The sequence below is a fragment of the Rhododendron vialii genome, chromosome 4a (assembly GCF_030253575.1).
Source record: "Rhododendron vialii isolate Sample 1 chromosome 4a, ASM3025357v1".
In the NCBI taxonomy this organism is placed as follows: Eukaryota; Viridiplantae; Streptophyta; class Magnoliopsida; order Ericales; family Ericaceae; genus Rhododendron; species Rhododendron vialii.
The window spans coordinates 2,652,084-2,710,917 of NC_080560.1; the positions used below are offsets into that span (position 1 = coordinate 2,652,084).

Sequence of the window (58,834 nt, forward strand, 5' to 3'; positions counted from 1 at the left end):
AAAAATTGTGTATTTTCTATGAAAACTGTCTATGAGAACTATGTATTTTCTATGAGAACTGTGTATTTTTCTATAAGAACTGTGTATTAGCCAATTTTCATAGATAGTTCTCATAGTAGTTCTCATAGACAGTTCTCATATAGATAGTTTTCATAGACAAGACAATTCTCATAGCCAATTCTCATAGTCAATTTTCTATGAGAACTGTCTATGAGAACTGATTATTTTCTATGCGAGTTGTGTATTTTCTATAAAAATTGTGTATTTTTCTATGAAAACTGTGTATTATCTATGAAAACTGCTTATGAGAACTGTGTATTTTCTATGGAAATTGTGTATTAGCCAGTTCTCATAGATAAGACAATTCTCATAGATACAGTTCTCATGATAAACAGTTCTCATAGACACTTCTCATAGAGACAGTTCTCATAATTAAATGATATTATCTACTTCAAATAACTTTTTTTTATCTTTACATAATTTCATATTCAATATGGATCTTGTTAGATAGATCTCGCTGAGTAGATTCTAAAAATGTAGTTTTTAAAAAAAATTAAATATCTACAATAAAAGATATTATAATTTGAAATTTGAAGAATGTATTACTTACATAGATAGATATGTATACACGTGTCTCTTTATTTGTAAGACGTAAAAGTCAGGAGGGAAAAAAAGAAGTAATCCTAAATGAATACAAGAAATTATTTAATGGTCTTGAGATATCTTGAAGTATTGTTCCAACCATTCGTCACATGCCACATATTAACTTGTTGCTCAAATAATAAAAAAGAAGTAAAAGTTTCTAACATCAACCAATCCTACATTAATGGTGCACCATATGACAATGCTCTATGAGCATTGGATAACTTTCTAATATTTAGATGCGCCGTGCGCATGCGCGTGAGGAAGTTTATTGGGGCATATTTGGAATAATGATCATTTCAGGACTATTTCGAGGACGCAAATAATTGTGCGGGGTTGATTTCAGTCCGAGCCCAATTTTTTGGGCCGGCCTCTAAATCCCCCAAGAAACTAAACAAGGAAACATTCTTTAGGATAAGCCCATACCTATCGGGCCAAGCCTAGAACACCCGTTGGCCTAAACCCAAAACCTAAAAGAAAACCCTCATCTACCGACAGCTCCCAAAACCCCAGCCCCTCCCAGACCGGCAGCCACACCATAGCCCCACCCCATTTAAGAAGAGTAGAAAATAGGGAGGACGGTGGAATAGAGATGCCCACACCACAACTCTATTCTACTGTTTCTCTCTTGACTTGACTTGGCTCCGAGTAGTTATTCAATACTTCCGGAGTATATGAATAGTATACTTCCTCTTCTAACATAACATGTGGATCCTACATGTATTCTATGTGTGGGCCCCACATATTATGCAAGAGGAGGGAGTATACTATTCATATACTCCGGGATTATTGAATAATTTTCGTTTCTGCAGTCCACTTACCATTTAAGGAGACAGCCCCATGCCATTTAAGAAGACAATGTCTTTTTTTAAAGGTAAATATAGGTGTGTTTTTTCAGGGAAATGTTTAAAAAAAAAAAAAAAAACCAATCCACAAAATAGCCTTTCCAAAGGAACCTAACTCGCGCAAAAAATTGCGTTTGGGGAAAAAAACAAAAGCCAATCCACAATTTATAGCAGTTTAGATTTATAAAAGAAGCATCTATAAGAGACAATTAATCCTCTCGAAAAAAAAAAACAAAAAAGAATAGCCAATCCACAATTTATAGCAGTTTAGATTATAAAAAAAAGAAGCATCTATAAGAGACAAAACAATTCATAAGAAGTAGGAAAAGAAAGTGACAGGTGTGCCATTGATGAAAGCAACGAAAAGTAGAAAATGAAAAGTCATTAATTGTTGGAGTACCTGAGAGTTAAAGAAGAATTCTGAGAAGTTGCAGGTAAGGAAGGATATGAGGTTAAAAGGAAAACTTGGGTAGCAATTGGGGATGCTGGGCAAGTGCTGCACAGCTACGTGCTGTGTAGCGTGCTGCGCAGCTGCTGGTGCCGTCTTGCCGGCATCGACCCAATGATCGGAGACGTCCACTGCGTAGAGCTCGTCGAGTACTACAAGTGTACCAAAAATCAACCCGATCAAATATCGTTAAGTGCCTTATCGGAACACATATAATTCGAAAAGAATGGATTCAGTGGTTTTGATCCAGTGTTTCGTATCCATTAGGATTCATTTTTTTTCAAGTTATATGTGTTCCGATGAGGCACTTAACGATAATTAATCGGGTTGATTTTTAGTACACTTGTAGTACTCGACGAGCTCTACGCAGTGGACGTCTTCGATCATCGGGCCGATGCCGGCAAGGCGGCACAGACGGCCGCGGAGCACGCTGCACAGCACGTAGCTGTGCAGCACGCTCCCAGCATCCAGCAATTGGGGAGAAGAAGGGAGAAAGTTGTGCACGTAGTGGGGTATAACTGTTTGTAGGTGGTTTTTTTTTGCTTAAATGTCTAATATATTCTCACAATTAACGGTTTTATTTTGTGTGTTTTTTCTCTTAAGAGGGTATTTATAGAAAAGAAAAATACATAACAGGAAAGACACTAAAGTAATGCTCCCCCTTTATATATTAGAATAGATATTAGAATAGAAGTTAACCACCAAGTGTACGCCCCACGGCTTCTGATCAGCTCTTGGGACCATCCATTTGTCAAGAGGTCACTTTCATCGTCCTCTCCATACAATTTGGGCCGTCGGATTGGTTTAATAACTGCCGTCAGCTTTGAATAGTTGAAGATACAAGGAGGTAATGAATCCTTAAACTATTCAAAGGCCATTAGTTTCTGTGTCCCGCACATTTGTTCTCACTATGTTTGGTTGCCTGACGTGCCTTTTATGGATAAAACAGGTTGATTTAAAAGTTTAGAGACAATACAAACATTTTTGGAATACTTTAGGGATAAAAGTGAAACTAATCCTGAAAAAGTCAGTAATCAACAGTTGGACAACTTGGACTTGGGTCATCGCTGTAGAAAAGTCTAATCTTCAAACAGTTGGACAATTGGGGGCTCCTTTCGATCCATTAGTCTCTATGTATGATGAAATAGAGACATGAGCAGAAGCATTTTCAAAGACAAATGGAAGGATTTGTTATACTACCACTTTGCATATTGTCTCTTTTATTTTCCATCTTGATTACCTCCAATGGTGTAGATACCATAACTACAACAAAATCACTTACAGATGGTGAGACCATAGTTTCATCGGGTGGAATCTTCGAACTGGGTTTTTTCAGCCCAGGAAATTCCACGAATCGGTACGTGGGAATATGGTACAGGGAATTATATTACAAGGAAATACCAAGAACGGCAGTGGTATGGGTTGCCAACAGAGAAACACCGCTCTTTGACACATCAGGTCTGCTAAAACTCACAAGCCGGGGAATTCTACTCCTTGTAAATGGAACTAATGACACCATATGGTCTACTAACACTTCGAGATCAGCACAGGATCCGGTTGCACAACTTTTTGATTTGGGTAATATGGTTGTGAGAAACGCAGATGATGAAGTAAGAGCAGTGAATTTGTTATGGCAGAGTTTTGATTATCCGGGGAACACACTTTTACAGGGAATGAAGCTTGGGAAGAACTTCTTAACTGGTCAAGAATGGTACATCTCTTCGTGGAAGAGCAATGATGATCCAGGTGAAGGTGCATTTACATTCGTGCTTGATACGCATGGATACCCACAAATGTTTCTGAGGAAGGGTACTGCTGACTACTTGTATGGGTCTGGACCATGGAATTGTCTCCGCTTTAGCGGGATTTCAGACTCAAACCTGATTTTCAGATTCAACTATGATTTAAGACTCAATTATGATCTCAATACGGAGGAGGTTTACTACACTTTCAATATCCCCAACGTCTCGGTTGCTACGAGGACCCTGTTGAGTAGTGAAGGATATGTGGGGCAATGGACATGGGTTGATCAAACCCGCGGTTGGATTGGATCACTATGGCGAGAGCTCCAGAGGCTAGCTGTGACATGTACGCGTCCTGTGGCTCATATGGTATCTGCAACATTGGTAACACCCAAATGTGTGGGTGTTTGGATAAGTTTGTGCCGGTGAACCCAAGAGAGTGGGAACTTGGTGATTGGTCAAATGGGTGTGTTCGGAGGACGCCTTTGGGTTGCCACGAGGGTGGAGAAGATGGGTTTGTCAAGTATTCAAGGGTCAAATTGCCCGACACACAGAACTCATCATTCGACATAAGGATGAGCCTCGAAGAATGTTGGAGAACATGCTTGGGAAACTGCTCTTGTACCGCTTATGCAAATCTGGACATACGCGAGGCAGGAAGTGGTTGCTTGCTATGGTTTGGTGACCTGATTGATATTAAAGAATTCATCGAAGGAGACGGGCAAGACATCTATGTGAGGATGGCATCCTCTGAGTCAGGTATGACTGGTTGATCACATTCAACTTATAGACAATTTAAGTAGCTCTAATTGCACACGTAGCAGAAGAGAATTTTTCTGCCAACTCTTACTTATTGAATGCTTGGTTACTCTTAACTTATATTACATCGGACGTCCATCACACAGGTTAATCTATTACACAGGTTAATGTATTAAGTTCACAAGCAATACTCAAATATTGAAATGCAGGATATGTGAATACCACACCTAGAGATAGAAGCGTGAGGTGGAAATGGATCATCATAGCACTTGCAGTTTCCACGACCCTGCTGACTACAGCCTTCTTTTACAGTATTTGGAGGAGAAAGTTAAAAAAGAAAGGTATGGATACCGAATTCCAGTGTTGCAGTCTAAATCTAAAGCAATTCGACAAAATACATTTTACATGAAAATAGCTGGTGTTTACCATGGTGCAAGTTTACCTGCTTGTTGTAGGATTCAGAGTTTTGGCTTGTATAACATGTATGTTGATTGAGTCAGCTGGACAAGTTTACTTTGGCAAATATAAATCATAGCATTTGTTATTCTACATGTGTTTGTTATGCATCAATGATCCAAATCCGTATACACTTAATGTTGCAGGGAAGGACTTGTTGTCATTTGATCTTGGCAAAAGCATTGGAGCTGGAAACAACACACTAGCTGAAGCCAGTAAGAGTCAAAATAGTAGAAAGAAGGAAGTTGATTTACCATGGTTCAGTTTCTCTAGTGTATCTGCTGCTACTGATTGTTGGAATACTAGTATACTCATATACTAGTATATTGTGTTTAGTCCCACATTGCTTATTTACATTATGTAATGAACTATCTCCTTATATAAATAAATGATTATGTGTGAAGGCAAAAGTAACCTTACACACTTTTTCCTCTCCAAACAACATGGTATCAGAGCGGGTTCTCAATCCCAATCTTAAACCACCTTTGAAACCCTAAACCTACTATAGCAGCCACCATCGGCCGACTACGATAGCCACCCACTACCCACCAGCCACCATCAGCCCTCCGCTATCATCTTGACCCCAAAAAAAAAAAAAAAAAAACCCTAACACGACACTGTTCATCGCAGCACTGTTCACGCGACACTGTTCATCGGGTACTGTTCATTGCGGCATCTGTTAACGTCGATCTTGCCATTTTCGATCAGAACACCCTATACACTTTTTCTCATCCCGATAGCCACCGTTGGCCCTCTCCCCAGCCCCCGTCGGCCCCTGCCCGTCCCTCGGCAACCTCTCTTTCGTCATCACCGACCTCCGGCGCCTCTTCTAATTGCTGATCTCTGTCTCTTTATGCTTTTGTTGCTTGCTTCTGACACTTTGGTATGAGTTTGCCGTTGGTATTTTGTTCTGTTCTTATTTGTGGGCTTATTTGGCTGCCCTACTTTATGTCTGGCTATTTTGGACTTCCCGTTTCTTCTTGGTCTTGTTATTTTACTGCTCTTGTTTGCTGGTGATCGCGGTTTGTTGATGATTGTGGCTGCCTCTGTGTTATTGGCATAGTTTCTGGTTGGTATATTTGCAATGAGCTCTGGCTGCCTCTGCCTCTTCTAATTGCTGATCTCTAGTGTATCTGCTGCTACTGATAACTTCTCTGATGCAAATAAGGTTGGAGAGGGTGGTTTTGGACCTGTTTACAAGGTAAGATGTATCATCAGGTGATGGACACAAATGATCATTTCTTTAACTTAGCTTGTTACTTCGCAATAGTATCCTGCAGTTAATTTGCAAAGATCATAAAGAAACATAGCCCATTGATATATCAGGGAAAGTTACAAAGAGGACATTCAGTGGCTGTGAAAAGGCTTTCCACAAGATCTGGACAAGGATTGGAGGAATTTCAAAATGAGGCAATGCTCATAGCAAAACTTCAACACAAGAATCTTGTGAGACTACTGGGCTGCTGTATTGACAGAGATGAAAAAATTTTGATCTATGAGTACATGCCCAACAAAAGCTTGGATTTCTTCCTTTTCGGTGTGTACTACCAACATATCCCAAGATATTGAATTAGACATGATTGTGCTTGTTCTATGCTTACGAATTGTTCCATTTGTATTTTTCTGCATTTATGGAGATAGATCCGATCAAGCACGGGATACTACATTGGGGGTTGCGACTTAAAATTATCGTAGGAATTGCTCAAGGGCTTCTCTATCTTCATGAGTATTCAAGGTTACGAATTATCCATAGAGATTTGAAAGCTAGCAACATTCTCTTGGATAAAGACATGAACCCAAAAATATCCAATTTTGGGATGGCAAGAATTTTCGGAGGCAATGGATCACAAGCAACGAATCGAATTGTTGGCATTTAGTAAGTCAAACATAATCCACAACATCAAACACCTCCCTGCCTTTGCACCCAATCAGCTTATTTTTGCATAAATTTACCTGAGATGATTGGTTTCAAACTTAAATCCAGCGGCTACATGTCCCCGGAATACGCCTCAAGAGGTCTCTTCTCAGTCAAATCTGACGTTTTCAGCTTTGGAGTACTGTTGTTAGAGATTCTGAGTGGCAATAGGAACACAAGCTTCTATGACAGTCACTCTCTTAATCTTCTAGGATATGTGAGTTAATACAATCCCATTCCAATTCTCAAGTCCTTTTCCCTTTTGTACTTCTGTTGTATACTTTCTTATATGGAGATGTACTAATGATTAAAAATTGCATGTACAGGCGTGGGACTTGTGGAAGAGTGGCAGGGGACAGGATGTTGTAGATCCACTATTAGAAGATATATCTTCCACAAATACACTGCTGAGATACATAAATATAGGGCTGCTTTGCGTACAAGAAAGTGCAGCCGATAGGCCAACCATGTCTGATGTTGTATCAATGCTCAATAATGAAGCTTCCCTTCTCCCGTCTCCAAAGCAACCTGCATTTTCATTTAGTATGAGTGTCCTAGATAAATCTCCAGACAAACGCCCTGAAATTGGTTCAGAGAATGATGTGACAATGTCAATTTTCGAAGCGCGATAACGGGTCATAACTACAGCGAGGATTCATCATATTGTCAATGTTAGTTCTTAAGAGGAAGGTCGTAATACTGTTCTTATGCCCATGTCTACTTTCTTAACACATCTATATTGTCATATGTTCCACATGTCGACTCAATTAGCTTTTAATACAATCTTCTTGTCTTGGAAATCCACTGGAGATTCTGGTTTTCACGTAAAACTTCCCCTCCTAGGAACTAGTTTGTGCCATGTGGTAATTATTGTGGTGGTGTTTCTCATGTATAGTTGTTGTTCTTGGGGTTATGCTTGCCATTGTGGTTGAGGAACTGTCCCAGTGGTTGATGTTGTTGTGCGTCCAATGCCTCTTGACGGAAGAAGAAAAGAAAGGAACTCGAAATTTCATCTGCATTGAAGCATGAGCCGTATTACCACTATGAATATTGTCCCCATCATAGCATATAGAGTTGAGTTCAAGTCTGAAAGTCCCTGTACACAATGGCAGTACCCCCAGTCATGTTAATTCTTGGCTATGCCAGTGCCTGTAGACATCTTCATTCAAGATATTCGATGCACTCAAAAGAAATGAGACTCACCAAAGGCTTTAAGGAAACCAATCACGCACTAGACTATGCCGATCATACATACGCTGCGTTCAAAAGTCATTTAGTTGCCGCTTTCCTTAGCGATAAGCATCTCAACCACAACTGAACAGTTGATTTTGCCAGACAGTCTATTTTTGAGAGAAAACCTCTAGTGGACTTGACTGCAACATTATCAATAGTTTAGGGATAAAACAGGTTGATTTAAAAGTTTAGAGACAATATAAACATTTTTGGAATACTTTAGGGATAAAAGTGAAAATAACCCTCGGAAAGTCAGTAATCAACAAAGCACTTTTTGGGTCATCGCTGTAGAAAAGTATAGTCAACAAACCAATTGTCAACGCTGAATCTAATCTTCAAACAGTTGGACAACTTGGACTTGGGGGCATTTGTCTATGTATGGAATAGAGACATGAGCAGAAGCATTTTCAAAGACATAAATGGAAAGATTTGTTATACTGCTGCCTCGGTCCATCCCTAAAAAAGTACCACTGACCAGTGCTTTCACGGCCTTGAAAGCTGCTAAATTTTCCCTGATATATGCAACACAAATCTAATAGTCACCAAAGGATTAGTCATAGCGTAAGTGATGCAACTCTCATTTGGGTTAGAAACATAGATGACATTCTACATACTATAGCGTGCAGCCATTTCAGGAATCAGAGCAAAAATTTGTGGGAGCAAGGATTGATTGCAGGACGTAGATCCAGAATTGAGAGCGGGAGTGGAGGGTCCTACTGGAGGATTATGTGACCTAGATTATAAGCATCTCAACCACAACTGAACGGCTGATCTTGCCGGACAGTCTATTTTTTGCGAGAAAACGTCTAGTGGACTTGATTGCAACATTCTCAATAGTTTATGGATAAAACAGGTTGATTTAAAAGTTTAGAGACAATACAAACATTTTTGGAATACTTTAGGGATAAAAGTGAAACTAATCCTCAAAAAGTCAGTAATCAACAGTTGGACAACTTGGACTTGGGTCATCGCTGTAGAAAAGTCTAATCTTCAAACAGTTGGACAACTTGGACTTGGGGGCTCCTTTCGATCCATTAGTCTCTATGTATGATGAAATAGAGACATGAGCAGAAGCATTTTCAAAGACAAATGGAAGGATTTGTTATACTACCACTTTGCATATTGTCTCTTTTATTTTCCATCTTGATTACCTCCAATGGTGTAGACACCATAACTACAACAAAATCACTTACAGATGGTGAGACCATAGTTTCATCGGGTGGAATCTTCGAACTGGGTTTTTTCAGCCCAGGAAATTCCACGAATCGGTACGTGGGAATATGGTACAGGGCATTATATTACAAGGAAATACCAAGAACGGCAGTGGTATGGGTTGCCAACAGAGAAACACCACTCTTCGACACATCAGGTGTGCTAAAGCTCACGAGTCGAGGAATCCTAGTCCTTGTGAACGGCACTAATGGCACCATATGGTCTACAAATGCTTCGAGATCAGCACAGGATCCAGTTGCGCAGCTTTTCGATAGCGGTAACATGGTTGTGAGAAACAAAGATGATGAACTAAGAACATGGAATACGTTATGGCAGAGTTTTGATTATCCGGGGAACACGCTTTTACAGGGAATGAAGCTTGGGAAGAACTTCTTAACTGGTCAAGAATGGTACATCTCTTCGTGGAAGAGCGATGATGATCCAGGTGAAGGTGCATTTACATTCGTGCTTGATACGCATGGATACCCACAAATGTTTCTGAGGAAGGGTACTGCTGACTACTTGTATGGGTCTGGACCATGGAATGGTCTCCGCTTTAGCGGGATTTCAGACTCAAACATGATTTTCAGATTCAACTATGATTTAAGACTCAATTATGATCTCAATACGGAGGAGGTTTACTACACTTTCAATATCCCCAACATCTCGGTTGCTACGAGGACCCTGTTGAGTAGTGAAGGATATGTGGGGCAATGGACATGGGTTGATCAAACCCGCGGTTGGATCACTATGGCGAGAGCTCCAGAGGCTAGCTGTGACATGTACGCGTCCTGTGGCTCATATGGTATCTGCAACATTGGTAACACCCAAATGTGTAGGTGTTTGGATAAGTTTGTGCCAGTGAACCCAAGAGAGTGGGAACTTGGTGATTGGTCAAATGGGTGTTTTCGGAGGACACCTTTGGGTTGCCACGAGGGTGGAGAAGATGGGTTTGTCAAGTATTCAAGGGTCAAATTGCCCGACACACGGAACTCATCATTCGACATAAGGATGAGCCTTGAAGAATGTCAGAAAATGTGCTTGGGAAACTGCTCTTGTATGGCTTACGCAAATCTGGACATACGCGAGGCAGGAAGTGGTTGCTTGCTATGGTTTGGTGAACTGATTGATATTAAAGAATTCATCGAAGGAGGCGGGCAAGACATCTATGTGAGGATGGCATCCTCTGAGTCAGGTACGACTGGTCATATCCAATTCAACTTATAGACAATTTAAGTAGCTCTAATTGCACACATAGCGGAAGAGAATTTTTCTGCCAACTCTTACTTATTGAATGCTTGGTTACTCTAACTTATATTACATCGGACATCCATCACACTGGTTAATCAATTAAGTTCACAAGCAGTACTCAAATATTGAAATGCAGGATATGTGAATACCACACCTAGAGATAGAAGCGTGAGGTGGAAATGGATCATCACAGCACTTGCAGTTTCCATGACCCTGCTGACTACAGCCTTCTTTTACTGTATTTGGAGGAGAAAGTTAAAAAAGAAAGGTATGGATACTGAATTCCAGTCTTGCAATCTAAATCTAAAGCAATTCGACAAAATACATTTTACATGAAAATAGCTGGTGTTTACCATGGTGCAAGTTTACCTGTTTGTTGTAGGATTCAGAGTTTTGGCTTGTAAAACATGTATGTTGATTGAGCCTGCTAGACAAGTTTACTTTGGCAAATATAAATCATTGCATTTGTTATTCTACATGTGTTTGTTATGCATCAATGATCCAAATCCGTATACACTTAATGTTGCAGGGAAGGACTTGTTGTCGTTTGATCTTGGCACAAGCATTGGAGCTGGAAACAACACACTAAATGAAGCCAGTCAGAGTCAAAAGAATAGAAAGAAGGAAGTTGATTTACCATGGTTCAGTTTCACTAGTGTATCTGCTGCTACTGATAACTTCTCTGATGCTAATAAGATCGGAGAGGGTGGTTTTGGACCTGTTTACAAGGTAAGATTTATCAGCAGGAGTTGAACCCCGATGATCATTTCTTTAACTTAGCTTGTTACTTCACAATAGTATATGCAGTTAGTTTTGCATACATCACAAAATAGGCCTTTGATATAACAGGGAAAGTTACAAAGAGGACATAAGGTAGCTGTGAAAAGGCTTTCTTGGAAATCTGGACAAGGATTGGAGGAATTTCAAAATGAGGCAATGCTCATAGCAAAACTTCAACACAAGAATCTTGTGAGACTACTGGGCTGCTGTATTGACAGAGCGGAAAAAATTTTGATCTATGAGTACATGCCCAACAAAAGCTTGGATTTCTTCCTTTTCGGTCTGTACGTCCCATATATCCCAAGAGATTGACTTATACATGATTGTGCTAGTTGTATGCTTATGAATAGTTCAAAACTTGATCTGGGTAGATGGTTCCATTAATAAATTTCTGCGTAAACTGAGACAGATCCAATCAAGCACGGGATACTAAATTGGGAGTTCCGCCTTAAAATTATCGATGGAATTGCTCAAGGGCTTCTCTATCTTCATGATTATTCAAGGTTACGAATTATCCACCGGGATTTAAAAGCTAGCAACATTCTCTTGGATAAGGACATGAACCCAAAAATATCCGATTTTGGGATGGCGAGAATATTCGGTGGCAACGGATCACAAGCAACAAAGAGAATCGTTGGCACTTAGTAAGTCAGACATAATCCATAACATCAAACACTTCCATTCCCTTGCCCCCAAACAGCTTATTTCTGCATAAATTTACCTTCAATGATTTGTTTTGTCCTTAAATTCAGCGGCTACATGTCACCAGAATATGCCTTCAAAGGTCTATTCTCAGTCAAATCTGATGTCTTCAGTTTTGGAGTATTATTGTTAGAGATTCTACGCGGCAAAAGGAACACAGCCTTCCATGACAGTGACTCCCTTAACCTTCTAGGATATGTAAGCTAACACAATCCCAGTCCAATTCTTAAAGTTCTTTTCCATTTTTACCGCTTTGTTTACTTTCTTTGTTATTGAGATGTGCTAATGAATTAAATTACTTAAACAGGCATGGGACTTGTGGAAGAACGGCAGGGGACTGGATTTAAAAGATCCAATGTTAGAAGATATATCTTCCACTAATATGCTGCTGAGATACATAAACATAGGGTTGCTTTGCGTTCAAGAAAGTGCAGCAGATAGACCTACCATGTCTATTGTTGTATCAATGCTCAGCAATGAACTTTTCCTTCTACCCTCTCCAAAACAACCAGCATTTTCAATCAATAGGAGTGTCCTAGATTCGACTTCACACAAACGCTCCGAAATTTGTTCAGAGAATGATGCGACAATGTCAATTTTGGCAGCACGATAACAGCTCATAAATACAGCGAGGATTCTTCGTATTGTCAATGTTAGTTCTTAAGAGGAAGGTCCTACATTTTCAATCAGTAGGAGTGTCCTAGATCAAACTTCACACAAACACCCGGAAATTTGTTCTGCGACAATCTGAATTTTGGAAGCACGATATAGTTCATACTTCTGTAAGGATTCATTGTACTGTCAATGTTAGTTCTTAATAGAAAGGTCGTAATACTGTTCTTAAGCTCGCGGTTCTTTCTTTTCCACATCTATATTTGTATTTGATTACATGTTTTCGATTCATTGAGCTTTTAAAATAGTCTTCTTGTCCTTGGAAATCAACTAGAGATTCTGGTTTTCACGAAAAGTTTCCCCCAAAGTAACTATTTTTTGTCATGTGGTAAATTATGGTGGTATTTCTGTGATATGGTTGTGGTTCTTGGGGTAAGTGCTTGCCATTGTGGTTGAGGAACTGTTTTGGCGGTTGGTGTGGTTGTGAGTGGGAGTGCAGTGCTTCAGAGCAGAAAAATAAAAGAAAGCAAACGGAAAATTCATATCCGTTGAAGCATGAGCTATCTTAGTATTATGAATATTGACCTCATTATCGGATATAGACTTTTGTTCAAATCTGCAAGGCCCTATACACAGCAGCAGAGCCAGTTAAGGCTCAGTGGCGGGTGCCCCCACAAGGTAAATTTCTGGCTATGCCACTCCCTATATATATCTTCATTCAAGTGACTCGATGACAGTCAAAAGAAATGATACTCAGTACAAAAGGCTTTTAGGACACCAATCACTCACACTAGACTGCTGATCAAACATACCCTGCATTCAAGCTTATTTATTTCTGCTTTCCTTAGTTTTTGATCCCCTTTCCCATACACACCAAAACTAATCTATTTCCGTGCACAATACTCTTAGGACACAACTCCCAACATACCCTTCTCAGAATGCGGATCCAACACAGATGTTAGGGACACAACTCTAGACAAGCGGCACACGCCCCTCTCTCAGGGGGTGAGATGCTACTATACACAAAAGTTCAGCTTTGTTCTCTTCAAAACATGAAAAAAGACATTAACTAGACATGATCCACGACAAATCCCAGCCATGCACTGAATTATAACCTTATTGGGAGCTAGATAGACGATCATCCAATTCCCGCTTACCTGGTAATCAATGGAGAATTACCAGCTTCCAACGCCGCGTACCAGGAAGTTCCATAGAAGGCTCCTCTGATGTTGGCATCTTGTAAGCCTGTTGATTGTTGAGATCCTGTGAACACCAAATGCAAGAGTTAATTTGCACTGCACAATGCCAAGTTAGTGATGTTCCTATGGGGCTCCCTACTCTTCATCAGCAAATGGCTTTTTGATCATGTATGCTTGGATGTTGAGTCCAACAATTCCCACGTTTCAATTTCCCCTATAAACATTAAATTCGGATCCCATTACTATACAGTACCTGGATTACTAGAAGATCCATTTTTTTAAAAACTACAAGACTTCCCAATTAACCATTATCTCTAGGAAACGATTTCTGAGTGGTGGAGTAAGTTATTATGGACTTGCCTAGCAATATATTAGCAATAACCAGTGGCGCTGACGTGTCCGAGCTTCCTAAAAAATCGTTCCGACAAGAATGCTGCTTGGACATTCTAAGACATGAAACCATCTCGCTCTTGTGAACACTGATCATAAGTGGCAAAAACCGCCAGCATGCTACGGAAACTCTGGTGGGTAATTGGGAAAAATGTATCTGAATTAGTGAACAGTAGTTGGTAGAATATAGGGAATATATCCAATAATTGTGAGATTGACAATGGTAAAAAGATATGCCATTGCAAATACTCAAGATACTAGTAGTATTTTGTACAAGGGCCTATAATCTTCACCAAATTGAATTTTCCTTTTTTTCTGTATGAGACGGTCAAGGGTGTTTGGGCTTGGGCATACAATCCAGGCCGGGACTAGAGAATTCACAAGAAATTACTTTCTCGAAGCCTGACCCCAAGAATCGAACTTGGTAAATGTTGTGGGCAGCACCAACCAACCGGACTAACGCCTAGGGCTATTTGAATTTTCACTTTGATGTCTATGTATGCTTTGAACATTTTGAACACGACAGCAAGGCAAAAATATCTGTATTTGTAAAAAAAAATGGCAAATTCCATTACAAGAAACCTAAAACAAAGAAGAAAAGGAAACCAATTCAAAACCAACTGGATTCTTTCAATTATTGGTGAAGTGCTTCCTCTAACAAAAACTGAGACTGCTCCATCAACTCAGGGCTCAACCTGAACATGAGCACACAAAACTCCATCTGATTGAGGGCCCCGTTGCCGTCGAAATCGCCTTCTCTCAACATACTTCTCAAATCGCCGTCCGTCAATTCCTGCAACCCCAAAATGGCCGCGTTTTTCTTGAGACTGTCGAAAGTGATGACCCCTTTATCACCGTCCATCAGTAACCGAAACCCATTACAGAGCTCTCCGATCAACGCGTCCCCACCCAATTTGTGGGCCATTATTGGCAAGAAATCTTCGAAAGAGGATTGGGTGTTTGATGCCATTGGAGGAGATGGGGAGATTTGTAGAGAGAGAGAGAGAGAGAGAGGTGTGGGTGGATATAGAGATGGATATGGGGAGATATATAGAGATGGAAATTGGAAAGGTGGGTCTGGGGAGTTCGGAGAAGGAGGCCATGGGAATACAACTCAGGAACAGCTAAGGCTAAGGTCGGTTAAAGTCGGTTGATCTTGATCTTGATCCAGTCATCCAGGTCTAGCAACTGCCTCCCTCTTTCGGAGAAAGCCCCCCTCTCTCTCTCTCTCTCTCTCTCTCTCTCAGATAAAAAAAAGTAATAATCCTAACACCACACTCATTTAGAGCCTCTTCAATCTTGACCCATTTTAAGACTCAAATTTAAAAATAGAACAAAAATCTCTCTCCAATCTTTGACCCAAATCCTTCCCCATTTTGGGTTTTACCCATTTTTTTGCCCAAATCTGAAATAACTTTTGTCTTGACCTATTTCTCCAACGGCTAGTTAGAGAGGAAGAGAAAGAGAAAGATGTATAAATTTGAGTTTGATGATTGAAAATGTACCTATCCAAAATATATTTTCATCCAAAATTTAACTCAAATTTAAAAAAAAATATAAATGAAGACCGGAGATCGCTCTTAAACACCTATTCGCACCCACCGCACCCATTTACACCCAGAAAAAGAGCCCCTCTTCTCGCACCCCTGACACCCCCGGCCCCACCACCTTTCCCCCCTTCCCCTCCTGCCCCTCCTTTCTCGGTTTTTCTTTTTCTTTTTACTTTGACTATTTTTTTGTTTGTTTTACTTTTAAAAGTAAATAATTACTGTTTTATTTTTTATTTTTACTTTTACTAGTTTTTTATATACTTTTAAAAGAGTTTACAAAACCGGAGTGGAAAATGAGGGAGGAGCCGTGACAGAGGAAGGGAGAGAGAGATATATGATGGAAAGATAGTTATGTTGGAGGGATAAGCAGGGAGATGGAAATGATGGGAAGAAGATGGTGATTTTGGAAGAATAATACTGAATATATAAGGATAAGGGGTGATGGATGAATGATTATAATTAAAGATAAGAAGATAACAAAAAAATCAGAATGTGTGGTTGTAATTGAAAATAAAAAGAAAATCTAAATGAGTGGTTATAATTGAAGATAAAAGGAAATTTGAATAAGTGGTTAGAAATAAAATAGATAAAAGATATAAATAAATACAAAATTAATAAATTCAATAACATAAAAGAATTATAAAATTTAAAAATAAAAAGAAATTTACTCACGTATATAATATTAAATAATTTAAAAATACATATAAAGAGTTAAAAAAATAAGTGTTCCAATTTTTAATTCGTTTGAACCGGTGCGATCTTATTTTTCTTATCATTTCATCTTAAATGGTCGTAATGAACTTTTGACTCTAAGGCTTTTCATTGAGCACCCTAAGAGAGACCTGAAATTAAATAAGGAACCTTAGGGTGCATGTTGAAAGGCTTTCGAGTCAAAAATTCACTATGAATATTGAAGATAAAATGATAAAAAAAAAAACAAGATCTTTGCACCGATTCAACAGGATTGAAAATCGGAACACTTAAATAATATTAAATAAATAAAAGTGAAAAAAGATAAAAGTTATTAAGTAAATAAATGAGAAATAAAAGAAAATGGGTTGAATTATTTTGCGAGGGTATTTTTGTCATAGGGGGTGGGGTCGGGGGCGTGTGTCGGGGGCGCGCAAAGAGAAATGAGGAGAAAAGTAGAGGCCATGGGAATACAACTCGAGGAATGCTAGGTACCCCGAAAGAATACCCAAAAATTATCCCGAATTTGAAAATCGATGGTTCAGATTGACTTTAAGTGAATCTGCACCATCGATTTTCAAATTCAAGATAATTTATGGGTACTCTTTCGGGGTACATAGCATTTTCCATACAACTCAGGAACAGCTAAGGCTAAGGTCGGTTAAAGTCGGTTGATCTTGATCCAGGTCTAGCAACTGCCTCCCTCTTTTGGAGAAAGCCCTCTCTCTCTCTCTCTCTCTCTCTCTCTCTCTCTCTCTCTCTCTCTCTCTCTCTCTCGCTCTCGGATAAAAAAATCCCCTGCAGGCTACACAACCCACACCATTCATCAAACTTACATAGAGAGATGTGCGCGGATCGGTTCCGACGGGTTACGGAATAAATTCTCAAACGAAGCCCGTTCCAGTTTCTTTAAAAATGAACTTTTAAAAAAAGAAGGTCAAAATTTTAAGCTCAAAAATTATGTATTTATGCAAATAATTTTTCTACCAATATGGATCTTGTTTGATAAATCTCATTGAGATCTTTTAAACGGTGCAAAAAAAATTAAAAAATTATTTTTTATTTTCATTATATTTGAACTTAAAATAACCTCTCTCTTTTTTAAAAGAAAGCGGAACATAGCTCTAATCCTCTCCCCTTCTAAACGAAGAGACAGTCGAAATCTGATGTCATATTCTATAGGATTCTTGAGTAGCTATAATTTGAGGTTAAGTTTTTAAGTCACATGACTAGCCTTTAGGTTAAGCAAATCAGATGATTGGGTTGTTACATCTTAACTGTCCACTGCAATGAATGGTGGAATCTGTTCAGAAACGCTTTTCTGAAAGAACTATAAATCTTTTGCACAAAGAATTTTTGAGCAGATCCGAACTATTGATTTTCCAATGTATGAATTACATTTGGATTGTTTCCTTCGTCCGAAACTTGACTGCAAAAGATCCGATCCCAATTCTCAATGATATTTGTCACCCTGTCTCGGAAAAATACTTGGATTATTAAAATAGCCATCGTATTACCTAGGGGTGAGTATGATCTAGATTGATTCGATTTTATAATAAACCAAGAATCAAACCAACCCATAAAAGGCATAGAACCAAACCAATTCAAACCATTAAAGTACGGTTTGGTTTGGGTTTTAAACCACAGTTTGTTTTGAATTAAGCTATCATTTTCAAAAACTAAAAAATAAAGTACTTAAAGTAATAAAAAATAAAGTACTTAAAGTTACGAAGATAAATTAAGGGAAATGATATTAGCACTCTAAAAATTGATGGAGACACTCCAAAAAACAAAGGAAAGTTACTTTGGAGTTATACTGATTTTGGAGTGTCTGCATCAATTTTTAGAGTACCAATATCACTTCCCTAAATAAAAAGAAAACTTATATTAAAATCAATTTCATTCAAATTATTAAAACACACTAACATCAATCAACTATAATTAAGAGTGGAATACCACAATCGCCTCAAGTATTGGTGGTGAATGAAGTATAGAAAACGGAGTAGAATTTAGAGAAATTTAGAAATTGGGCAATTTAAGTTGACTGATCTGGTGATCCCATGTGCTTTTTATATGATCTATATAATAAGATAGGACTGGGTTTGAATGCAAAAGACAACCAACGCTCAGATTTGTTCCCTCTATAAATCTAGACTGTTGGTTGTTCAAGGGTTATCATCATTGCATTTTGGTAATCGGCTAATAAAAAAAAAAAAAGAATCCCAGAGATTGATTCCCTGTGATTCAGGGTTTTAATTTTTTACCACATTTACCAAATATTGACATTTAAACTTCTATTGATTATCACATAAATTGAGAAATATATAGCAAGTATGTTTGGAAAGAATGAACCCCCAATCACGTAATGAATTGCAAGGAGGAAAAAATCATGGTTGTTAAGCGGCAATCACAATCACAATTACGGCTGCCAGTTACTAAAATTTTTTAATCCCCCCCCCCCCCCGCAAAGACACAGAGATGTCTACATCATTTCCACCGCTGTTAAGCAGTAAGCAAAAAAAGTTTCCGTAAAGGTAAAGGAAAGACGATATAATGTGTTCTTTTTTAATTGGCATGATACAATGTGTTAATATTAGTTTTCAATTCCAACTTCTAATTTAATGATGATTTTTTATTCCAACTTTTGATGCTGAACCATAAGGACCATTGCAGACATCATCGAGACACCGATAGTGAGGTAATCTTTTGTTCTTCTGCTTCAATAGTTTTTCCAGTTCTAATGCACGGAGCTAAATCCCCTTCTCTACAGTTTAAAAAAACAAAGACGTTACGAGAACGGAATTATAACCCTTCGCTATTCTATGAAGATTAAGGCTCCGTATGTGAACGGAATACCATTCTTGATGTTTTGATGCCATGTATGCCTGAGTTTGATGATTATTATAGATTTTCATGTTTAATCAAATTTTTAACAATACGTTTGCTAACTATACAGATTTTTTTTATGTTCATAGATATAGATCAATACAGATTTTTTTTTGTTCATAGATATAAAACGACTTAAGAATATTGGTAGACTGTGCTTCTCATTTTGCTAACACCACAGTGTTTTTTAATGTTTATGAACATAGATGCAAAAATAAATATTTAACCTATCCATTCCTTATTTTCAGAATCCTAAATTCCTAAGATTTGTATTACTGTGCAAGAGAACAAGATCGGCCATATTTACGCCCTAAATTAAGGAGATAAGACTAGTTTTGAAGCCGGCTCTGAATGTCTAGAAAGTTTAAAATCAAAATTACAGAGAAGAGAACGATAAGAGACATGTTTACAAAAAATTGTAAGCAATTGGGGTGTTTACTTGAGGCTATGGGCATTTTTTTTAATGTCTTTTAATATCTACCGACATAGAAAAAGAAAGAGTTCAAAACTAATTAACGTCCTTTTTTTTTTTTTTTGAACGGCAAACTCTATTCTTTTTTTTCTTGATAGTTGTCAAAACAATATTTTTTTGCAAGATTAACACATGGAGTAATTGTAAACCTTTTTTCTCATTTTTTTAAACTTCGTTTCATTAGAACATGTATTGTTATTGACACTATTTTAAACGTTACCATATATGCAGCGATGAAAATATTATGATATTAACCAAACACATCGCAAACTGGAGTTTTGTGTTCCTTGTTTTTTTTGTTTTTTGTCACTCATTTAATATTATGAGAGTCTATATATATCTTTAAAATGTTTTCTGTTGCTATTCCCATAATAACTTTTGACTATTACTCTCTTTCAAATTTCAAATAACTTCTTGGGACTTTAACTAATCATGGACAATCTAAGCATCTATGGCCATATGAGTTAAACCGTTTCATTTTATACCTTGGTCGTAATAATCAAATTAATTATTTTCTATGCATTCGGTGAATTCTTCATTTTCTTATGCAGCTCGACGGTAACTTGCAGAAAATGTAAGAACTATTTACTCAATTGCATTACCTAATCTGACTTTATATATTTGATTCATATTTGCTTTGTTTTATATTTTCAGTACAAAAGTTACGTGTCTTCGAGAAAAAAATGTAATTGTGGTGATTCATGATGAGCAAGAAGCTAGTTAATCGTATTTTTATGCATGGGGTATGCCTATCAATGCCATTATTACTTTACTCCATCTGTACTGTAAGGGATCAACGAATTGATAAAAGGAATGTGGTACCATACAATACATACCTTTCGAGAAAATGTAATTCTCATATCAATGTGAAAATTTGTCCTGGAATAAAATCTATTTAGTTTATCCACAAGTACATCTACAAATGTCATGATCGTACCATGATAGTGTTGAGAGACGAATAAACAAGATCTAGAATTAAGGTAACTATTATTAGTCATCATTTTACTTTTACAAGAAGGGATTCTTGCTCATTAATTATTTTTTTAAGCTGTTATTCATGTTCCTAATTGTGCTTTTTGGATGAAGTAGATATGCGTTGATACAAAAACTCTTGAAAGGCAGATGGAAAGACAAATTTCAAGACAATAAAACCTCTGTTGAACACATTTGTAACATCCTTTTATCTTTAAGGTGCTTAAATGCTAAATTTAATAACTTAAGGGTTGGAGTGCAATTTTTTTTAAATTGTGCATGTGTGCCGTGTGTGTGTGCTGATGTGTTGGGTGTGTGTGGGTGGGTGTGTGTGGGTTTCTTCAAAACAAAGAAAAGAAAAATAAAACAAAAACAAGAAAACCCATCAAGAGGTTTTACGTGAGAGAGAGAGAGAGAGAGAGAGAGAGAGTGAGTGAGTGAGAGAGCAGCGTGGAGAAGAGGAAGAAGAAGGAGAAAAGAAGAAGAAAATTAGAGTTAGGTTGATTGAAGCTTAATTAGGTGATTTCCATCTCCTTCAAGGCTGAATTTCATGTTTTTCATGTTAGGTTTCATGTTTTACATCTAGTATGTACTTGATTGAAGTAATTAGAGATGGATTGAATCCATAGCAGAAGGTTTTTGAGCTTGGAGTTGAGTTTATTCCTGAAAATTCGTGTATAACATATGAATATGCATAACTGTGTTTTGAGCAGAGTTGAGCCTGTCCTGTTTTTGACGAATTTTTACCATTGACATACCGATCATGTTATTTTCTGGTATTTTTACTGTAGATGCGTCTTTGTGTGTAGTTTATGCTGTAAAAATTTCAGAATTTTCTGAGAAACCTGGAAAAAGATAAAAATCTTGAACCGGACTGCAGTCAGATTCGCGTCTGTGCTGACAGCCCAGACACATGTTGGAAAAACGGGCATAACTTCTTGCTCGGGTATCGGTTTTACGCACCGTTTCTTGATTCCGAAACTAGACTTGTATATCTTTCTGAATCTGTAAAGATTGTGCCTTAGTTTGGTCTGAGAAAAAGCAGTTTTGGTTCTGAAGTTAATAGTTTGGTGATTCTGAAATTCTGGGCAGGTTTTGTAGCTATGTTCTTCATCAATTTTGTCATAGTTGAATATGCTTACTGACTATGGATGCTACTGAGTCTTAAACATTGATCAATTGGTGAAGTTTTGGTGTTGGAATTATTGGAAAAGATTGAGTATGTGATTTTTAATGAGCATTCGATCGCAGACTGTTCTGCCGGGTCTGTAGTTTCTGTTTTAGATGTGTAATTTCAATTGAGCATATCTTAGTCATTCGGAGTCCAATTTGGGCAAATTTTATATCTAGATTGATGTACTAGAAGTCTTCTTGCCAGTGGTGGTGGTCTTGTAGTATTCTTTGAAACCTATAGAATGCTATAGTCAGAATTCGATCAATGGTTCTGCTAGAAAGTGTGTGTTTGTGAGATTTTTGGCTTTGAGGTACAAATTGATGAATTTACTTCTTTGCTTTTGGAATTAAACTTTGAGCTCATATGTGCGGAATATTTGTTAGGTTCGGAGACGACAACGAGTACCGCAGCTCCACGTAGGGAGTGACTGCGTTGGTTTTCTTTTTGTTGGAGACCGAGGTGAGTGTTCGATTCATAGATGTTCTTCAATTGGATTGAATTTGTGATATTGCACTGTGACTTCGTGTCGGTGGGCAACAACGGCCAACGGCCGGACTTTGTGTCATGCCTTTGACTTTGTGTCGATTCAATGGCTTTATGCCAAAATTATGACTTTGTGTCGAGCTAGTGACTTTGTGTCGGATTAAAGACTTTGTGTCGATTATTTGCTTAATGCTTAATTAATGATGAACTTCGATTTATTGTCTATATTGAACAACATCCATGTCTCATATACACTTCTGGAACTCGTTTGGGGTTCCAGTTTTGCAGGTATAGGTCGGTGTCCACTACAGGTCGCGTTTTGCATTTTGTGACTCGCTCAAGAGGTGCGTAGTTGAGGCCTGTGGGAGTCTTTGTCTCCTGGCCCGTAGATGATTTTTGCTTAGTTTAGTTTTGGATATTAGTTGGTTATGTTTATTTCTTGACAGACTTCCGCTGTAGTTTGTAAATGACAATCATTTTTGAGATGTAAATAAAATGTGGCTGTTGAACTGTAGTTGTTCTTTATTCTTGGATTTGCTAGTAGCTGGTTGTCACGTATCGTATCGGGATAGGCCGATGAGGTGCTATTCCGGAACGGGGCGTGACAACATTTTTTTTCCCCCTACGTAGTGTATCAAATTTGACTCTATATAGATTTTTGGATTTTTTATGCATGTTAAAATTGGATTCTATGAATGCAACATGGCATTGGTTTTGAGTTTTGTGGTTTGGATTAATATAGTTCAGTGTGTATCCTATCAATGCAATTAACTCGGTATGTGTGATTGGGATTATCATTGGTAATGATGTACACACGGGTAGGGGCTTAACAAATAAATTTTTTTGTTGCGGAGTGCTACAGGCATAAGTAATTAGCATATCAAAGTTTTGCAACAACAAAAATATACCATATTTTACTTTGTTCCAACTCATTTTTTTCGACATGCTCCCTTTGCTCATTGCTCGACCCGTAGCTTTAGTTGTTTTCAAAATGTGTTGCATCGTGCCTTCAGGCACAGGTATTCGCTAGTAAATTAATAATCCTAGGAAATTAGGAATGGTTTGTGATATATAGAAGTTTAATCTAAATTATCTTAGCAGAGAAGAAAAACTAAATATCGCGGTGAATTTAATAGGATCAATGAATTGGAAAAGTAGTTGACTAAAGTTCTCATATTTATTTGGCAAATCATACTTAAATTAAATTATATATACATATATGTATGTATATATTATACGGTTTGGATCGGTTTGAAACCATAACCATGAACGTGAATTCACAAACCAAACCATATAACGCGGTTTCTAATTTTTTTAAACCATGACTAAACCATACTACTAAAAACCCGAACCAAACCTTTCGGTTTGGACTGGATTCGCAGTTTGACGAATTTTTTCTCACCCCTAATCTTACCTAGCATTACATAGAAAGAAACATTACAGAAAATAGTACCTGCCTTCTTTCATTGGCAACATGCTGTACCCGATGAACAACCGGTTTTAATTTTCAGGATATAAGAGCAGATATTACACGTGAAAACATTCTCAACAATACATTTGGACTCCTCTACTTTCGATATGGTTTTCTCAACACCGTTAAAATCTAGTTCAACTAGTTTTCCAGCTTCCATTCTACTTAAGAATAGAAACATGAATATCTCCTTGGAACAAACCATGAAGATATCATGAATGTCAGATGGAAGTGCGACGTGCTATCGACCTTCCAAAATTGAGACTGTTTCATCGGTTATTGAACAAATTTTTAATTGTTTGGCTGAATTTTGATCTGGCACACTTCTACCATTTGAAAAGGCAGGTTGCTTGGGAGAGGCCGGAAGCACAAGTTCATTGCTAAGCATTGATACAACATTCGACATGGTAGGCCTATCAGCAGCACTTTCTTGGACGCAAAGCAGCGCTATATTTACATATCTCAGCAGCGTATTTGTAGAAGGTATATCTTGTAATATTGGATCCTTTATGCCCTCTCCCCTACCGCTCTTCCACAAGTCCCATGCCTGGATTAAAAATAACAATTGTCATTCGGGGACATCCGAAAAAATTGAAATGATACAATACTAAGGAAAAAAAAAAATGGAAAACAAAAGGTAAGAAATGTAATTGGAATTATGGTACTAACATATCCAAGAAGATTAACGGAGTTACTACTATAAAATCTTGTACTTCTTTTGCCACTCAAAATCTCTAGCAACAAAACTCCAAAGCTAAAGACATCTGATTTGATTGAGAAGAGACCATCCAAGGCGTATTTTGGTGACATGTAGCCGCTGGATTAAAGTATTAAATCAGATCATTTAGTGTTGCCAATATCAAACAATTTTGCAGAAATAAGTTGTCTTGGTGCAAAGGTGCAGAAGTAAGCTAATCCTATGTTTTACTTACTAAGTGCCGACAATTCGATTTGTCGCTTGTGATCCATTTCCTCCGAAAATTCTTGCCATCCCAAAATCAGATATTTTGGGGTTCATATCTTCATCCAAGAGAATATTGCTAGGTTTCAAATCTCTGTGGATAATTCGTAACCTGGAATACTGATGAAGATAGAGAAGCCCTTGAGCAATTCCTTCGATGATGTTAACACGTAACTCCCAGCTAAGTATTCCGTATTTCATTGGATCTGTCATAATTTCACATCCAAATTACTAAACAGAACATCTACCCAGTATAAGTTCTCCGAGTAGTAGTAAACACAAATAAAGAATCTCGTATAATCCAATCTACTCAAGTATGCGGGAGTTAGGACAAACCAAAAAGGAAGAAATCCAAGCTTTTATTGGGCATGTATTCATAGATCAAAATCTTTTCATCTTTCTCAATGCAGCAGCCCAATAGTCTCACAAGATTATTGTGTTGAAGTTTTGCTATGAGCATTGCCTCATTTTGTAATTCATCCAATCCTTGTCCAGACTTTCTTGACAGCCTTTTCACAGCCACCTCATAGCCCTTTTGTAGCTTCCCTTGATATGGAGCCCTAGATTATTCATAACTGATAGAAAACCAAAAGGAAAATACTGTCTAAAAGTAACATGACAAGTCAATATGTCTCCCGTGGGAAAATAAAATGAGCCTTTCGATATGCTATTCAACATTCAAGTTTAAAGTGTTGAGTTACCTTGAATCTTACCTTGTATACTGGTCCAAAACCACCCTTTCCAAGCTTATTTGCATTAGAGAAGTTATCAGTGGCAGCAGATACACTAGCGAAACTGAAAAATGGCAAGTCAACTTCTTTCTTTTTACCGGTATGACTCTTGCCAGATTCATTTATGTTACAATTTGCAGCTCCAATGCTTGTGCCAAGATCAAATAACACCAAATCCTCCCCTGCTAGGTAAAAATTGTTTGGACCATTTGAACTAACATAAAAGCAGAATGAAATTTGAGTTCTCAACATATATTGTCAGACACTACTTTCCTCACATACAGAGATAAATGTTGTTTATTTATAAAATGACCGAGGAGACTGAGCACTGCATGTTGTTACAAACATGTCCTTCCTACTACTAAAAGGAATAGCATTGTTTTTCATGGAACTTACATCATCTTTAAATGGTTTTGTTTTGTTTTGCAAGGGAAAAATTCGTACCTTTGTTTCGTGACTTCTGCCTCCACAAGCAATAAAAGAAGCCAACTGTAACCAGCAGCGTGGTGGGAACTGCAAGGGCTAGAATAATCCATTTCCGCCTCTTGATTCTTGGATCTGCAAGAAGAGTTAGGTGGACTGAATTCATTTTTATCCTGAAATAATGCATCAAATTACATCTGCTACGTAATGTAGATAGTTGTGATAATTCCATTACCCTTTCCCTCGCGAAGAAACTCAGAAGCAGCCAGTCTTAGATAAAAATCTCTTCCTTCAGGGTCATCGTCTATCAGCTGCTCCACATTCAAGAGCTCCTCGTGCCATATGGAACACCCATCATTGCCGTCATAATTATAAGCAGAGCATGGGCAGTTAGTAAAGCAAGCCGATTCACAGTCTCCAACACTTCTAACTTGGGAAAGTACTATTGGATTGTCAGGCAATCCTACTTTTGATATCCAAAGGAACTGGTCTTTCTGTCCATTAACTTCACTATCATTGCCACACTGCAAAGGAGTTTTCCTCACACACCCTCCAGACGTGTTGCCAGCATTCCAATTTCCTATAGATTTCGGTTGAAAACCGCGAAAACACTGGCAAAACGGAATAGGGTTTTGATAGCAGGATCCAAAAGCCCCGCAGTAGGCGTAAACATCACACTGCTCCCTCGGTTGATCCCAAAACAAGTTCCATTCACCTATCGTTTCAACCCATATTAGCGCCTGAATTTGCCCTGATATATCCATAACCAATCTACCAGTCACGGAAGGATTCCTCATAGAGTAAGTGAAATAACTCTCATTTTCATTGGAAATATAGGTGCACTTGAACACAAAGTTCTCACCCATTTCAGGAATCAAAGCAAAAATTTGTCCTTTCCACGTGCCACCAGTCCAATACTTTTGAAACCCTTTTAGGATGAAAAACTGGTTTGTCCCTTGAGGATCGAGTGCAATAGAGAACCCTCCAGGGCCGGGGTCTTCCTTGCTTTTCCAGGCCAACAAAGACCAAGTTTTTCCATTTCTCTTATCATGACCAAGCTTCATTCCGGGCAAGAGAGTATCTGAAGGGTAGTCAAAGCTCTGCCATAGTAAATCACCAGATCTTGTGTCAACCAAAACCAGATTTCCTGAATCCATAAGGGTGGCACTAGTGTTTCCACTTGATGATATGTTTGACAGCATGTAAGTAATTCTTCCCTGCTTTATCACCAGGTTTCCATCCACGGCTATGGTGAGAACCGCAGAGGAACCGGCAAAAGGGTAATCCCTGTTGGCTACCCAAACAACAGTTTGTACCGAAACTCTTTTGTACCAAACACCCAGATAACTGTTTATCGTGGAGTACTCACTCCGAATAAAGAATCCCAACTCAAATTCATCACCAGAAGATGTGATGGTGGTTGAGGCTCTGACTAACTGTCCTTGTAAGATTGTATCTGTTAAGGAATTGGCGAATACCGAAAATGAAAAAATCAAGAAGAAAACAGAATGAGCGAAATTCGTCATCCTTGGATTATCGGTGTTAGCAACTAGATTTTCAGACTCAGATTATGCCCATATAATCAACCAGACAAGTAGCTCATGTGGGGACGTCCTTAACCTTCGAAGTACATTCTTCCAAGTAAGTTCCCTCTGTCCAAGTCAAGAACCAAATCCAAAAGGAGAAAGATACACAACAATAATTAAATGTTTTCAAACTCCACAGGCATGTTATACACCAGAAGTCAGCAAACCCATCTTCTAGGATCATCACCATAGCTTTTCTTTTACGATTTCACCTTCTTGATGTAGATGTGTAATGAGCTAAGGGGTGTTTTGCTTAATAATCCTTCAGGATTTTATTTTGTCTGTCATTTTTTTGGTTTATTGGTTCGTCTTGATAAGAGAAACAGGAAAAATAAAAATATGAACCAAAGTAAAAAAAATTGTCTTAGAGTGACTTTTTTAAGGTTTTGATCAGAATTTCCTACTTCACAAAAAAAATGACTCAAAACTAACAAAGTCAAAGAAAAAAAAAACTTGGATAAAGACAAAAATTTAGGTCACCCCTGAAGACATTTAAAAGAAACGTCTTCTCAAAATTGTTTAAAAATTGTTTGTTTTGAAATCTGGTGGAAAATGACTATTTGTTTTGGATGATGCTATGGTGTCCCCGGTCATTTTGGGGATACCGTAATTTTTGGCATAACTTTACCATTAGAAGCATAATTAAAATCAATTACAAGCATAACAGAACCCAAAACAAGGCATAACCAAGGAATATCCAAAAAACCAATCAAAGCGTAACTAAACCCAACCAAGGCATAACAAATAAGTTATGCCTTGCTATGGTTTTGGTTATGCCTTGCTATGGTTCTGTTATGCTTGTAATGGGTTTTGGTTATACTCATAATGATTTTGTTATGCCAAAAGTTACGGTGTCCCCAAAATGACCGGGGACACCGAAGTCATTCCCATTTGGTTTTTATTAGAAAACTAGGTGATGTTGAATCTTACTATGAATCGTTTGAGGTAAGTCAATACGCACCAAAGCTTGCATATTTTTATTGCAGCTCATTCATTTGTATGGGTGCAAGCAAGTCAAGCCAAGCCGAGTTAGGGTGTTCGAGTTCAGCTCGTTTGAAATTCAATGAGCTCAAGCTTGAGTTCAATTAGTAAACGAACCCTCTATAAGCGAGTACATTCTGTACACACGAGCCGAGCTTGTCTAGATGAGCCTAGTCACGGTTAACTCAAGCCAAAAATTTGTTGCGATTCGGCTCTTTTACTAAACGATTCGAGCCGAGCCCTTAACAAGTTGAACCTTGAGCTGCTCGCAATCAACCCGTTTCTTCCCCGACATCAATTCGGCATTTGCCCCAGCTTAGGACATCACCACTACACTACTAGTGTCATTTTGTGGAGTGGGTATCCAAGATGAGGTGATTACAGAGATGGCTGAATACATGGGATGCAGAATTGGGAAATATTGCCTTTGAAACACATTGGTCTGGCTTTGGGTGCAAATCCAGAAGAAGATACAACTTGGCAGCCTATTGTGGAAATTGAGGTATCCATATCCATTGGTGGAAGACTGACTTTACTGAAATCACCTCTCAGTAATCTTCCTTCCTATCTATTACATGTCCCTATATAAAATCCCTTTCATTTTCGGTAACGACAGTCGAAACGGAACAAAGACAATTTATATGGGGTGGTTGAGAGGAGAAAAGGAAATTGCACTGGGTAAAATGGGAGAAACTGATTGAGGGCAGAACATATATGGTGGTCCTTGTACTAAAAGACTGGTGGATCATAATACAGCTTTACTTGCAAAATGGTGGTGCTGATTCAGTAGAGAAAAGGATGCTTCGTGGGTGAAAGTGGTGTCTAAAAAGTATGGATTGGAGACTCACAGTCGGTTGCCTCAATCATCGACTAATGGGATTGTTTCAAGCGTAAGGAAAGTTGCTACGTCGGGAGAGCACAGCAGAATATGTTTGGACATGCAACAACTAAACCAACTCAAGTATTAATATATGCGAGTCTGAGAGAGAAAACAACATTATAGAGATGTACTACCCGAAGGTCGTACAGCGCTCCTAAGGAGCACAAGTACTTTAAACACTCGACAATATAATCTTGGATTCAATACTCGGGGGTTATCTCTGTTCTATCATACAAATGATCAATGACCCTTTATATAATGGTCTTAAATTTTTTTAGACTCCGGCTAACTAACCACATACATGAACCTCCATAAACACACCAGATAACAAACATACTTAGACTCTTCATGTACCTAATTCCTGAATCTGTGTTAACAAAGTAACTAACACAATTACTGATTCTAAATTAATTCCAAGTTATCGAGCTTCCAAAATTGAGATTGTCACTTCGTTCACTGAACAAATTTCCAATTGATTGGTTGAATATCGATCTGGCGCACTTCTGGTAGCTGAAAAAGCAGGTTGTTTAGGAGAGGGTAGAAGCGCTTGTTCATTGCTAAGCATCGATACGACATTCGACATGGTAGGCCTATCGGCAGCACTTTCTTCGACGCAAAGCAGCGCTATATTTACGTATCTCCGCAGCATATTTGTAGAAGGTATATCTGGTAATATTGGATCCTTTATGCCCTCTCCCCTACCGCTCTTCCACAAGTCCCATGCCTGCATTAAAAACAACGCCATTAGCATATCTCAATTTGACACATTGTCAATTAGCTCGTGTTTACAATACAAATAAAGAAAGCAGGAAAGAATAAAAAATGCAAACGAAAAGGTTAAGATATGTAATTAGCATTATGGTACTCACATATCCAAGAAGATTAAGGGAGTCACTATTGTAAAAGCCTGTACTTCTTTTGCCACTCAAAATCTCTAGCAACAAGACTCCAAAGCTAAAGACATCCGATTTGATTGAGAAGAGACCTTCTGAGGCGTATTCTGGTGACATGTAGCCACTGGATTAAAGTATTAAATCAGATCATCAAGTGCTGCCAATATCATACTTATCTGCAGAAATAAGTTGTCTGGTGCAAGAGTGCAGAAATAAGTAATGTTACAAGCCAATCCTATGTTTTACTTACTAAGTACCAACAATTCGATTTGTCGCATGCGATCCATTTCCCTCAAAAATTCTTGCCATCCCAAAATCAGATATTTTGGGGTTCATATCTTTATCCAAGAGAATATTACTAGCTTTCAAATCTCTGTGGATAATTCGTAATCTAGAATACTGATGAAGATAGAGAAGCCCTTGAGCAATTCCTTCAATGATGTTAACACGTAACTCCCAGTTAAGTATCCCGTATCTGATTGGATCTGTCACAATTTCACATCCAATTTACTTAACAGAATCATATCTACTTAGTATACATTTACCGAGTAGTAGTAAGCATACAAAGAGTAAAATCTGGTATAAATTCAATTACTCAAGTATGCGGTAAGTACAAACCAAAAAGGAAGAAATCCAAGCTTTTATTGGGCATGCATTCATAGATCAAAATCTTTTCATCTTTCTCAATGCAGCAGCCCAAAAGTCTCACAAGATTGTTGTGTTGGAGTTTTGCTATGAGCATTGCCTCGTTTTGTAGTTCTTCCAATCCTTGTCCGGACTTTCTTGAAAGCCTTTTCACAGCCACCTCATACCCCTTTAGCAGCTTCCCCTGAGATGGAGCCCTACATTATTCTTATCCTATGGCAAACTAAAAGGAAAATACTGTCTAAAAATTACACGAGAAGTGAACATGACTCCCGCAGAAAAACTAAACTAGCCTTTCTGTGTAGTAACTCCCATTCAAGTTTTAAAGTGGTCAGTAAAGTTGAATCGTACCTTGTAAACAGGTCCAAAACCACCCTCTCCGAGCTTATTTGCATCAGAGAAGTTATCAGTTGCAGCAGATACACTAGCAAAACTAAACAATGGCAAATCAACGTCCTTCTTTTTACCGGTACGACTCTTGACAGCTTCATTTAGTTTACAATTGGCAGCTCCTGTGCTTGTGCCAATATCAAATAACACCAAATCCTCTCCTGCAAGGTAAAACAGTATTTGGGCCATTTAAGCTTATATCGAAGCAGAATGACAATTTTTTAGTTCATAATATGTATTGTCAGGCCCTACTTTCCCTCTAAAAATAAAGAGATAAAATGCTGCTTATGCATAAAATAACCGAGGAGACTGACTGATGCATGGTATTACAAACATATCCTTGCTACTTCTAAAAGGAAAAACACTGTTTTTATGTATCGTACATTCCCTTTAATTGGTTTAGTTTTGTTTTGCAAGGGCAAAATTTGTACCTTTGTTCTGTGACTTTCGCTTCCTCAAGCAATAAAAGAAGCTAACGGCAGCCAGCAGCGCTATGGGAACTGCAAGGGCCAGAATAATCCACTTCCACCTCTTGATTCTTGAATCTGCAATAGGAGTTAGGAGGACTGAATTCATTTTTATCCAGAAACAATGCAACTAATTACAAACAGTACTTAACGTAGATATTTGTGACAGGTTCATTACCCTTGCCCTCGCTAAGAGACTCAGAAGCAGAAAGTCTTAGATAGAAATCTCTTCCTTCAGGGTCATTGTCTGTCAGCTGTAGCACATTCATGAGCTCCTCACGCCATATGGAACACTCATCATTGCCGTCATATGCATAAGCAGTGCATGAGCAGTTACTAAAGCAAGCCGATTCACAGTCCCCAACACTTCTAACTTTCGAGAGTACTATTGAATTGTCAGGCAATCTTACGTTAGACATCCTAAGGAACTGGTCTTTCTGTTGTTCACTAACTTCACTATAATTGCTGCACTGCAAAGGCGCTTTCCTCACGCACCCTCTAGACATGTCGCCTGCATTCCAATTGCCCGCAGAATTGGGCTGAAAACCGCGAAAACACTGGCAAAATGCAGTAGCTCTTCGATTGCAGGCACCAAAAGCTCCGCAGTAACCGTAAACGTCACACTGCTCCCTAGGTTGAGCCCAATACATGTCCCATTCACCTGTCGTTTCATTCATTAAAAGCAACTGAAGTTGCCCCGATTTATCCAACACAAATCTGACAGTCACCAAAGGATTTTTCATAGAGTAAGTGAAATAACTCTCATTCCCATTGGAAACGTAGATGCTGTCGTACATATAGTTCACAGCCATTTCGGGAATCTGAGTGAAAATCTTTCCATTCCACGTCCCACTAGTCCAATACTTTTGAAACTCTTTTAGGATGAAAAACTGGCTTGTCCCTTGAGGATCATGTTCGAAAGAGAAAACTCCATGGCCTGGGTCTTCCTTGCTTTTCCAGGCCAACATAGACCAAGTTTTTCCATTTCTCTTGTCATGACCAACCTTCATTCCCGGCAAGAGAGTATCTGTAGGGTAGTCAAAGCTCTGCCATAGTATATCACCAGATCTCCTGTCGTTCAAAACCAGATTTCCTGAATCCCAAAGGGTAGCACTAGTGTTTCCCCTTGATGATATGTTAGACAGCATGTAAGAAACTCTTCCCACCACTATCACCAGGTTTCCATCTGCAGCTATCGTGAGAACCACGGTGGAATCTGTGAGAGGGTTATCCCTGTTGGCTACCCAAACAACAGTTTTTTTCGAAGCTCTTTTGTACCAAATACCCAGATAACTGCTTGTTGTGGAGTTCTCATTCCCAGGACTAAAGAATCCCAGCACAAATTCCTTGCCAGAAGATGTGATGGTAGTTGAGGCTGTGACCAACTGTCCCTGTAAGATTGTATCTGTCAAGGCATTGGCAAATAGCGGAAATGAAAAGATCAACAAGAAAATAGGATGAGCAAAAAATTTTATTGTCATCCTCGAGTTATTGATGTTAGCAAGTAGCAACTAGATTTTGAGACTCAGATTATGCCTAAGATAATCAACCAGACAATTAGGTCAAGTCGTCGAATACCGCCCAACGGATCATTTATGGCCGTTTTCCTACAGCATTGGGTCGTTGGCGTTGTCCTTGACCAAATTCAAAACGTAAAACACATGTTTCCACAGGCATGTTGTGCAGTGCTATTGTGCAAGGTTCTGAATACTGTACTGACTAGAGTACTGGTATGGTATGTACCGGTACTGATGAGATACCGGATACCGTTTCAGATTTATCATTATTAGTTTTATTTTCCTATAATATGTTATATGCATTTGTTAAAAATAAAAATAAAAAAATAGTCTGGTGTTTGTCCGGTATCATCCGGTACTTGTCCGCTATTGACCGGTACCGGCTGGTATTGTCTGGTACTTGAAGAAAAATAATAAATTTTAAAGTAGTCCGGTATCTCCGATATTGGCCAGTACCAACCAATATTTAAGGCAAAACGAAATTAAAAGCATAGGGTACCAGATCTGGAAGAACCATATTGTTTTCTACTTTTTTCATTCCCGAAAAAGCCCGCCCTTAGGTAATAATATAGCGCATTCCACCCACCAACTAAAGTCAGAAATTCTTTATAACCGTCCGCGGTCCGCCGCAACACATACAGTCTTGACATACTCCCTCACGGACGCGGGGGCTCTGCTGCCCACCATGGGCAGCAGCCCCTGCCCACACCTCACACACACCTCACACGGCACCGTTTTGGGAAGGAAAGAAAAACCAAATTTTTCGTTTGCAATCCTATAGAGCAGAAACGTGATTATGAGAGCCTTAGAGTTAAAATTTAATTATGTCTCTTTAGAATAATATGATCAGAATAATAAAATCTTCGTGTCAATTCAAACAGATTAAAAATTGGAGCACTTAATTTTTTAATTATATTTTTTAATATATAAACAGTATAAAAAAATTAAGTATGCCAAGTTTTAATTCGTTTGAACAAGTACGAAGATCATATTATTCTAATCATATTATTCTAAAGTATCATAATTAATTTTTGTCTCTAGGGCTCTCATAATTAAGTATATGCTCTTTATTTAGGATCCTATAGATCAGAAACGTGATTATGTAGATCAGAAACGTGATTATGAGAGCCCTATAGACAAAAATTAATTATATCTCTTTAGAATAATATGATCAAAATAATAAGATCTTCGTATTTGTTCAAACGAATTAAAAATTAGCGCACTTAATTTTTTTAGACCGTTTATATATTAAAAAATATGATTAAAAATTTAAGTGTTCCAATTTTCAATCCGTTTGAATTAACGCGAAGATCTTATTATTCTGATCATATTATTCTAAAGAAACATAATTAAATTTTAACTCTATGGCTTTCTTAATCACGTTTTTGCTTCATAGGATTGCAAACGGAGAGTTTTGTTTTTTCTTTCCTTCCCAAAACGTTTCCTTCCCAAAACGGTGCCGTGTGAAGCGTGTGTGAGGTGTGGGCAGGGGCTGCTGCCATAGTTTTAAATATCGGCCGATACGTACCGTATCGGCCGATACGTACCGGAATTTTCGGCTTCCGATACGGATATTGGCCGATATATCGGTGAGATTGAAATTCACAGGCGTATCGGCCGGTTCCCGATACGTATCGGTCCGTAACCGATATTTGGACCGATACGGCCGATACGTATCGGTGCTGAAAAAAAAAAAGAAAAGCAAAAAACAAAAAACTCCTTCCACACAGCTTTTTTCACAGCTTTTTTCACAGCTTTTTTGCAAAAATTTTGGATCTTGTCTTGGAAAATAAGTAAATGTGATAATTAAGCCAATGTTTGGGGTAAAAGTATATTTTTCAAGTTTTATACATGTTGCTGATGATTTTTAAAAATTCACGACCGCGACACCCGATTCCCGCGACGTATCACCGATATGTCCCGATACCGATATACCGCGACCGATACCGCGACGGCGACCGATACCGCGATTTAAAACTATGGCTGCTGCCCATGGTGGGCAGCAGAGCCCCCGCGTCCCTCTCACACCTTCCAAATTAGGAAGCAAGAGTTTCTGGTTTCTACGTAGTTTTCCTCTTGGTGCAAACTTTCCGTAGCGAGATTCATAATAAAATGAAGCCGTCAAACCGGAAAATAAAAAAAAACCCATGAACCCATAGTGAAAATCAACATTTATTTGGAAGCCATGAACCTTGTCTAGCTAACAATGCAACTATAACCATGTTAAGCAAATATCTTTGGGCGACAATTTGAGAAAATCTAACCCCATTCAGAGAGGGCGAGGGCGTATGAATGAAGAGGCCAAAACAAGGGTTGATCAAGTAAAAGAATATATTGCTGAGCAAAAAGTAAAGTATATCGGTGTTGAACTCGTGACCTCCTTTTCTCCTGGCACCCAAGTGCATGCACTCCTATTCTCTTGGCTCCCAAGTGCACTCCTATTGCCGTAGGGCCAAAAACTTCTCTTGGCAGAAGATAATAATCCTTATTTGGTACTACATAGTCAAATTGAGTACTCCTATTAGTATTAGGTGATACAAATTTCAAGTAAAGATAATTGTGCGACACGATATGATCACTTTAAAGTATTACCTTTATCCAAATTGACTACCATATTGACGAACTAAAGATTAAAAGTGAAATGGCCTACCGAGAAACAAGCCAAAAATTTGACAGAGACGAAGACAATGGTGGCTTGCAGAAGGAATCCAACATGATCCCACATGGGACTAAAAAGGCTGTGATGATATCCGTGTTGGTTGAAGAATTATTTCTGCTTTTCAGTTGGTGGGTGCTTTGTCTGAAAGGAAAATAATAGGAGTACTACTAGAAAGCAATATGGTTCTTCCTCCTTTTAAAAGCAGTAGTAGATTGACTGATCAATATCCTCTTTACCCAAATTCAAATTTGGTGTATTCATGTATCAAGTTAGTTTCAGTCACAGGTTCATGAATCTCAAAACGTGATTGATCCTCCGGATGAAACGGAGTTGGTACATAACTTGGGTACAGAAGACCTCTGGTGGTGCGTGTGGTCGAAGTCACAAAATGAGTGTTTCGGGTGCAGGTGCAGGAGCGCAACCGATAGCGTGAAAGCGTCTTTAAAAAACTTGCCAAACAACTAGAATTCGTGAATACGAGGATTGAGAGCGGGAGAGAATGCCATTTTAAAGAATTATGTGACTAAGGTTGTGGACCTATGGTGGTGTTGTGGACGTATTGTATGGGGCCTATCCCAGGTCAACCGTGCATATTGTTTGTATTGAATAGTAGGAGGTAGTCCACGTACAAATTCAGATTGATCGGACATCGATATTCTATTTCTATGTTTTCATAATGCATTTTTCTTGGGAAAAAACAGCCACCATATTTTCAGACTCACCGATCAAATGATCACCCATATCTGATCAATCTAAATTTTTGCATGGACCATCTGCTCGATGAGACAAACAAGATCGACGATTCAGATTAAATAACGGGACCCAGGTTGGAGAAAGTTTCTTATGAAACTGATATAGGAGCCATGTGGTATCCCTTCCCCCGAACACTCAACACGTATGCAAAACACCCACGTCTCTGTCCTCTAAGTCTCAACTCTCCATTAATCTCATCCTACACAATAATATAATTCACAGAACCTCCGAGCAAATAAAAAATTCAAAAAAAATGCAATGTGTAAGAATATGTTAACATATAACAAATATTCCCTATGTCCCACAAGATGGTCTATTATGAAAAATGTACAATTTTGAATAAAAAACGAAACACTTGAGCGTGCATAACTTTACTTTTTAATTAATTCCTTACAATTGTCCGTCACAAAACATAAAGTCACGACGTTTCCATATTATAATTGTTTACACTTTTTGTACTCTTCAACCAACACGGAAAATATCACAGCCTTTAGTTTGCATGTGGGATTGTAGTAAAGTGAAATTATACAATAGTCCGGGAAGGACCGGAAGTACTGCCATGTGGGAATCCCATTGGGAGAGCAGGACGGATACCCATCAAACCGGGAAAATTGTCATCTCTAAATAAAATGATAGGACATTGGACGTTAATTTTGTGGTAGCCAGCGCAGCCAAATCATTCTGAATCTAAGAAGCCTATTCACACCTCCTCACCCTTCCAAATTAGGAACCTGCAGGTTTCTAGCTTCTACTGCATAGTGTTAATTCCACTTGGTGCATAAAATGGTGGCTTAATTGCAGAAGAATTCAACATGGCAAATGATCCCCCGGGCGACTAATGGTTGTACGATGTTTTTCTGGCCGTGTCGGTTGAAGAATAAAATATGGAAACGTCGTAAGTTTATGTTGGTCCAAATAGCAACCCAAGAGGGGGGTGAATTGGGTATCTCAAATATAATGCGGAATTTAAAAAAACTAATTGACTGATTATTCAAGATATTCTACCACAACTTGTTATTCAATAATATATCAATTTACTCGTGCGATATAGATATGCAAAACTGAAAGTAAAGAGAGTAGGGAAGAGAAAATCGAACGCAAGGATTTATAATGGTTCGGTCCGTAACTTCACGGCCTAGTCCACTCCCCAAGTGTCCAACTCGGGATTTGCTGCACTATCTCCAATAGTTACAATCTTCTAGCTTTGCGGGTGCTAGACAACCTTTACAATGAGCAATCTATCCCCAATCGCTCCGACTAATTTTGACTCCGGTGCTAGTCACGCCTAACCCAACTAGTTTTGACTCCGGTGCTAGCAACACCTAACTCCAAGTGATTTTCTCTCCAAAATCACTCACAAAAAGATTTAACTCTTACAAGAGTATAAGTAAGGGTGTACAATCCCTTTTACAATTTTTGGCTCAAGAACAACACTCAAACTAATATTCAAGATGTAAGCGCCGATTTGACAGATAAATGCAGATTTTTTTCTTCAAGCTTTTCTGTCCAATTTCTTCTTCTGACTTTCTTCTATTTAAGCTCGGAGTGAATGATATGAATGAAGGAGGCTCCACCAGCCGTTGGAGCAAATAATGCGACCAACAAATCTTCCATTTGATTGTTTCCTTTTTTCAACTTTGAAACCAAATATCCACTTCCTCAATGAATCCACAACTAGCCGTTAAAACCATTTAGGCAGCCACATTCCACTTGAGAAGTTCCATAAAATCATGCCACCAATAATTTCATCCATTTGTATCAATCTCTAGCCAATTAAGTTAGGAGAAGATTTGTCCTTAATCTTCCTCCTTTCAATTTATCTTGGCTATTGAAGATAGTGATTAGGTGTAGCAATGTTTCTAGTGTACTTCAACCAAATCCTACAAAATAAACAAGAATTTAAATGAGTACCAAATATCACAATATTAATTATATTTCAATTCCAATATGTTTTGTTATCATCAAAATCAATCAGGTATTCTATAGAAACCTTTGGACTAACAGTTCATATGCTGCGGGCCTTGCCGCGGAGAAATTCTGGGTTTAGTTAATTGGTGGGTGCTTCGTCTGAAAGGGAAAAAAAGTAGAAAACATGCATATGGCACTTCCTCCTTTCAAAAGCAGTGTGGTAAGATACATCACATATACTAGACGTACGGTACGTGTTTTACATATGCAGTGATGCAACTCGATGTGAGAGAAAATATGTATTATGGGACCAACTCCAAGTCCTGTTATTTGTCTCAACCAGGGGTGCATATAGTTCGTATTGACGAGTAGCTAGCCCATGTACGTAAAACTATAGATTAATCGATATCGATACCTATGTTTCCAAAATGCATTTTCCATGCATGAGGAAAAAAAACAGCCATAGTTGAATTTTTTTTCCCCTAAAACTTAATGCTCGCCGCTAAAAGTTATTGGTACTTATCCATTGGTGGAAGACTGACTTTACTGAAATCAACTCTCAGTAGCCTTCCATTTTTGGCAATGACGGTTGAAACGGAACAAAGAAAAAAAAAAAGGGGTGGTTCAGAGGAGAAAAGGAAATTGCACTGGGTAAACTGGGAGAAACTGACTGAGGGCAGAACATATGGTGGATCATAATACAGCTTAACTTGCAAAATGGTGGTGGAGATTCAGTCACGAAAAGGATGCTTTGCGGGTGAAAGTGGTGTCTAAAAAGTATGGATTGGAGAATCACAGTCGGTTGCCTCAATCATCGACTAAGGGGATTGTTTCAAGCGTATGAAAAGTTGCAATAACTAAACCAACTCAAGTCGAGAGAGCACAGCAGAATATGTTGGGACATGCAATAACTAAAATAACTCAAGTATTAATATATGTGAGTCTGAGAGATAAAAGAACATTATAGAGATGTACAGTGCTCCTAAGGAGCACAAACACTCGACAATATAATCTTTGCTTAAGTACTGTCGGGTTATCTCTGTTATATCATACAAATGACCAATGAATCTTTATACAGTGGTCTTGATTTTTTTTAGACTCCTACTAATTAACTACATACATGAACCTCCACAAACACACCAAGATACATAGTGCATGTATCTCAAACAAACATCGAACATACTTAACCTGAATCTGTGTTAACAAAGTAACTAACACAATTACTGATTCTAAATTAATTCCAATAAGTTATCGAGCTTCCAAAATTGAGATTGTCACATCGTTCATTGAACAAATTTGTAATTGATTGGTTGAATATCGATATGGCGCACTTCTAGTAGCTGAAAAAGCAGGTTGTTTAGGAGAGGGTAGAAGCACTTGTTCATTGTTAAGCATCGATACGACATTCAACATGGTAGGCCTATCGGCAGCACTTTCTTGGACGCAAAGCAGTGCTATATTGACATATCTCAGCAGCATATTTGCAGAAGGTATTTCTGGTAATATTGGATCCTTTATGCCCTCTCCCTTACCGCTCTTCCATAAGTCCCATGCCTGGATTAAAAATAACGCGATTAGCATATCTCAATTTGACACATTGTCAATTGGCTCATGTTTACTATACAAAGAAAGAAAGCAGAAAAGAAAAAAAAATGGAAAAGAAAAGGTTAAGGAATGTAGTTAGCATCATGGAACTCACATATCCAAGAACATTAAGGGAGTCACTATTGTAAAAGCCTGTACTTCTTTTGCCACTCAAAATCTCTAGCAACAAAACTCCAAAGCTAAAGACATCCGATTTGATTGAGAATAGACCTTCCGAGGCATATTCTGGTGACATGTAGCCGCTGGATTAAAGTATTAAATCAGATCATCAAGTGCTGCCAATATCATACTTATCTGCAGAAATAAGTGCAAGAGTGCAGAAATAAGTAAAGTTATTAGCTAATCCTATGTTTTACTTACTAAGTACCAACAATTCGATTTGTTGCATGTGATCCATTTCCCTCAAAAATTCTTGCCATCCCAAAATCAGATATTTTGGGGTTCATATCTTCATCTAAGAGAATATTGCTAGCTTTCAAATCTCTGTGGATAATTCGTAACCTGGAATACTGATGAAGATAGAGAAGCCCTTGAGCAATTCCTTCGACAATTTTAACACGTAATTCCCAGCTAAGTATCCCGTGTTTTATTGGATCTGCCACAATTTCACATCCAAATTACTAAACAGAACCATATCTACATAGTATACGTTTACCGAGTAGTAGTAAGCATACAAAAAAGTGATATCTGGTACAAATTCAATCTACTCAAGTATGCGGTAAGTACAAACCAAAAAGGAAGAAATCCAAGCTTTTATTGGGCATGTTTTCATAGATCAAAATCTTTTCATCTTTCTCAATGCAGCAGCCCAAGAGTCTCACAAGATTGTTGTGTTGGAGTTTTGCTATGAGCATTGCCTCGTTTTGTAATTCTTCCAGTCCTTGTCCGGACTTTCTTGAAAGCCTTTTCACAGCCACCTCATATCCCGTTACCAGCTTCCCCTGATATGGATCCCTACATTATTCTTATCCTATGGAAAACTAAAAGGAAAATACAGTCTAAAAGTAACATGATAAGTGAACGTGACGCCCGCAGAAAAACTAAACGAGCCTTTCTGTATAGTAATCCCCATTCAAGTTTTAAAGTGGTCGGTTAGGTTGAATCTTACCTTGTAAACAGGTCCAAAACCACCCTCTCCGAGCTTATTTGCATCAGAGAAGTCATCAGTGGCAGCAGACACACTGGCAAAACTGAACAATGGCAAATCAACTTCCTTCTTTTTACCGGTACGACTCCTGCATTTACAATCGGCAGCTCCAGTGCTTGTGCCGATATCAAATAACATCAAATCCTCCCCTGAATCCTCCCCTGCTAGGTAAAACAGTATTTGGGCCATTTAGCCTTATATGAAGCGGAATGACAATTTCTCAGTTCATAATATATATTGTCTCCCCTACTTTCCCTCTAAAATAGAGAGATAGTGCTGTTTCTGTGCAAAATAACCAAGGAGACTGAACAATGCATGCTATTACATACATATCCTTGCTACTTCGAAAAGGAAAAACACTGTTTTCATGCAACACACATCCCCTTTAATTGGGTTAGTTTTGTTTTGCAAGAGCAATATTCTTACCTTTGTTTTGCGACTTTCTCCTCCACAAGCAATAAAAGAAGCTAATGGTAGCCAGTAGCGCCATGGGAACTGCAAGGGCTAGAATAATCCATTTCCACCTCTTGGTTCTTGAATCTGCAAAAGGAGTTAGGTGGACTGAATTCATTTTTATCCGGAAACAATGCATCTAATTACATCCAGTAGGTAATGTAGATAGTTGCGACAATTCAAAATTACCCTTGCACTCGCTAAGAAACTCAGAAGCAGCAAGCCTTAGATAGAAATCTCTTCCTTCAGGGTCATCGTGTATCAGCTGTACATTCAAGAGCTCGATGCCCCATATGGAACACCCATGACTGCCGTCATAAGTATAAGCAGAGCATGAGCAGTTACTAAAGCAAGCCGATTCACAGTCTCCAACACTTCTAGCTTGCGAGAGTACAATGGAATTGGCAGGCAAACTTACGTTAGATATCCGAAGGAACTGGTCTTTCCGTTCATTAACGTCACCCAGCTCCCTCGGTTGAGCCCAAATCTTGTTCCACTCACCTATCGTTTCATCCCATGAAAGCACCTGAAGTTGCCCTGATATATCCAACATCAATCTAATAGTTGCTGAAGGAATTTTCAGAGAGTAATTGAAATAACTCTCATTGTCATTGGATATGTAAGTGGCGTAGCCGATATAGTTCACGGCCATTTCAGGAATCTGAGTGAAAATTTGTCCGTTCCACGTCCCACTAGTCCAATACTTCTGAAATCCTTTTCTTTGCTCGGACTTCTGAAACTCTTTTAGGATGAAAAACTGGCTGGTCCCTTCAGGATCAAGTTCGAAAGAGAAAACTCCAGGGGCTGGGTCTTCCTTGCTTTTCCAGGCCAACATAGACCAAGTTTTCCCATTTCTCTTATCATAACCAACCTTCATTCCAGGCAAGAGAGTATCTGTAGGGTAGTCAAAGCTCTGCCATAGTATATCACCAGATCTCCTGTCGATCAAAACCAGATTTCCTGTATCCAAAAGGGTGGCACTAGTGTTTCCACTTGATGATATGTTAGACAGCATGTCAGAAAAACTTCCCTCCCGTATCACCAAGTTTCCATCCGCGGCTATGGTGAGAACCGCAGAGGAATCTGCGAGAGGGTAATCCCTGTTGGCTACCCAAACAACGGTTCTTTTCGAAACTCTTTTGTACCAAATACCCAGATAACTGCTTCTTCTGGAGTTCTCATTCCCAGGACTGAAGAATCCCAACTCAAATTCATTGCGCGAAGATGTGATGGTAGTTGAGGCTGTGACCATCTCTCCTTGTAAGATTGTATCTGTCAAGGCATTGGCTAATAGCGGAAATGAAAAGATCAAAAAGAAAATAGGATGAGCGAGATTTTTCATTGTCATCCTTGAATTATTGGTGTTAGCAACTAGAATTTGAGACTCAGATTATGCCAGACAATTAGGTCAAGTCATCGAATACCACCTAACGAATCATTTATGGTGATTCCCCTACAGCATTGGTTCGTCGGCATTGTACTTGACCTCAAAATACATTCTTCCAGGTAAATTCCCTCCAAGTGAAGAATCAAATGCAAAATGTAAAACATGTGTTTCCACAAGCATGTTATGTGCCATAAGTCAACAAACCCCACCTTCTAGGATCAAAACCATAGCTTTTCATACACAATTCAGCTATGGTTCCTTATTAGGAAAAACCTGCTTTCGGCTATGCTCCGTCTTCACTTACAGACCACTACTGTGGCGCAAAAACAATGGGAACAGCCCTCCTTATCTAACCAACTTTCAAAGGAGGAAGAACCATATTGTTCTCTACTTTTTCCCTTTCCGAAAAAGCCCCTACTTAGTAATTATATAGCGCATTCCAGCCACCAACCAAAGCCAGAAATTCTTTATAACCGTCCGCGGCAACACACAGTCACGACTCACATGGAAAACATCAGTCTTCAACCAACGCGGAAAACATCACAGCCTTTAGTCCGCATGTGAGATCATTGTGAATAGTTTGGATGCACTACCACAAAGTCCAATGCTCTAATTTAGGAGGACCAGGACGGCTACCGATCGGGTTTTGGGAAAATTGCCATCTCTAAATTAGAGCATTGGACTTTTTGTGGTAGCGCATCCAAATTGTTCTGAATCTAAGAAGCCTATTCACACGTCCTCACCCTTCCAAATCAGGAAGCAGGTTTCTAGTTTCTACATAGTTATCCACTTGGTGCATACTTTCAATAGCGAGATCATACATAAAATGAAAAGTCAATGAATAATGGCTATGGGTGCAGGACCCAAAGGCTCCAAACCCGACATCCATAAAAGATAAATTATGTTTTAGGTCAATGTTCCGATTAACACTTTGGGAGAGGAATTGAACTCCTGACTTCCTCCTCCTAGCATTTAAGTGCACTCCTGTACCGTCGGATCAAAGGCAAGAGAACCCCCTAGATTAATAAATTGCACTTAAAAAAAAATTTATATTTACCGTACAATTTATTTTTTCTTTGATATTTTATGCTGGATCATTTGTATGAAGCCAAAGTAAATGAAAATTCACTTAGTAAGTAAATAATACTGTAGCTCAATGAAACAAAATAAAACCAAGCTCAATTAATTTTCAACTAAACTATATATCTTTGCTTTATGTAGGGTTTTTCATTGAAATTTTTTCTACCCGTTTGGGTGACTTTGGGTGACTGCTGAACTAAAATCCTGAAACCGCCCTGGGCAATGGCCTCACGGCAGAAAAATGACAGTTATTGTAGGGATCAATAAACCTCATCTGTTACATAGTCAAATTGAGTACTCCGATTAGGCGACACAAATTCAAAGTAAAGATAACTGTGTGACACGATATCAGTTGAAATTTACCTTTGCGCGGTGAATATACACAAATTGACTACCCTGTTGACGAATTAAAATTTACAGTGAAAAGACTTACCAAGAAACAAGACCCATATAGTATATTGGGGAAAGTCATAAACTTGACAAGATGAGAACAGAGATGAAGACGGATGGTGGCTTGCAGAAGGAATCCAACATGACCCCACATGAGAATGATCACACATGCGACGAAAGGTGGTGACAGAGAATTTCTGGCTCAGTTGGTGGGTGCTTTGTCTGAAAAGGGCAGTAGTACCAGAAAGCTATGGTTCTTGCTCGTTTGGTTTTGCAGTAGTAGATAGATACAGTAGACATGTTTCACAACCGGTGATGCAACTCGATAAAAGGGAGCAATGTGGGCCCCTCAAGATCCTCTATTCCCAAATTTGGGGTGCGGTGAGTTTGGGTGGCAGGATCATGAATCTTAAAACATTATTTGATTTTGCCGATTAAACGGACATGGCTACACGGGTACCACCCAAATTTGGATACAGAAAACCTCTGGTGGTTTGTACGTATTATGGGGTCTATGCCAGGTCTCGTCATTTGATATAAGCGGTGCATATAGTTCGTACCGACGAGTAGGTAGTCCACGTAGAATGCATTTTTCTTGAAGAAAAAACAGCCAAAGATGATTTTTTTATTTTTTAAAGAACGTTAAGTTAAATGTTCACTAATCAAATAGTTATTCATATCTGATCACCTTGAATTTTTTCATGGACTATCTAATCGATCAGACAAACAAGATCAACGGTTCAAATCAAATAACAGGACCCGAGGTTGGGGAAAGTTTCTTATGAAACTGTTATAGGAGCCATGTGGGGTATTCCTCCCCCAAACACTCAACACGTATGCAAATTAAACACCCATTTCTCCGTCCTCTCTCTCAACTCTCCATTAATCTCATTGTACACAACAATATGATTCAAAGAACTCCGAGCAAATAAACAACGAAAATAAAAAAAAAATGCAATATGTTGACATTTAACAAGTACTCCATCTGTTCCACAAAGATAGTCCATTACCAATAACGTGCAATTTTCAAATCAAAAAATAAAAACAAAACATTTTCGTGCATAATTTTTTGACGTCAAATTAGAGATTTCAATTAATTCATTATTACTCTCCGCGGCAACACATAAAGTCACGACGTTTCCCTAATGGAGTATAATAATTCTTTTACTCTTCTCCACCGACACAAAAAACATAACAGCCTTTAATCCGCATGTGGGATTGTTGTATACTATTAATTAATCACGTATCGGATGAACAGGACGGGGTACCCCTCGGGTTTCGGGAAAATTGTCATCCCTAAATTAGAGCATTGGACTTTAATTTTGTGGTAGCTAGCGCAGCCAAATATCATTATGAATAAGAAAGCCTATTCACACCTCCACCTCACCCTTCCAAATTTGGAAGCAGAAGAATTCAACATGACAATGATCCCACGTGCGACTAAAGGTGGTAAGATATTTTCGGCCGTGTCGGTTGAAGAATGTAAATATGGAAACGCCGTAAGTTTATTTGTTGCGGTTGGAATTTCTGGCTTCAGTACTTCTTCGTCTGAAAGGGGAGAAGTAGGAAACATGGATACGGCACTTCCTCCTTTTAAAACCAGTGGTAGATTCATCATAATCATATAGTAGTAGACGTACGTGTTTCATATGCAGTGATGTGATACAACTCGATGTGAGAGAAAATGTGTATAATGGGACCTACTCCAAGTCCGTTATTTGTCTGAATCGTGGGTGCATATATTTCGTACCGGCGAGTGGATAGTCCACGTAAAATTTTAGATTAATCGAATATCGATACCTATGTTTGCAGAGTGCATTTTCCATGAGAAGGAAAAAAAAAAAAACAGCCATAGTTGTACGACTGGTCCCATAACAAGTGCACACATAGTACGAACGTGTTGTGAATTGATGCACAACACACCGTGCTTTGCACACCCTTGTCGGTTGTCCCAGTACTGGATTTGAGGTTGCAAATAGAGTACCCTTGGTCCACTTTTTTTTTTGTTCCTTTTTAGAGAACGTGGGTTTTTCCGATGAAAAAGTTACATTGTTGAACTTGAATTTTTTGAAGTTTTTTTGCTCCACTTAAAAGAACCCGCAAAAATGTTCAACAAAGTACGTTTTCCCACCAAAAAATAGTGGATGTGTTTAATAGGGTTGGCCAGGTAAAGTGGATGTGTTTAATAGGGTTTGCAAGGTGGTGCTGGTTTGGGATCTAGATTTTTGTTCCATCTTAATGTCTCATGTTCGATTCTTATCGCCAATGATTCTTGGGGCCGCCTCAGCCCCATGCGTAAGCGTGTCAAACAGCTATAGGAGGGCCTGTAGAGAGATTAGTCCAACGTGCGCGCAAACTAGCTCAAGACACCCTGCATATAAAAAATATAAAAAAAGGATGCATGGAGCAATGTTCTGAATACCGTACCGGCCAGGATACAGGTTTTCTTACTAGTACGGTACGTACCGGTACCGGTCAGATACCGGGTACCGTTTCGGATTTACCACAACTATAATATATATAATAATTATATATAATCATAATTCAAAAAAATCCCTCATACTATGCAATTCATCATAAAATACCCATGTGTTTGCATCTTGTCCCACATTGCCTAGTTGCAAAACTCTTTTCCATATTAAATGACTTTGCACACTAGTGAACTTGTAAATGAGGACCTAAGGAGAGGCCTCGCGCACTCGGGAAAATGGGCCGTGGCCGAAGACAATTTGGAAAAACTGATTCGGAAACCAATTAACCGGGTGCGCGTCATGGGTTATTCGCGTGCAAGGGGGGTGCAAATCCGGGATTTGAGCCTCGCGCATGTAATATGGTTAAGCCCACGTTTTGCTAAAATTCTGAAAAACATTTTTTAATTTTTTTTGGGGTTAAGATAACCCAAAGAAAAAAATCTGAAACGTTTTTTTTTTCTTTTTGGACCAAAAATGATAACATAACCGTATAAAAAAAAAAAAAAAACGCTGCAAAATCTCGGCCGGAATTTCCGGTACGCCAGTACCGGCCGGTATTTCCCTAGATGACCAGTACCGGCCGGTATTTGGTCCAGAACGGTATTGGGGGGTTAGGGTACCGGTTTCTCTCAAATCCGGTACGTACCAGCCGGTACGGTACGGAATTGATAACATTGGCATGGAGCATCAAATATTTTGAAGAAGAATTCAGGCTTAATTCCATGTTGCCCCCTAAATTGTTACACATTCTCTAATTATCTCGTGAATCCGACACTTGACCACCTTAAATTCATATAATACCTTTCGGCCCTTTATTAGTCTTCAGCCGTATAAGGGCAGTCAAAGGGCCCAGATTAATGCTCAAAATTTGAGTATAATCCCCAAAATCATATGCATATAAACTTGCACATCCAACAAAATGGAAGACTAGGTCTTTGTTTGGACCGCCCTTACCCATCGATCTCCCTCATTTTTATCATCATTTTTTGTTTGATCGGCAAAAGTAAATTTCATTATCATGAAGATACAAATGAATTCATTACAGTAGGAAAAGAAATGCATTGAGAAAGCTTCAAAGAGACCAAAATCCTCTTAGTGCTACAACTTGCGAACACTTGACCTACCCCTCACATCTCTTTTTTTTTTTTTTAAAAACAAACAACACAAAACACACCAATGTTGATAAAATTTCAACAACAAAAAAATGAAAAAATACAGGTGTGTTTTGTCTTCTATTTTTGTATCTCAACAGCATACAGGTGTATTTCATTGCTATATTTTTGTAGGCTTTTGATTTTGGCGTTCCACTTTTGTAAGCAAGCGCTCCACTTTTAATACAGGATCCTTCAATTCCCATCCCCTGCCGCTCTTCCACAAGTCCCAGGCCTGAAGAATTAAGACAGTTTATCTCGCTGTGAATCCCTCGAGAAAAAAATTAATGAAACAGCATTCCACTACTCACAATCCAAAATTTCCGATGAAAAAGTCATTGAACTTGAATTTTTTAAAGTTTTTTTGCTCCACTAAAAAGAACCCACAAAAATGTTCTACAAAGTACGTTTTCCCACCAAAAATAAGTGTATGTGTTTAATAGGGTTGGCCGAGTAAAGTGGATGTGTTTAGGGTTGGCCAAGTGGTCTTGGCTTGGGACCTAGATGTTTGCTCCATCTTAATGTCTTGTTGGGAAAAATTCGGCATATACAGAAAATCCAGAGAACAATTTCATTGATAATGTAACAATTACATAATTGAAACAAAATACAGATACAAAACAGATTGAAATAGTCGAGATAAAATGTAAGTACGAGATACAAACAAATTTCTGAACATCGAACCGAGTCCTGTGTAACACCACAGTCTCCTTAAGAAAGATTCGCCGCCTACCGTGGGTGTTGTAAGTTGCGTCGGTGACTTCCTCCCAGGGTTGGCTCGGCTAAACCGCAAGTCGTCGGAACACCATCGTCGACCGCCTTGGCGAACTGACTACCGCCTGTCTCTCTCTCTTAAAGAACGAAAATCAAAACTTGTTAGGATTGCTGTGAATTTTCTAGTGCTTGAACAAAAATGGGATGCACCTAGGGATGGCAATTCCGGCCGCCCTGACCCAACCCGCCCCGTTCCCCCCCCCCCCCCCCCCCCCAAATGGGTAAGGGATTCGAGAATTATTTGGGGATCAGGTAGGGTATGGGGATAATTTTTTTTAAAAAGTGGGGAATGGGTAGGGGGTGGATATGAGGTAGTCCCCGCCCCAGCCCCACTAGCCTACTATATATAATACATAATTATATATATATATACACACACATAAGTTAGGGACTTAGGGTTCCTGATTCCCGCCCTAGCCCCACTAGCCTACTATATATATAGATAAGTTAGGGTTTTCCTATTTCCCAGTCGCCACTCTAGAGAGTTACGTCTCCAATCCCCAGCCCCACTAGCCTATTCGTCTTGTTTGTTTGAAACTGTTTTTATTTCAATTTGGTTTGTAATGCACTATGGCAGCAACTATGTGACTGTTTTAATTTAAATTTGGTTTATAATGGCACTACGGCAGCAGATGTGATTGTTTTCATTTTGATTTGGTTTGTAATGACACTATAGCGGCAACTGTGGCTATTTTCCTTGGCATTTAGTTTGTAATGGCAGCATAGATTGTTTTTTTGTTTTTTTTTTTTGAATTTAGTTTCTTGGTTCGTATTTTATGGCAGGTGACTTTTTTTTTTAAAAGTTATGGGATCTTTGGATCCCTGATTCCCCACGGGAATCCCCGTTCCCCGTTTGGGGCGAGGATGGAGGGTAAAAATAAATCCCCGGTGGGGATTGGGGCGGGGATGGGGAGAGATTTAAGTTCGGGGATCGGGGACGGGGATAGTGGTATCCACCCCCGACCCTCCCCATTGCCATCCCTAGATGCACCTATATATAGCAAAGGACCCTTGCTGATAACTCCCACAATGAATTCTGCACATTGAATTCTGGAATTGATTTCTGCCATCAAAGAGGGAGGTTATGGGAGTGAATACACTATCATGGCCATCATGGGGAGGGTTACAGGAGTTACAAAATCCATACATCAATACGTCTATTGATTGTGGTGCTTCCAGATACAACGAACCCGGGACATACACGGTTGCCTCGGGAGACCCTCCTGTAACCCCGATTTCATTCATCCTAAATATTTTGAAGAATTTAGGCTTTAATTACATTTTGCCGCATTACCAAAAAAAGGGAAAAAAAAAAATAGCATGCATGGAGCATCAAATAATCTGAAGAAGAATTTAGGCTTAATTGCATTTTGCCCCTAAATTGTCACACATTCTCTAATTATCTCGTGAAACCGACACTTGACCACCTTAAATTCATATACTCCATACGTTTCAACTGGGGCCCTTTATTAGTCTTCAGCCGCATAAGGGCAGTCAAAGGGCCCAGAATAATGCTCCCCCCCCCACCCCCAAAGACTATGATCCCCACTCCATACCTTTCTACTGGGGCCCTTTATTAGTCTTCAGCCGACCTTTCAACTGGAGCCCTTTATTAGTCTTCAGCCGTATAAGGGCAGTCAAAGGGCCCACAATAATGCTCCATTCCTCCCCCTCAAAATATGACTATGATCCCCAAAATCATACATGCTATAAACTTGCATATCCAACAAAATGGAAGACTAGGTCTTTGTTTGGACCGCCCTTACCCCTCGATCTCCCTCAGTTTTATCGTCATTTTTTATTTGATCGACAAAAAAAGATTTCATTATCATAAAGATACATACAAATAAAATCATTACAATAGGAAAAGAAATGCGCTTCAAAGAAACCAAAATCCTCTTAGTACTGCAACTTGTGAACAATTGACCTACACCTCACATCTCGATTTTTTTTTTTTTTAAAACAAACAGACAAAACACACCAATGTTGACAAGATTTCAATAACAAAAACAAAATAAAAAAAATGGAAAATACAAGTGTGTTTTGTCTTCTAGTTTTGTATCTCAACAGCATACAGGTGTATTTCATTGCTATATTTTTGTAGAGGCGGGGGCTCTGCTGTGCGGATGGGGCAGCAGCCCCTAGCCACTCTTCAAAACACAACGTTTTACTCTTTAGGCAATCCAAATTTATGCGGCCTATCTTTTTCCATGTTAGGTACCCAATAAATGGGCATGATGCTTTGTAGGCTCATTTTGGGTTCTAAAAAATTGATTCAAATTGTAAATTATTCTCAAAATATTTTTTTATGTGTTATTGTAAAAATTAGTTCAATCTGATATTTAATTTGTATGGGTTTTTTTTAGAATTTGTAGGGCCTCTACGGAAAAAAAGCCCTACGTATTCTGGAAATAATATCGCACTGAGCTATTTTTGTTAGGAACCAATGAAAAAAAAATTAATAATAATAAGTGATTTGAATCATCTTTGTAAAACACAAAATGAGGCCCACAAAAGATCAATAAATTGTTAATCTAAGATTTAGTGGCCAAAAACTCAATTTTGGATTATTGATTGACTATTTTTTTATGGGCCCTATTTCGGAGTCCACACAAATGTTTCATTCCACTCATTAGTTTGAAAATATTTATTAGTTTCTTCGACAAAAATTAGCTCAATCCGATATCGGTAAGTGTTTTTTTAGAATTCGTAGGACCCTACGAATTCTAAAAAAAAGCCCTAATGGATATCAGTTTGTGCTAAATTTTTACAAGAATTCATAAAAAAATATTTTTAGAATAACTTGCAGTTTAAATATTTTTTGGAAGGATGGTCCCCGCAAAATCATCATGCTCATTCATTGGATACCAAACAAGGAAAAAGAAAGCAGAAATTTGGAGTGCACAAGGGAGCAAAACCACAGAGTGACTTCTGGCTTTAGTGCATGGTGCGTGCAAAGGGAGCAAAACGACTGTGTTTTGAGGAGTGGGTAGGGGCTGCTGCCCCATCCACACAGCAGAGCCCCCGCCTCCATTTTTGTAGGGTTTTGATTCTGTAAGCAAGCGCTTCACTTTTAATACTGGATCGTTCAGTTCCCATCCCTACCTCTCTTCCACAAGTCCCAGGCCCCACTACTCACAATCCAAAATAATATTAAGAGAGCCGTCATTATGAAAGCTCCTGCACTCTTTTTGCCACTCAAAATCTCCAGCAACAAGGCTTCAAAGCTAAAGACATGTTACTTGATTGAGAAGAGACATGTAGCCGCCAGATTTTAGAGTCGAATCATATCAATTATTGTAGCCTTATGTATGAGTTTATGCAGAAATCAGTTGTTCTGCTGGAAAGACACCCGTGTATAGGGGCGGGCATCGTGTCGTGTTGTGTCATCTCGTGTTCATGTCAGAATGCTCTCAACCCTAACCCGACTTGTTTAGCTTTTCGTGTTATCGTGTCGTGTCATATTTGTGTTTAACGTCTGACTTGCTAACTTCGAGTCGTGTTCTCATGTGGTATCGGAAATTCCCACCCCTACCCGTGTATGTGAAGTCATGAATTATGACTCTTCAATATTTTTCTGCCTACATTTTGCAAACGGAATAAACGAGTGACAATAGACCATAATCATATAGCCACACCAGTTATTTTACAGAGTAAACTACAACACACTTAGATCTCAGCAAGTCAGCATTGAAGGGGAGGTTTTGCTTTTGTTTTTCCCGTTCCTTTTCTGTTATTTTTTGTTTTGGAATATTCACGCATGAGCGACCTTATTAGTTAATTCAAAAATTGAAATAGCAGAGCCGATCATGGATTAACGAAGCCAAAATTTGTCAGACAAATTATCAAACATGAGACGAATTACTGGTTTGGCCTAAGCGCTTCCACCTTATCATGCCATTTCTCGAGGGCTTCTTTATCTTCATCAAGATTCTAGAGTTAGAAGTATCCATAGAGTTCTGAAAGCTTGCAATGTTTTGCTACATATTGACATGAACCCGAAGATATCGGACTTTGGCATGGCTAACAGCCTAACAGTTTAACTTCATGAAATGTAGGTAGTAAGTGCCAAATTGGCAAATTCTATTTACCATATATAGTCACAGAAACTTAATCAGTACATCTGCATTTAAAAAGATTATTTCAACTGAACTAGTTCCGGGCCTTCCGGCAAAAGATGACGGAAAATTCCTTCTGCGTGTAATTTAATGGTGAATGGACTGCATGATCTCACCTAGTATGATGTAGAAAGTGCATTGCAGAAAATAGGCCTTGCCTTCTTTCATTGCGCTATACTGTACCCGCCAAACAAACTGATTTTAAATTTCAGGATATAGTGTTCAAGGAGAAGAGCATATGTAACATATGAAAACATGCTCAACAATACCTTGAACTTATTTACTGTCGATATGGCTTTCTCACCACCGTTACATTGTAGTTCACTAAGTTTTCCAGCTACTTTCTTTCTACTTAAGAATAGTAACATGAATATCTCCTTGGAATAACCATGACGATACCATGAATGTGAGATGGAAGTCTGAGCAGTTATCGAGCTTCCAAAATCGAGACTGTCACATCGTTTATTGAATAAATCTCCAATCGTTTGCTTGAGTTTTGATCTGGCACACTTCTACTAGCTGAAAAAGCAGGTTGTTTAGGAGAGGCTAGAAGCACGAGTTCATTGCTAAGCATCGAAACGATATCCGTCATGGTAGGCCTATCGGCAGCACTTTCTTGGACGCAAAGCAGAGCTATATTTACATATCTCAGCAGCATATTTGTAGAAGATATGTCTTGTAATACTGGATCCTTTATGCCCTCTCCCCTACCACTCTTCCACAAGTCCCATGCCTGAGTTGAAAATAACAAAATTAGCATCTCACTTTGACACATTGTCAATTAGTTCATGTTCACAACATAAAGAAAAACGCAGAAAATAAAAGGTTGTAATTGTCATTGTGGTACTCACATATCCAAGAAGATTAAGGGAGTCTCTATTATAAAAGCCTGTATTTTTTTTGCCACTCAAAATCTCTAGCAACAAGACTCCAAAGCTAAAGACATCGGATTTGATTGAGAAGAGACCGTCCGAGGCGTATTCCGGTGACATGTAGCCGCTGGATTTAAGTATGAAATCAGATCATGTAGTAGTGTCAATACAATATTTTTCTGCAGAAATAAGTTGTTTTGGTGCAAAGGTGCAGAAGTAATGTTATAAGCTACGCCTATGTTTTTACTTACTAAGTGCCAACAATACGATCTGTTGCTTGTGAACGATTTCCCCCAAAAATCCTTGCCATCCCAAAATCAGATATTTTGGGGTTCATATCTCTATCCAATAGAATATTGCTAGCTTTCAAATCTCTGTGGATAATTCGTAACCTGGAATATAGATGAAGATAGAGAAGCCCTTGAGCAATTCCCTCGATGATGTTAACACGTACCTCCCAGTTAAGTATCCCATATTTGATTGGATCTGTCACAATTACACATCCAAATTACTAAACAGAACCATCTACGTATGATCAGTACTTTTCCTAGTAGTAAGCATAAATACAGTGAATCTGGTACAATTCAATCTACTCAAAGTACGCGGGAAGTACAAACCGAAAAGGAAGAAATCCAAGCTTTTATTGGGCATGTATTCATAGATCAAAATCTTTTCATCTTTCTCAATGCAGCAGCCCAATATTCTGACAAGGTTTTGGTGTTGAAGTTTTGCTGTGAGCATTGCCTCGTTTTGTAGTTCCTCCAATCCTTGTCCAGACTTTCTTGAAAGCCTTTTCACGGCCACCTCATGCCCCTTCTGTAGCTTCCCCTGATATGGAGCCCTAGATTAGTCGTATCTCAAATAGAACTATAAGCAAAATACTGTCCAAAAGTAAAACAGATAAGTGAATATGACTCTCTACAAAAATAAAACGTGCCTTTCTCTATAGTAATCCTCCATTCAAGTGTTAAAGTGCTCAATTAGGTTGATTCTTAACTTTTAAAAAAAGAAGAAAAAAAAAGGAGTTGATTATTACCTTGTAAACAGGTCCAAAACCACCCTGTCCGAGCTTATTTGCATCAGAGAAGTTATCAGTGGCAGCAGATACACTAGTGAAGCTAAACAACGGCAAATCATCTTCCTTCTTTTTACCGGTATGACTCTTGCCAGCTTCATTCAGTTTACAATTGGCAGCTCCAATGCCTGTGCCAAGATCAAATAACACCAAATCCTCCCCTGCTAGGTAAACCAGTACGTGAGCCCTTTGAGCTTATGTAGAAGCACAGTGACAAATTTTGAGTTCACAATAGATATTGTCAGCCACTAGTTTCCCTCTCAAAAAAGGGATAAATGCGGCTTCTTCTTTTTTTTCTTTTTGAAATGATATATGTTGTTTATGTATAAAATAACCGAGGAGACTGAGCACTGTAAACCATTAAATTACAAACATATCCTTCCTATCACTAAAAGAAAAAACATTGTTTTCATGTAACTTGCATCCCCTTTAATTGGTTTACATTTATTTTGCTAGGGCAAAACTTGTACCTTTGTTTTGCGACTTTCGCCTCCACAAGCAATAAAAGAAGCTAACTGCAGCCAGCAGCGCCATGGAAAGTGCAAGGGCTACAATAATCCATTTCCACCTCTTGATTCTTGAATCTGCGGTGTGGATAGTTGTGACGATTCCATTACCCTTGGCCTCACTAAGAAACTCAGAAGCAGCAAGTTTTAAAAAGAAATCTCTTCCATTAGCGTCATCATCTTTCAGTTGTTTCACATTTAAGAGCTCCTCGCGCCATATGGAACACCCGTTACTGCTGTCATAAGCATAAGCGGAGCATGAGCAGTTACTAAAGCATGCCGACTGACAGTCCCCAGCACTTCTAACTTGCGAGAGTACTATTGAATTGTCTGGCAGTGTTACTTTAGATATCCTCTGGAACTGGTCTTTTTGTCCATTAGCTACAATATCATTGCCACACTGCAAAGGCGCTTTCCTCACGCACCCTCCAGACATGTTGCCAGCCTTCCAACTTCCTACAGAATTGGGTTGAAAACCGGGAAAACACTGGCAAAACAGAGTAGCTCTTTGATTGCAGGTACCAAAAGCTCCACAGTATGCGTAAACGTCACACTGCGCCCACGGTTGAGCCCAAAGCATGTCCCATTCACCTTCATCCCTTGTTGTAAGCACCTGAAGTTGCCCTGACATATCCATCACCAATCTAAAAGTCACCAAAGGATTTTTCATAGAGCAAGTGTAATAACTCTCATTTTCATTTGAAACATAGATGCTGCTGTAAAAATAGTTCATGGCCATTTCGGGAACCAGAGTGAAAACCTGTCCGTTCCACGTTCCAGTAGTCCAATACTTTTGAAACCCCTTTTTTTGCTTGGCCGTTTGAAACTCTTTTAGGATGAAAAACTGGCTTGTCCCTTGAGGATCAAGTTCGAAAGAGAAAACTCCAGGGCCTGGGTCTTCCTTGCTTTTCCAGGCCAACAGAGACCAAGTTTTTCCATTTCTCTTGTCACAACCAACCTTCATTCCGGGCAAGAGAGTATCGGTAGGGTAGTCAAAGCTCTGCCATAGTATATCACCAGATCTCCTGTCGTTCAAAACCAGATTTCCTGATTCCAAAAGGGTAGCACTAGTGTTTCCACTTGATGATATGTTAGACAGCATGTAAGAAACTCTTCCCACCCCTATCACCAGGTTTCCATCTGCGGCTATTGTAAGAACCGCGGTGGAATCTGTGAAGGGGTTATCCCTGTTGGCTACCCAAACAACAGTTTTTTTCAGCACTCTTTTGTACCAAACACCCAAATAACTGTTTTTTGTGGAGTTCTCTTGCCCAGGAGTAAAGAATCCCAACTCAAATTTATTGCCAGAGGATGTGATACTGGTTGAGGTTGTGAGTGACTGCCCTTGTAAGATTGTATCTGTTAAGGCATTGGCAAATAGCAAAAACGAAAAGATCAACAAGAAAACAGGATGAGCAAAATTTGTCATCCTCAAATTATTGGTGAAATTAACTAGACTTTCAGACTCGTATATAATCAACCTGCCAATTAGAACAAGTCATCGCGCACCGCTTTTGACAAATCATTCATTCTTCCCGCCTTTCAGATAAGTATTGTACCCTCTGAACAAGTCATGAACATTTATTAGATCACCACACATAACCAACTTGTTAGGCAATTAGATGAAGAACATTTATTAGACACTGATGGATTGGAATAGTTAGCCCACCTCTCATTGCTTTGCCTGTAGAACTTTTGGAAAAATCACTTTTCTGATTAGTTTGCAAATCTGGGCCTCTTACACCAGATAAGTGCCTGTTACATAGTTTTCCCCATGTCTACCGGAGACTCGTTTCCTACTAGTGAAATCCATTTCCTGATAAAACCTTCATAGAGCAGAGAAAACTAATTTATACAAATTTACATGGGCACATATGCAAAAGCTGAATCTTATTCCCCAGAAAATGCACGATATGTCCGTGCAAGCTAGGACTCAGTTAACAATTGACAATTAATTGGGAAGGAGATAAAAAGTGAACAACCACTGCTCGTTTTTACTTCTCCTGATCCACCCATCAATAACATGTAATAAATTCTGATACAAGGCAGAATCAGGATTGGGATACGGGGGTGGCACCAATTGGATTAAGGAGAACCGCTACATCCCACTTTCTCCGTTGACTGGTAGCATAAATTCAAAACTCTAAGAGGGGAAGTCGTTACTTCCCGCTTTCAGTCTTGGTGAGCACCGTCGCAAAATAAAATTGACAACTGATCGCTTCGTTTCCGTATCAAAAATAATTAATAAAAAAGAATAATTACTACTATCTAAAAGATAGCGGTAAGTACTTCGAGTATCGTCCTCAGGGATTACGAAGGCTAAATTGTAATTGTTCTAACTAATTTCTAACTTAATTCAAAAAAAGGATTTGATCGTTAAATTTCGAAAATATTAAAAGCTAAATTAAATTAAAGCAATTAAGAAATAACGAAAGTTTATAAGAGAAAAGATCTAGGGTTTTGAATCCACTCGACCCATTGTAACAATTTCTATACGATGATAAAGGTCTATTATTCGAATCAATCCAGATATCATTAGGGTTCGTGGGCCCTCACGGTATTGCCAAAAAATTTATATGAATCACTAAATAGCATGGGTTATCGCCACCTAGCACGAACCGTCTTATTAGTACGATCTGTCTCTATGGCACAGATCGTCTAATAGCATAGCGCGTCAACCCATCTTACTCAGTTATCACAAGCATTTAACAACCATTGTATGAACGTACATAAAACTCAGGAATTCATACACAATATGTGATTGGAAAAATTAATATCACAAATAAATCCTTATGTCATACAACAACGATTCGAATAATAAAACAGTAAATCAAAATATAAACATCGTTAGTCAAAGTTCGAACTTCATCTACGCCCTAGAAACGAGTTTAAACGGACATCGGAAGAGAAATCACCGCACTGATTTTCCTGTTGACTGCCGTGACTAGGAACCGTATGGGTAAATGGACTGCTCCCAGCCGTGACGTGTGGCGCCATGGTTCGGAAAGTATTCTGTGCGGGTATATCCCTCGCCCACTGTTCTCGTCCCCTTTATAAGAGCATCCACATTGTAATAAGCAAATTGGTATGGATAAGCAAACTTAACAACAATGCTAAAAAAACACCT

At 38.7% G+C, this 58,834-nt stretch overlaps 4 protein-coding genes, 1 long non-coding RNA gene and 1 pseudogene across 7 annotated transcripts; 2 read left to right on the forward strand and 4 right to left on the reverse strand.

Annotated features, from left to right (window-relative positions):
- Positions 1-3,068: 3,068 nt before the first annotated feature.
- Positions 3,069-12,598, forward strand: LOC131322631 (uncharacterized; annotated as a pseudogene).
- Positions 10,897-15,333, reverse strand: LOC131323148 (calcium-binding protein KRP1-like). Of its 2 annotated transcripts, none has more exons than XR_009199090.1 (3): positions 14,882-15,333; positions 13,713-13,860; positions 10,897-11,221 (listed from the first exon to the last, which is right to left on the reverse strand). XR_009199090.1 is itself a non-coding variant. In XM_058354813.1 (3 exons), exons 1-2 carry the CDS (start codon positions 15,154-15,156, stop codon positions 13,773-13,775), a joined length of 363 nt encoding a protein of 120 aa, XP_058210796.1. In that variant the 5' UTR covers positions 15,157-15,333; the 3' UTR covers positions 10,897-11,221; positions 13,755-13,772. The 2 variants fall into 2 exon arrangements, 1 of the variants encoding a protein (XP_058210796.1); XM_058354813.1 differs by having other exon boundaries at positions 13,755-13,860.
- A 5,793-nt stretch (positions 15,334-21,126) lies between these two features.
- Positions 21,127-22,927, forward strand: LOC131323538 (uncharacterized). The gene is made up of 3 exons (XR_009199209.1): positions 21,127-21,275; positions 22,314-22,389; positions 22,694-22,927. It is a non-coding gene; the product is annotated as an uncharacterized LOC131323538 (long non-coding RNA).
- Positions 22,928-23,831: 904 nt separating this feature from the next.
- Positions 23,832-27,988, reverse strand: LOC131323542 (G-type lectin S-receptor-like serine/threonine-protein kinase B120). Of its 2 annotated transcripts, XM_058355385.1 has the most exons (7): positions 26,235-27,988; positions 26,021-26,134; positions 25,547-25,758; positions 25,182-25,377; positions 24,817-25,051; positions 24,554-24,701; positions 23,832-24,431 (listed from the first exon to the last, which is right to left on the reverse strand). In XM_058355385.1, the coding sequence occupies exons 1-7, from the start codon at positions 27,523-27,525 to the stop codon at positions 24,126-24,128; spliced, it is 2,502 nt and encodes an 833-aa protein (XP_058211368.1). In that variant the 5' UTR covers positions 27,526-27,988; the 3' UTR covers positions 23,832-24,125. The 2 variants fall into 2 exon arrangements, with proteins under 2 accessions (XP_058211368.1, XP_058211366.1); XM_058355383.1 differs by lacking the exons at positions 25,182-25,377; positions 25,547-25,758 and having other exon boundaries at positions 26,235-27,987.
- A 1,664-nt stretch (positions 27,989-29,652) lies between these two features.
- LOC131323540 (G-type lectin S-receptor-like serine/threonine-protein kinase B120) lies at positions 29,653-33,467 on the reverse strand. The gene is made up of 7 exons (XM_058355380.1): positions 32,020-33,467; positions 31,806-31,919; positions 31,336-31,535; positions 30,958-31,168; positions 30,590-30,824; positions 30,316-30,463; positions 29,653-30,170 (listed from the first exon to the last, which is right to left on the reverse strand). The coding sequence occupies exons 1-7, from the start codon at positions 33,320-33,322 to the stop codon at positions 29,865-29,867; spliced, it is 2,517 nt and encodes an 838-aa protein (XP_058211363.1). The 5' UTR covers positions 33,323-33,467; the 3' UTR covers positions 29,653-29,864.
- A 6,226-nt stretch (positions 33,468-39,693) lies between these two features.
- LOC131322632 (uncharacterized) lies at positions 39,694-57,154 on the reverse strand. Its single transcript, XM_058354025.1, has 19 exons — positions 55,819-57,154; positions 55,672-55,785; positions 55,163-55,362; positions 54,744-54,954; positions 54,378-54,612; positions 54,106-54,253; positions 53,691-53,987; positions 50,701-50,819; positions 50,292-50,382; positions 50,146-50,199; positions 45,051-45,148; positions 44,784-44,962; positions 42,073-43,275; positions 41,857-41,970; positions 41,392-41,591; positions 41,014-41,224; positions 40,644-40,878; positions 40,378-40,525; positions 39,694-40,232 (listed from the first exon to the last, which is right to left on the reverse strand). The coding sequence occupies exons 1-19, from the start codon at positions 57,134-57,136 to the stop codon at positions 39,927-39,929; spliced, it is 5,481 nt and encodes a 1,826-aa protein (XP_058210008.1). The 5' UTR covers positions 57,137-57,154; the 3' UTR covers positions 39,694-39,926.
- Positions 57,155-58,834: the final 1,680 nt, after the last annotated feature.

What these genes read in the sequence shown, in the direction of transcription:
- LOC131323148 (XM_058354813.1), bottom strand. Translation starts at nt 15,156, where the DNA reads ATGGCATCAAACACCCAATCCTCTTTCGAAGATTTCTTGCCAATAATG. An exon ending in TTTTGTGTGCTCATGTTCAG is followed by an intron (nt 13,861 to 14,881) that starts GTTGAGCCCTGA and finishes TGGTGTTCACAG; the next exon opens with GATCTCAACAATCAACAGGC.
- LOC131323542 (XM_058355385.1), bottom strand. Translation starts at nt 27,525, where the DNA reads ATGACGAATTTCGCTCATTCTGTTTTCTTCTTGATTTTTTCATTTTCG. An exon ending in GTTTCTTCGCGAGGGAAAGG is followed by an intron (nt 26,135 to 26,234) that starts GTAATGGAATTA and finishes CTCTTCTTGCAG; the next exon opens with ATCCAAGAATCAAGAGGCGG. An exon ending in GCAGAAGTCACGAAACAAAG is followed by an intron (nt 25,759 to 26,020) that starts GTACGAATTTTT and finishes TTTACCTAGCAG; the next exon opens with GGGAGGATTTGGTGTTATTT.
- LOC131323540 (XM_058355380.1), bottom strand. Translation starts at nt 33,322, where the DNA reads ATGACAATAAAATTTTTTGCTCATCCTATTTTCTTGTTGATCTTTTCA. An exon ending in GTCTCTTAGCGAGGGCAAGG is followed by an intron (nt 31,920 to 32,019) that starts GTAATGAACCTG and finishes CTCCTATTGCAG; the next exon opens with ATTCAAGAATCAAGAGGTGG. An exon ending in AATCGAATTGTTGGTACTTA is followed by an intron (nt 30,464 to 30,589) that starts GTAAGTAAAACA and finishes ACTTTAATCCAG; the next exon opens with TGGCTACATGTCACCAGAAT.
- LOC131322632 (XM_058354025.1), bottom strand. Translation starts at nt 57,136, where the DNA reads ATGACAAATTTTGCTCATCCTGTTTTCTTGTTGATCTTTTCGTTTTTG. An exon ending in GCGAAAGTCGCAAAACAAAG is followed by an intron (nt 55,363 to 55,671) that starts GTACAAGTTTTG and finishes TTTACCTAGCAG; the next exon opens with GGGAGGATTTGGTGTTATTT. An exon ending in TTTATCGAGTTGCATCACCG is followed by an intron (nt 44,963 to 45,050) that starts GTTGTGAAACAT and finishes TGCCCTTTTCAG; the next exon opens with ACAAAGCACCCACCAACTGA.